Source organism: Myotis nattereri (assembly GCF_964212035.1).
Source record: "Myotis nattereri genome assembly, chromosome: 6".
In the NCBI taxonomy this organism is placed as follows: domain Eukaryota; kingdom Metazoa; phylum Chordata; class Mammalia; order Chiroptera; family Vespertilionidae; genus Myotis; species Myotis nattereri.
Window position 1 is genome coordinate 5801382 of NC_138081.1, and position 69025 is coordinate 5870406.

A 69025-nucleotide genomic window follows, 5' to 3' on the forward strand; every position below is an offset into this window, starting at 1 on the left:
TTATGTAGATTTCAGATGTACAATTCTAGAATACATCATCTGTATATTGTATTGTGTGTTCACCATCCCAAGTGAAAATTACTTATTATCCACAATAAATAAATATATGCACACTACTTTCTTGAATGGGAGAAAATACAATAGAATTTATCTTCACTTCCCTAAAGGACTTGGGCTTTGATGGTTATGTAAGGTGGGGTTATGATGGTAGCCAGGAGACCCAGGAATAACTGAGTCATGCCTTACTACATATGCTGGGATGCCGTTGGGAAAGGCCTACTCCTACCTACTAATAGCAAGTTGTAAATCAAAGTTACACCCCATTATTAGCTGGTCAAATCCCCGACACCCAATAGGCAGTTTATGGTAAGCTTCTCTGAAGCATGAGACCCCAAGCAAGGTCTCATATGCCCTCTTAAATCCCACTGTACCACTAGCCAACTGTAAAGCCTGAAGGATTAAGAACATCCAAACAGCCCTTACCAGTATTGCTCAGTCGTTAGAGCATCGTCCCACGCACCAAAGGGTTTGCTTCCTGATCAAGGGAATGTACCTGGTGTGGGAAACTGTTTGTTGCCTTCACTATCTGATAAGCATAGACAGAGCACTTCCCGAAACCCCCGAAGGCTGGGTGCCTTTGAAGCCCTCCCAAAGGTCGGAGCTAGGCGCCACCTCTGTTTGTCCAGACAGTGGTAGCTGAAACTACTCCCCCATTTATTATTATGTAAATCCTTGCTGATGGGCTAGTCTGCCTGTTGCAGGGGGTCACCTGCCTAGGGCTATGCTATGGGTGCATCCCAGATCAATAAAAGCTTGGTGAGGCCTGAGCACAGGGAGAAGAAGTCCTTCGGGACTTGCCGCCTGGTCCCCCAATATTGCAAAATTATCTTGTGTCTTTTTCTCTCATTTGCTGTGCGGCTCCTCTTTCAGATACCGAACCCTACTCCACGCGAGTCGTGGAAGGAAACACACTCGACATCTGGCGCCCATCGGGGAATCTGGAAGTGCAGGTCTCGCTGGAGCGAGAAAAGGAAGTTTTCACCGAAAAGGTGTGGAAAACTCACCGAAAAAAGGTGAGGGGGATTCTACCGCACGCAATGCCCAGATCAACTACAGAAGCCCGGGTCTGTGAGTAACTGGGAACGTTTTCTTAACCAGGCTAACAAACGGGGAAGGATTTGGCTTTAAGAAAGTAGATTTGGCTTTAAAAAGGTATATTTGGCTTTTAAAAAAAGTAAGAAACTTTATTATAGACTTTTGATTTGCATGTTTAAAGTATTAAAATTTTATAAGGTAATCTTTTACAGTTTTTGCATGTTATTATAGAACACAACCCTTGGTTTCTTGAAAAAGGTACATTAGATCTTAAAAGTTTGCCAAAAAGTTAATCAGAACTTGCCAAAAATTGTTCCCCCTTGTGGAACACGGCATTTCATTTCCTAGAGGCTTAAGAGAGGTCAAGGAGGATAAATCTCCTCCCCCTTGCACCCTCCGCTCCTTAAGAGGAGCAGAAAGAAAAGAAAAAATGGGAGGAATGGCCTTCATGGCTCCCTCCACCTCCATGTCCTAATCCTTAAATGTTTAATTCTCCATTAATAGAATCACCTGTGCAAAAAGGCCAACTTATAAAGAAATTGAAATATTAAAAGGTACTCCTTAAAATCAGGCTGAAAAAACAGTGCCATGGTCATCTTAATGTGGTTTCTTGTTCAAATTAAAATCTTAATTTGTGTTTGGAATCTAAAATCTGTAATAAGAAATGAAACCCTGCTACCAAATCTGCCTCTGGTGTGGAGAGATTCAAAGGTGACAGGAAAAGGCAGAGTTATAAGCTCTCCCACAATGAGATTACTTAATGTTTTATTTAAAAATTACTGGAGAACATCTTATGACAACCAAACTTTGGCTAAGATAACCTTGGGTGCTAGCCATGACTTTAGAAAGCGAAATAGGGAAAAATTTTAAATGTTTTCTATTAAGCATGACTTTGGGAAAAATACGCCATCTGAGTCATTTGCTGAAACTTCCCCCAAAAGCAGAAGGTGGGGAAAGGGAAGAAGGAGCACGTGGCGATCCAGTGTGGACGCCCCCTCCCCAGTATTCTAATTTAAAGTCTCCTTCTCTTAATTGAAAAGTTTTACAAAATTTAAAAATGCGTCTGGGATTTCTGTGCACGTGTAAAGAGAAACTGGCTTGGAACTAAGGCGCGCATCGTCCGATTTTGGACATTTAGATAGAGTTTAGAGCTGAAATCTCTTTCCAAATGTACAGAATAAAACCCAAGACTGATTATTTCCTAAGAAAAATGGCAAATTTTACCCAAAGGAAAAAAGATGCTGGCTAGATTCTAGCAACAAGATTGGTATATTTCCATAATAAAGAACAGTTTTTAAATGCTAATGAAGGGTGTTAAAAAGTTAACTTTAAGGCCGAAAAGAAAATTCAGTAAAATTGTCTCTGTTACAAAAATTTGCTAAAGAGTATGCCTTAAAATAATAATTTGGATTTGAATCTCAAGAATTATTGAACTATATTAATTATAAAAATCTAAGTAGCCCAGGTAAAAGATGGCTATGCCCTTTAATTAAGGCTGGCTTCCCAAGGCGATTTAAAGTAACTCTTGAAATTTCCCGCCCTGAGGCAAGCACCACCAGGAAGTTGATAGTCAAGTTTAACATGTGAATAGCTATGGTTTTGTTTCTTGACTTCCCCAACAGGAAAATTGTGACCATTTTAGCAGCTATGCCAGGCTTATTGGCTGGAAACTTAAAGCTTTTAAGTTCAAATCATCTAAAAGCATTGAAATTTATAATACTGAAATGTTGATCTGAGTATGCCTAGTATGAAGTCTAGAAGATAGAAGTTAATCTATTAATTGAAAATGCCTTATATTTTATTTGAAATATCTAAGATTTAAAGCTCTGAAAGTTTAAAGTGCAAATTGAATCGGGAGAAATTAATTAAATATCTAAGATAATTATAAAGGGTATAAACAGCTAATGAGATTTCTGTTTGTCTACAATATAATGTTGGCCATCTATCTTTTAGGAATTTTGGTTTGCTCTTCCCTTGTTTATTGTGAGAATAAGGAAATCATCTTTTCTGTCAGAGAACAGTGTAGACAGCCGCCACTTTGAGCTGTGTGACTTGGCAGCCGCCATGTTGGCCGCATGGCATGCCGTGCCCCTGGGGGCCGCCATCTTGGAACAGCCCCGCCCTCTGACTTAGCCAATCACAGAAGGAGTGTCTGCTCACTGAGGCAGGGTGGAATTTCAGGGGTGGAGTTTTAAGGCGGAGTTTTACCGCGGAAATGTGAATGGGGCAAAAAGTGTGCTAGCCTCTCGGATATTTTTAATACTTAATAAATTAGCAATCACGGTCTTAATATAATTTCAGTGGCATGATAGACCAATGTTTTAAGCAGTTGGCTTTATAAGGGCCGACAATAGAGCTCGTATTTCTTAAAAGGCTTGTAGATACATTTTTAAAAGATATCTAAAATTCTCAGTAGAACCACAGTTGTACATATATCATACACAAATTAATAGTAATTGATTCCATGGTCAAGACTAGATCCTATTATGTTGAGAACTGTTTTTAAGTGTTAAAAATTTTTTAATTAGATATGTATTTGACAGTTTTTCCAGAGTACAGTATTTCAAAATATAATATACTTGGTTGCATAAGGAATTTCTGCCAAATAAAAGAAAAAATTGATTTATTAGTAGCAAAGTCTTTACTTAAACTAGCAATGTCTTTTATTTAAAAGCTCCTCACCACTGCATTTTAAATTAGGCTGGAGGTGGGGCAGCGTTTGCACCTCGTGTATCAGACATAAAACTTTACTAAATTTACTAATCTTTGTAAGCAATTGAATTCTAGTAAAGTAAAATTCTTCTAAAAAGGTTACTGAAGGCTTCCCATGATTCCTCTGTATATGCAAATATGCCAAAAGGGAATGCTGTTTAAAAACATTATTGTAAATTTAATAAAAAGGAGAAAGTTTAATATTTTGAAATATCTTGCACTAATATTTACAGGATAATCTAATGATTTGCTGTTAAAATACCAAATCTGAAAATAAGTACAGTCACCATAAATGTTTAATGACTTTGACTTGGAATACATGGCCTTGCAGCACTATCAGTCAACATCCAAGAAGTAACCCTATAAGTTACTTGGTGTAAAAAAGATTTTTCTTTTTTAAGTTAAAGTTCTCCAAGTGTAATCCAGCAGGAGGAAGACAAACCAGACAACCAACAGCCCAGAGACCACCTGGGGCATGGTAAAGTGAAGTATGGTAACAATTAATTCAGGTAAAAACTGTAATTCAGATAACATGCCTAAGTTTTACCTAGGTTACCCAAGGACTCTAGATAATGTGTTTACCCATCACTGTAATTTAGATAGCATACTGTCTCTGCTTCTGTAAATTGCCTTTTTTGTTAACTAGGTCCCTCATTCCAAACCTTGAGTTTAAAATTAAGTTGTCATGACCTAGGGCAAAAAATATTCCTACATGGTATTATTCTACAAAGTTTTATTAATAATTTTTGATGCTTTATAACAGTATATTGCACATTTATTCCAAACAAATTTACAAATGAATTTGAATGTTTTACATGAAGGGATTTATTCCTTTCCACTGTGTGGAGGGCCTCCTGGGGAAGGCACTTAAGCATTCTGTATTGACCTATCTTGACTTTTTTTGCCAAGAGGAATCCAATTGCCTACAGCTGTTACCTGAGCTCTCCATTCAAGCTGGGATCATGAAAAGCTGGTACCATGGATCTGTCTCTTGCCCAATGGCGTAAGCTGGGCCCTCTCTGGAGAAGAAACCTGGGTTCCCTATGATCAATGCCAGGGCCCCGCCAGCAGGCGAGGGGATCCAAAGGCAGTTGCTGGGCATGGAGGCCAGAGGGACATAGGCTATCAAGGAGACAGAACTGAACCTCACATCACCCTACTTGGCCCAGAGATAGCTGGTAGTCAACGACGGGTAAGATCCCAAAGGTTGGGACGACCTAAGACAGGCACAGCTGGGGGCCAGTAGGAGAAAACTTGGGGTGCAACAAAGGTGGGGCACAGATCCTCACCCCCCCCCAATGGTGCACGGGCTTGAACGGTGCACGGGCTTGAACACTCGCCCCTTCTGAGGAAGGTCTCCTGTCCCCATGGCTGCTTCTTGCTTCCCATGCCCAGCCCAGATCAGGAACCAAATAGAAGAGATTTGGTCCAGCTGAAATCAGTACCCAGAAAAACGGAGGCTTGGCTAACAGACCCTATGTCTAAATCTAGCCTAACAACAGGAATGCTCAGAGCCTTCACAAGGATGTAAAGTGATCCTTTCAATTAATATTTACAGAGTAAATTAAGATTATTGTTAAAATATTAAATTTGACAGTAAAAATAGTTTTCAAATTAATTAAAGTCAAGTTTTCAAATTAATTAAATTTGGCTAATTTGAAATAAGTAATTATTCAAAAAGTATTAACAAAAATGTTCATGGTAAACATGCTATGAACCTAAAGCATGTTCAGGTTCATTTTTTTGTATGCAAAAAATTAATATTTAAAGCTATCTAGACTGCATTATAAAATTTCCAAGAAGTCTCCTAATTAAATAAAAAAAAAAGGGGGGGGGGATAGTGGAAAAATATAGTGGAAGAATACCATGTAAGGAAAAATATCCTGTAACTAAATTACATCTAGAAATTTTTTTTTTTCATTTTGTAATGCTAACAGCAAGACACCCATGAAAAACATATGTGGTGTCAAAATAAGCCAAAGGAAAATCATTTGGGCAAATATAAAAAGGATTCCCCAAGTAAAATTTCAATTATTAACCTTTGGTCGAGAATATGTTTGTATATTTTCAGAGAACAGCTCCAAGACCACGTGGATTTCTGCAACAAGGGATCCCGGAGAGAAACTGACCAGATTACTCCAGCCACAAAGACAGGAGAGACAGTTCAGAGATGGAGATGGTGGAAGACGCCTTGCCATGCTAGCAGTCAGCAGCTGTGCGTCGCTGCAGGGTGCCCAGGACCAGACCAGAAAGGACCGGACCTGCATTTTCCACCATCCAGAACCAACATTTCATTGCTGGCATGTACACATGAACTTTTGGACATTGAAACATGGACTCAGAACTTTTGGACATTGAAATTGGGACTTGATTATTTTTTAAAGAAAAAATAAGGGGGAGATGTGGGAAACTGTTTGTTGCCTTCACTATCTGATAAGCATAGACAGAGCACTTCCCGAAACCCCCGAAGGCTGGGTGCCTTTGAAGCCCTCCCAAAGGTCGGAGCTAGGCGCCACCTCTGTTTGTCCAGACAGTGGTAGCTGAAACTACTCCCCCATTTATTATTATGTAAATCCTTGCTGATGGGCTAGTCTGCCTGTTGCAGGGGGTCACCTGCCTAGGGCTATGCTATGGGTGCATCCCAGATCAATAAAAGCTTGGTGAGGCCTGAGCACAGGGAGAAGAAGTCCTTCGGGACTTGCCGCCTGGTCCCTCAATATTGCAAAATTATCTTGTGTCTTTTTCTCTCATTTGCTGTGCGGCTCCTCTTTCAGATACCGAACCCTACTCCACGCGAGTCGTGGAAGGAAACACACTCGACACCTGGGTTGCAGGTTCCCTCCCTGCCCTCAACCTCAGCGCATGTGGGAGGCAATCAGTCTATGTGTCCCTCTCTCATCCATGTTTCTCTCTTTCTCTTTCTCTCTCCTTCCTTTCCACGCTCTCTGGAAAGCAATGAAAAATATATTCTCAGGTGAGGTGCCAGGGTTCTTGTTCCAGCATCTAGAAGGGTTCAGCAATCTGGAGAAGGCTGTGTCTAACTTAATGAGTCCAGAGACGAAGCATAATTTTGAAAGGCATATGGGGGTCAGAGGAGCTTAGCTAAAAGGAACTAAGGTCTCCTCGTCTCAGGACCCCATGCTTTTTATTAACACAATTTGTCCTGAGGTGCGGCAGAGATATACACTTAATAGTCAGATTGGAAGAATTAGCCTAAGGCTGTTCAGGTGTTTGGCCAGTAGGAGGCAATAACATGTAGATTAAGATGCCCTGGGCTGTCTAGAAGCAAACCATCATCCCTTTTCAGGTTTGAGGAAATGCCTTTAGCCATTCCCAACAGGTGACAACGTATGTGACTCAGCCCTTGTTGAGCCCCCAAGTTCCATCAACCTTTCAATGAAACTCTTACAATTATGACATGGAATTGGCTTTCGGCATGAGGATTAACAAAAAACAAAAAGAAAGAACCTCCAAGCAGATGACTATGTCACAAAAGGACTCTGTCCAAGACGGCAGAAATAGGATTCAGAAAGGAGAGGCAAAATGCAGCTATGTAACCTTTAATGTACTGTGACCCCCACTCTTACTAAGCATGCCCTGCCCGGAATCTCACCAATCAGAATAATTTCTTCTCTTGAAGATCATGACAGGTAAGAAAAAGATGGGGAGGTGTGGAAAACATCACCAGCATTCACCAGCTTCCCCTACTTCCTAGGCACACGGAAACTATACCTCCTAGCCTCCTGGGACTGTGTGACTAGTTCTAGCCAATGGTTAGTGAACAAAAGGTTCTTGGTCAAAAAATGTAACTACCATTGCGTGGATCTTCTCTTCCCATCCCAAGTCAACCAAGAAGACAGCCTTGGGTTGAAATGTGGAATCAGAGTACAAAAGTGGTCTAATGGGCTGAATCACCCAAAGCTACAACAGATGCTCTATGAATGGGAGATAACTTTTGCTTAATTAAGGCTCTGGGGGCTGTTTGTGACCACAGCCTGGCCTAACTTGGCCTAATAAAGGACAGGAACAAGACTGTTGACCGCCCCTACCACATCCCTCAGGTAGATTTGATTATTCATGAATGAAGTCTGACCACAGGCCAGAAAACAGTGGACACTGCAGGGCACAGGATGGTGACTGTGGGTGCCTCTAGGGCTGGCTGTGTGCTGCTCCCATTTGGGAGGCCATGTGTGAAGCCGGGGAAAGGCCACAGACAAAGGAGCTGAAACCACTGAGTTTTAACTTCCTCCCTTCGTCCTCCCCACACCTACTTTAGTCTTTCCTGTTATCTTAGCTCATTTGGCTGTGGACAGAAACATTTGACTTGGGGCTGCATGAATGAGGTTGTCAGAAGCAGCAAAAGCCTGAGAGGGCAGACAAGGCATAACGTCTGCACCTTTTCTCTCCCTGCAGGGCTTCGGCAGCTGCTCTCAGAGATAAAAGAGAGACAGGAGGAGAGGAGAAAGGATGGGACCAGAGAACTGAGATTAAATGGAGCTTGTATTTGGATTTAGCGGGAGGAGAAGGAGTTGTCAGATGTCAGGTGCGGGGCGGGGTGGGGGGGGGGGGGGTGGCAGGGAGATTGGAGGACACAGATGCTGACCCAGAAAGTTAGGAGGCCTGCTCTTTCTTCCTTCCAAGGTGAATGGTTCCACTAAGCTCAGATCTGCCTACATCATAATAACTAATATTTGCTGTTTGCTCATTATCTGTCAGTTTTCTAAACACGATATGAAAGACCGACAGGAAGATAGGGAATCATCTCAACAACCATTCACAGTGGACTCTACTATGATCCCCATTTTACAGATGAAGTAATGAAAGGATGAACCAAAGGTCACACACCCAGCAAGTCCAGGGGCCGTGCTCATTCCATTGCTCTGTATTTTTCACTTGGGAAGCTCTTTTTGTAAACCTGAGCGTCTCTACAATGATAAGATGCACAAGAGTGGAAATAGCAGGAATGTTATTATAACCCTTTGGTGTTAGGACAGAGCTCCGTCACAGCCTGTCTCACAAAAGGAAGCCGGTGGGGAGCAGGAAGGGGCAGAGCTGTCTGCAGGAACTAAGAAGAGAAAGCAATGCCAGCCTGGGAGGCCCCTTGCCAATGGCCTCTGATACATGTTGAGTAAATTAATGTATCTGATTGGCCCAGTTCGAAGCTTTTTTGAGTCATTTTCCATGCTTGGTGTCAGTGTCTACAGTGGGAGGATCTGGGCTCCCAGCTTATCGGAGAAACTGTAGACTCTGGGAGGCAGCCAGCAAAGGGAGAGGTTGCGGCCTGGTTCCTTCCTCCACATTTTTGTGTTCTTGTTCTCCTTGTATGAGCTTGGAAACAAGGTGGGGCATTTCGATCTTTTCATCCTGTCTGACTTCAGCCAAGAGCCCTCCCTAACACAGACATGCTTTTCTGTGCTGCTTCACTCCAGCTCATAATCTGCATCTCTCTCCCTCTTTTTCACCCCGTTCTCTAGGAGGTGAGAGAAGTTGGTGATAACAAATAATTCTCCATATTACCTAACCCAATCACCCCTTCAATTGCTATTTAGGTGACTTTACATTTGAAATAAACTATTCATTTAAATTCATGTTCCTCTTTCTACACCCTCCTATCACCAGAAACATAAGCTGACTTGGAAAGTCAGAGAAGTATTCTGAGATACTAGACAGCAAGTTAAAACATATTTTTAGGGAACACTATGTGAAGGGGTGGTACAAGGCTAAGAACATTCCCAGCTCAAAACACGTAACTCTCCCTCGGTGGTGATTGAAGTCCCAAGCTAGAGGGAGCTACAAGAAGGGGAAGGTAAGAAGGAAAGAATATAAGAAGCAACAGAAATTGGTGGAATTTGGGGTGCCTGAAGCAAACTCACGATTTCACCCAGAGAATCCATTTGGTAGCCAAGGAACTAAAGGTTCTGGGCTCCAATCAGCAATCACTCCTTTGATGTGCTGCGTGGATGGGTGGACCCACCCACATCTGATTGAGTGACACCATTCTCCTAGGATGGCTTTGTTTATCACCTCATCCTGGGAAAGTGAATGTGATCTTTCATTGTACTAATTTGTTCATTTGAACTCATTGTTCCTAGAAAAGAGCCACTGGAATTATATTTTGAACTTCAGAAAGGTTTTCTAGAACAAACACAACTTGGTCCTGATGGTTTTTTTTAAATCTGTGTTAGATTCTGTTTGCAATATTTTTAGCACTTTTCCATCAATATTAATAAGTAAATTCATCTGTAACTTTTTTGTGCATTACCACAGTTTAACATCAATATTATACTTACTTCATGAAAAGAATGCTTTTTATGCTGTTGAGCCATTTAGTTATAATTAGAATTATCATTTTTTCCTCTTTAAAGACTTTATTACATTCCCCTAAATATCTGGGCTTTGAGCTTTCCAAAGGATAACTCTTTTACAATTTTCTCTATTTTTCTATGGAAATTATTTTATATAGATTGCTTTGGGTATGTTATATGTTTCAAGATAATTATTCATTTAATCCATAAAATTGGACAAAGTGGTCTCTTTTGATTTTTTCCTCTGTTCCTGTATTAATTTTGTCATTGCCATTTCTCATTTTCTCTACTTGCAACGCCTTTACTGTTTTTCATGATTAGGTTTATCTTAAGGAAAAAATTTTAAAGTTTGAATTAAGGTATTCCACTGTTCTTTCGTTTTCTAAACGCTCTAATTTCTGCTGTTATCTTTATTATCTGCTTTCATTTGATTGACTTTGCTGTTCTTTCCACTTAATCCACCTGGTTTCAATTCTTTCCTTTTGTTAATATAAATAAGGGCATGAATTCTCCTCTGAGTACTGCTTTAACTATATCCCAAAAGTTTTGAAATAAGATTACTTTTTTAATTAAATCTTTATTGTTCAGATTATTACAGTTGTTCCTCTTTTTTCCACCCATAGCTCCCCTCCATCCAGTTCCCACCCCACCCTCAGCCCTCCCCCCCCCCCGTCCTCATCCATAGGTGTACGATTTTTGTCCAGTCTCTTCCCGCACCCCCCACACCCCTTTCACCCCCCGAGAATAGTCAATCCACTCCCTTTCTATGCCCCTGATTCTATTATATTCACCAGTTTATTCTGTTCATCAGATTATTTATTCACTTGATTTTTAGATTCACTTGTTGATAGGTGTGTATTTGTTGGTCATAATTTGTATCTTTACCTTTTTCTTCTTCTTCCTTCTTAAAGGATATCTTTCAGTATTTCATATAATACTGGTTTGGTGGTGATGAACTCCTTTAGCTTTTCCTTATCTGTGAAGCTCTTTATCTGACCTTCCATTCTGAATGATAGCTTTGCTGGATGAAGTAATCTTGGTTGTAGGTTCTTGCTATTCATCACTTTGAATGTTTCTTGCCACTCCCTTCTGGCCTGCAAAGTTGCTGTTGAGAAATCAGCTGACAGTCGTATGGGTACTACCTTGTAGGTAACTGACTGTTTTTCTCTTGCTGCATTTAAGATTCTCTCTTTGTCTTTTGCTCTTGGCATTTTAATTATGATGTGTCTTGGTGTGGTCCTTTTTGGATTCCTTTTGTTTCGGGTTCTCTGGGCTTCCTGGACTTGTAAGTCTATTTCTTTCACGAGGTAGGGGAAGTTTTCTGTCATTATTTCTTCAAATAGGTTTTCAATATCTTGTTCTCTCTCTTCTTCTGGCACCCCCATAATTCGGATGTTGGTACACTTGAAGTTGTTGTAGAGGCTCCTTACACTATCTTCATATTTTTGGATTCTTTTTTCTTTTTGTTTTTCCAGTTGGGTGTTTTTTGCTTCTTCGTATTTCAAATCTTTGACTTGATTCTTGCGATCCTCTAGTCTGCTATTGAAACTTTGTATAATATTCTTTATTTCAGACAGTGTATGCTTATTTTCTAGTTGGTCCTTGTTCGTATCCTTGAGGGTCTCACTAGATTTCTTGAGGGTCTCACTAAATTTATCAGCAGTTTCTAGAAAATTCTTGAATAACCTTATAATTGTGGTTTTGAACTCTATATCCAGTGGTTTGCTTTCCTCCATTTCTGTCATTTGTGACCTGTTTCTTTGTCTCCGCATTTTTTATGCTTCCCTGTGTTGATAGAGTGGCTTTCTGTGCTAGGTGTCATATAGGGCCCAGTGGCTCAGCCTCCCCAATTACCTGGGGTGGACACTCTTGGTGCACCCCTTTGTGGGCTGTGTGCACAGTCTTGTTGTAGTTAAGCCTTGATTGTTGTAGGTTATCACTGAGAGGAATTGACTTCCAGGCTAATTGGCTGTGAGAATCAGCTGTGTCTACAATGGGAGAACTTCTGTGCTGGAGACACCCTTCTGGGGCAAGACTTGCTTCAGTGGGGCTTTGGTGCTCACTGAGTCTGCCCCCTGAGTGTGTCCCTTATGGATCTGAGGAGTTGTAATCTGGATGGTCCCACTCTGACCACTGGGTACACTGGCACTTGGATCTCTAAGGAGGTGCTAATTTAGCCTCTGCCTGAGGCTACCCAGCAGGAGCTATGGAGAGATCTTCAGATTCCTCTTCTTTGGTTGGGATTTGGAGGTGCCCAGATGAGGCCCAACTGTGAAGCAATGCAAGCTGCTGTGGGGCCTTGGGCCTTCTTTTGGAAGTTCTGGGTCTCTCTGACCCTGCTGCAGTTTGTTAGGTAATTTTCAGATTGCAAAGGGCCAGGCCTTTCATATGCAAAAGCCTCTGTGCACAGCTTGGGTGGGGCAGGGACTCAGGGAATCAACAGGGCAGGGCAAACAGCTATGGCTGATCCTCAGTCCTACCCTAGGAGGCCCCGCATCTCAGTGTCCTGGTAATCGCTGCAAGCACTTCTGAGAGAAAGCCACCCTCGAGTTCGAACCGATGCCAGACAGTCCAGTTTCTCCTTGTATGAGTCTGGGTCCCCAGAGACTCGCCCGGAACTGGAAGTCAGAGCAATTGGGAGCTTGAGACTCCCTCCTGATTTAAAAAGACAACAGTGTCCTCAGTTGCCAGCCTTTCCACGTGCGCCTCCGTACCTCTGCACTTTACTTCCACACTTCCTCTGAGTCTCAGTGTGCTTTTCTCTTTCCTTCTAGTTGTAGAATTTCCACTCAGCCAGCCTTCCTGTGATTCTGGATGATGTCCGTTTTTTCTTTTAGTTGTATTTTTGAAGTGGTTGTGCGAGGTAGTAATTTCCGGTGTTTACCTATGCCGCCATCTTGGTTTCTCCTCTGAAATAGGATTCTTAGTTGCCATTTTTCTAGAAAATTTTTAGTTTGTTTTTTTAATTTTATCTCTGGCCCAAGAGAGACCATTTCTTTAAGTTTCTATGTGAAAGAGCACTTAACTTATGTGATTTTCTTTGTGAAAAGCATTTATTGTTTCTGGTTTTATTGGTATTAACTAGATTGTTCCATTATGGTCAGAGAATAGTATCTATATCATTCCTACTTTGGGGAATTTACTGAGGTTTTATGTGCCACGATATATGGTCTATTTTTATTATATGTTGTTGGAACTTGAAAAGTTATATTTTCAATTTTCAATAAAGAAACTTTAATGTATACTTATCAGATCTAATTTTTATTATGTTAGTAATATCTTCCACATCCATACTTATTTTTTATTTACTTGATCTTTCTGAATTAAAGTCAGATGTGCACTGACCACCAGGAGGCAGACGCTCAACTCAGGAGCTGGTGAGCTGCAGTGACTTGGCAGCAGTGGTTCTTGAGTGACACACCCCAAAACCAGAGAAGAGGGAGCCCGATTCCTCTCGGGGCCACACGATTCCACCTTCAGCCATTTGTTATGTTGTTGCTACAACACTGTAGGCCCGAATCTGGTTTACTGCACACTTGCATTTGCGTTCCACACCCTGTACAAAAGCAACTTCGTAGAGTGCCCTCTCGCACTCCGGGACCCCTCGGGGGCTGTTGGAGAGCTGGTTTCAGCCCAATCCCCATAGGCCAGGCTGAGGGACCTCACCTGCCAGAGGAATCCCGCTCACTCCACAGACACCAGGGAGGACCACAGGAGGTTGGCTTCAGGGCATGTCCAGCCTGTCTCACCCAGTCCCGCCCCATCACCACCTTCTAATTTCCTTTCAATGTGCACAAATCCATGCATCATGTCACTAGTCATCTATAATAATAAAAGCGTAATGTGATAATTAGACCAGATGCCCTTCCAGATGAAGCCAGGGTTGCGAGGGAAGCCTGGGTCCCAGCTGCCTGCCAGTGACCAGAGAAAAGCCTGGGTTCCAGGTGCCTGCTGGAGGCTGGAAGAAGGGAAGTCCGGATCCTGGGTGCCAGAGGGAAGCCGGTGCCAGCAGCCAGGGGATGGAAAGCCTACTCTTTCATTTTTTTTTTTAATATTTTTTTATTGATTAAGATATTACGTATGTGTACCCTCTACCCCCCCCCCCGCTCATCCCCTCACCCCCCCGTTGTCCGTGTCCATTGGTTAGTCCTATATGCTTGCATATAAGTCCTTTGGTTGATCCTTCCCCCTTGCCCCCACCCTCCCCTACCTTCCCTCCAAGGCCCGACAGTCCAATCAATGCCTCTCCGTCTCTGGATCAGTCCTTGTTCATCAGTTTATGTTGTTCATTATATTCCACAAATAAGTGAGATCTTGTGGCATTTATCCGCTCTCCAGTTCCGTCGATGCTGTGGCAAATGGTAAGAGTTCCTTTTTCTTCTTCCTCTTCTTAAAGAATACCTTTCAGCATTTCATATAATGCTGGTTTGGTGGTGATGAACTCCTTTAGCTTTTTCTTATCTGTGAAGCTCTTTATCTGACCTTCCATTCTGAATGATAGCTTTGCTGGATAAAGTAATCTTGGTTGCAGGCTCTTGCTATTCATCTCTTTGAATATTTCTTGCCACTCCCTTCTGGCCTGCATGGTTTCTGTTGAGAAATCAGCTGACAGTCGTATGGGTACTCCCTTGTAGGTAACTGACTGTCTTTCTCTTGCTGCTTTTAAGATTCTCTCTTTATCTTTTGCTCTTGGCATTTTAATTATGATGTGTCTTGGTGTGGCCCTCTTTGGATTCCTTTTGTTTGGGGTTCTATGCGCTTCTTGGACTTGTAGGTCCATTTCTTTCACCAGGTGGGGGAAGTTTTCTGTCATTATTTCTTCAAAAAGGTTTTCAATATCTTGCCCTCTCTCTCCTTCTGGTACCCCTATAATTCTGATGTTGGTACGCTTGAAGTTGTCCCAGAGGTTCCTTACACTATCTTCATACTTTTTGAATCTCTTTTCTTTTTTCTTTTTCGGTTGGGTATTTTTTGTTTCTTTGTATTTCAAATCTTTGACTTGATTCTTGGGATCCTCTTGTCTGCTGTTGGATCTCTGTAAAATATTCTTTATTTCAGTCAGTGTATGCTTAATTTCTAGTTGGTCCTTTTTCATGTCCTCCATGGTCTCACTATACTCCTTGAGGGATTTATTAAATTTATCGGCGGTTTCCATAAAATTCTTGACAAACCTTATAAACGTGGCCTTGAACTCTATATCCAGTCGTCTGTCCTCCTCCGTTTCTGACAATTGTGACCTGTTTCTCTGTCTCCGCATTTTGGCTGCTTCCCTGTGTTGATAGAGTGGCCCTGCGTGCCAGGTGTCCTGTAGAGCCCAGTGGCTCAGCCTCCCCAGTTACCTGGGGTGGACACTCTTGGTGCCTTGGTTGATGTAGGATCACTGGGAGGAATTGACCTCCAGGCCAATTGGCTGTGGGAAGCAGCTGTGTCTGAAGTGGGAGAATGGTCCCCCTCTGACCACTGGGTACAGTGGCTCCTGGATCTAAGAAGGTGCTAATTCAGCCCCTGCCTGAGGCCTCACAGCCGGGCCACGAAGAGGATCAGCTGTGAAGCAATGCAAGCCGCTGAGGGGCCTTGGGCCTTCTCTTGGAAGTTCCGGGTCTGCCTGGCTGGGCTATAGTTAGGTACATTCACATGCAAAAGCCTCTGCTGCAGCCTGGGTGGGGCGGGGTCTCAGGGAGTCAAAAGGGCGGGGAAAGACGCTATGGCTGATTCTCCGTGCCCAGAGTCGCGAGTCTCAGTGTCCCGGTAACGGCTGCAAGCACCTCTGAGGGAAATCCGCCCTCAAGTTCGCCCGCTGCCGCCTGACAGAGCAGCCTCTCCCTGTATGAGACCTGGGTCCCCAGAGACTTCCCGGAACCGGAGTTCAGAGCAGTCGGGAGCTTGTGATTCAAAAAGACAGCCGCGTCCTCAGGTGCCACCCCCTTTCCACGCGCGCGAGCTGCCGCCGTACCTCTGCACTCAGCCTCCGCAGCTCCTCTGGCTCTCAGCGTGCTTTTCTTGTCTTCTAGTTGTAGAAATTACACTCAGCCAGCCTTCCTGTTTTTCTGGACGATGTTTGCTCCGTCCTTTGGGATAATTTTCAATTGCTGTGGGAGGCGACTATTTCCCGGTGTTTATCTATGCCGCCATCTTAGTTTCTCCTGGAAAGCCTACTCTTGCATGAATTTTGTGCTTCGGGTCTCTAGTCTAGCCTATATAATAAAAGCCCAATATGCAAATTAACTAAAAAGCAGAACGACAGCGGTACGACAGTTCGCTATTACGTGCACACTCAATGCAGGGAGCTGCCCCCAGCCTGCAGGCCCCAGGCCAGCCAAGGTGGGTGCCAGCAGGGCCCCCCAATTGCCCTGCCGGTCGCCCCACAGATCGGCCCTGATCGACGGCCAGGGCTAGGGACCCTTCCTGTGCACGAATTTCATGCACCAGGCCTCTAGTATGTGTATGTATACATATATATATATGTATATACATATATATATATCTAAGTGACCATTCCACCAGTAGCTATGAAGACAATGACCACCAGGGGGCAGATGCTCAGTGCACAGGCATGGAAACATGGAACAGACTGATGAATTTCAGAGGGAAGTGGGAAGAGGGGAGGGTGGGAAGAGATTAACCAAAGATCTTATATGCATACTAGAGGCCCTGTGCACAAATATGTGCACTGGTGGGATCCCTAGGCCTGGCCTGCGGGGATCAGGCCAAAACCGGCAGTCTTACATCCCCCAAGGGGTCCCAGATTGCGAGAGGGCACAGGTCAGGCTGAGGGACCCCACCGGTGCACAAATCCATGCACCAGGCCTCTAGTTAATAAATAATAATACAAGAATACTTTGTGTTTTGTGTACTCACAACTGTAAACCTACTTTTGGCCCACCTTGTATTTCTAATGTTTAAAAGAACAAGGAATTTAGGGAGTTGTTATTGGAAAAACTAGGGAGCAAGACACATATATGCTTAAGTGAACATTAAATTTCTCTGTAAGGATAACATTGAGCTCCAAGCAGGGATGGCGACTGGCATGCTGGCAAACTGTGGGGCAGAACAGGAGTGGGGCTTTCCTCTGTGAACCATTTTGTGCCTTTTGAATTTAAACCGCATCAACAAATTGTCTATTCAAATACATTGTATCTTCTTAAAAAAAAAAAAAAAAGAATAGTGGGAGGGTAAGTGGATGCAGGAAGTAGAGGCAACAGCTCTTGTCAAGATGGTTGTAAAGCTGGCAGAGTCCACCTCTTCCTAGCTCTGTGGCCCGGGAAGCCAGTACATGTGTCTAAGTCTCCTGGATCTGGGGGTAGCAATACCTGCCATTTAGAATTACCTTGAAGATAAACTAAGAATATATATCAGGCACAGCACAGCAGTAGCATACAGGAAGGGCTCTATAAATGTTATTGTTATTGAATTATTGTAATTCATGAGCCCATAAAACTGTTGAAAACTCCTAGAACCACTAGATGGCATCAGACTCAAATAAAGGGGTGCCCCTTTCACTAGCTGAACACCCAAAACAGGGGAGATGTTTGTTTTCCTTATTCCCTAGTCCTTTCCCTCACATCTCACAACTCCACACTTCTCCTCTGCCTTCACCGCTCGGCTGGGCTGCGACACAAGGGACTTGAAGTTCAATGCTGAACAGGGCGGAGGAGGTAGAGGCTGTTCTGGGCTCCTAAGGTTCCGCCTTTCCTTTCATATCTTCCTTTGTAACGAGTGAAACATGACTGAGTGGGAAAGATACTGAAGGTCAGAGACAAGAAGGGAAATCACATGGTGCTGGGGGCAGGCGGGGTGAGTGAAGAGAGCTAGAACTCTGGGGCAAGCAACACTCCCTGTGGCTGCTGAACAGACCACACCGGTAGGGTTTGTCAGTCAAGACCGACTGCCTTGACTGTCAGGGAACATTCTTCTGTGTCCCGGACATAGGTCTACCTGGGAGTTTGTCCTGAGATAAATTGGGGGGCAGCTTAAGACCCTCGTCTGCTGCAGCTTCCTGCACTGCCATCGGCGCCCGACTTTTCCTCCCAGCCCTATCGCTGCTGAGCTGTGGCTTCCCGCCACTTTCCTTCCTGGGTTTACAGTATTATGGGTCTGTGGGTCAGTTGTACTGAGGATACCACAGAATTTTAACAAATCATCTTCTTCATGAGGGCTGGTTTCCACAGGCTGGGAGGTCCAGGAATTATAATTCCCATTGAATAAAGGCAGGAAGGACCTTTGGCGGGCAGGGGAGGGAATCCGGCTGGCCTGTGTCTCTCCATGTTTCACCCTCACGACGTTCAGGAGCCCGAGCTGCGGCGCTGCGGGCGGGCAGCCGGGGTTCTTCCCACCCGCTGCCTAGTTTCCAGGCAGAGCAGAATCCCCAGCAGAAGCCTGGCCAGCTCCCCGCCAGCGCTGGAAAGTACCTGCTGTTTCTGGGAATGTGAAAGCTTCTGCTTCCTAGAATAGGAGCCTTCACAGGTAGCCCCTCCCAGTAACCAGAAATGTGTGCAGCTTTGCGTTTCATTGGTTGGTCCCTGTAGGGAGGACCGAGAATGAGGACGGTGGAAACAGATTTGTTCACTTACCCAACAGACATTTGGTTTTGTCTACAATGACTCGAGCCCTGTGCCAGGTAGTAGATAAGAGCTTATTAGGACGCATGTCCTAGTGTGGGCTCTAGAGTCAGGCCTGGATTCAAAGTCCGGCTCCACTGTGTAAGCTTCGGGCAGTTATTTAATCTCTTTGAGACTCGGTTTCCTCATCCATAAAATGGGGATAATAATAGCCAACCTCATAGGATCGAGAATAAGGACTCAGAATGATAACACATGAACGGCACCTAGCACAGTCCCTGTTCACACTAAACGCTATAAACAGCAGTTACCGTCAATGTTTTATTAACATCGTTAATTATGGAACTGAGCTCTGCCCCTCCCTACCCTGGCTCCCAAAATATCAGACGCTGGTGGGAATGCGGAAGGATACAGAGGGGCAACCTGGTGAAAATCTGTGTTCGTCTGGCTACTGTAGCTCTCAAAGAGCAGATAAAAGACCAGCAGGATAGCCGGCAAAAAAGTAGCTGTGGTCACCCCTGGGAAGGGAAACGGAGGTCAGACTACTTCTCCATGTGAGTGTGTGCTGCTTGTAGCACAAGGAAAGTATTTTAAAATACATTTATTCTGCACGGTACACGCTCAGCACCAGGCACTGCGCTGCTCTTCGCGGAAATAAGGTCGCTGGGCACAGACAGCAGCCCCCTCCGCAAGCAAAGGCACGCGTGGTCCAAACCTGCATCACGAGCCACCGGGGCTGCCGGGAGGCGCAGCCCAGAAGGCTCAGAGCGCGCTGCTTGTCTGAAGGCGGCCATGGGGGCCAGTGCCGGGCCTCAGCCCTCCACGCCCTCCACGCCCTCCACGCCCTCCACGCCCTCCACGCCCTCCAGGCCCTCCAGCTGCTGCGCCAGGCGGGAGTAGAGGTCCTGGCCGGCCCGGAGCTGCTCGCGCTCCAGCAGCTGCCCCTGCCGCAGCACCAGCACCTGGTCGGCGCGCTGCACCGTCTGCAGCCTGTGAGCGATCACCAGCACCGTGCGGTCCCTGCGGCAGCGCCAGTCCTGCAGCTGCAGGGGTCACACAGCCTCAGGAGGGCGCCACACCCCCGGCCCGCCCCTCCGGTTTAGGGTACAGACTGCGAGAAACCCAGGAGGCAGGAAAGGGGCCCACAAAGGGCTGCATTGCCCTTCTCAGCCACAGGCCGCAGGGGGGGCTGCCCCCAACACCACATGCCCCATCCTCTCCTCCCCCCAGCTTCTCCACTCCCCCCACCCCCCCACACGCACACACACAAGAAGACACAGGTGCTCCGTCCACGGGGGGCCCTGCCCCGCCAGGCCCGCCGCCCCGCACTCACCGCCTGTTCGCACTGCACGTCCAGGGCGCTGGTGGCCTCGTCCAGGATGAGCACGCGAGGGTCCCGCACGAGGGCCCGGGCAATGGCCAGGCGCTGTTTCTGCCCCACGGCCAGCAGGCTCCCCTTCTCCCCTACGTCTGAGAGGCCACGAAACACCCGTCTTCACCTACAAGTGGCCACGACCCCCTCCCACAAGCAGGGACGGGGCACAGCTGGTGTTTCCCTGGCAGGCGAGGAGCCCTGGGTAAGGGCGGGGTGGGGTGGCACCCGCTGGGCTGCCCCGGAGCGCCTGGTGCTGGGAGGGGCAGTGGGGGCCCAGGGGAGGGCGAGGGAGCAGAGACCGTGGGGTTACAGGGGCACCGCCCTCACCCAAAGGTAAGCTCCCGCTTCTCCGGGCGGAGGTACCTGTATGTAGTCCGTGCGCCATTTCCTTTATGAACTCGTCCGCCTGGGCCGCCCGGGCAGCCGCCATCACCTCCTCGTCGCTGCAGCGCGGCAGCCCGTAGGCGATGTTGTCCCTCACGGAGCCCGAGAACAGCACCGGCTCCTGCCCGACCACAGCCACCTGCGCGGAGGGAGCGGGGGACGTGGCGCCTCCGGGGTCCTCGCGCCCCCCCCCCCCCAGTGTCCCCATGACCCCGTGCCGCTGCACTTGCCCCCCTCCGGCTCCTGCGCTTCCTCCCACACACCTGCCTGTGCAGGTAGCGGTGCTCGTACTGGGCGAGGGGCTCCCCGTCCAGCAGCAGCGTCCCCGCCGTGGGCTGGTACAGGTTCTGCAGCAGGGCGGCCACGGTGGTCTTCCCAGAGCCGTTGGGCCCCACCAGCGCCGTCATCTGGCCCGGGCGCAGCGTGAACGTCAGCCCCTGGAAGAGCGGGAGACTAAGGCGCCGCGCCTCCCTCCCCGCGGGCCCTTCTTGCCATCGGAGCGAGGCCGGCCCTCGGCGGCGGATCCAGTCTGAGGCCTGGTCACGCCTGGCACCGGGCAGGGCGCCGTCCCTCCCGCCCGCGCACCTTGAGCACCGGCTGGTCCGGGCGGTGGGGGTACGCGAAGCAGACGTCCCGGAACTCCACCAGGCCGCGCAGCGTGGGCGGCTCCAGGGTCCCCGGCGGAGGCAGGTTCGGCCGTCGGTCCAGGTAGCGGAAAACCTTCTCGGCGGCGCCCACGTTGCTCAGCATATCCCCGCACACGTACACCAGGGTCTGGGAGACAGGAGGGAGGGTCAGCCCCCCAGAAACCGGCCTCCGGCTGCGCCCGCCGCTCTGCCATGTCCACCCCGCCCCCCGCCCCTCCCACACACACACTCCCCTCGTCCAGAAAAGCGACCTCCTTTAAAGGTGCGCTCCGGCTGGTGGCTGGTCTACAAGCAGCACCACTGCCCCCTGATCCAGCTGCTCTGCACCGCGGGCCGCATCCCCCGCCCCCCGCCCTCCCGCCCTCCCCCCTCCCCGTCCCGCGGGGCCGCTCCTAGTCCCGCTGCGGGCTGTGCTGGTGCACAGGGACCTGCCCAGGAGACAGGGACGTCCTTAGGGGGCACTGTGCCCACCGTGCGCCTCCCATAGTTCTCCACACACAAAATGTTCAACAAATGTCTAGGGAATGTACAAAATAAAGCCCAAGATGAAGTGACGAACTATTTTTGAAACCTGGTAAATCCAGGGAAAGAGCTAAATGCTCCTTCTGCCTTTTCTAGTCCAACAAGCAGTGGAGGGGAGTGTGTCCAGCGGGCAGGGGACGGGATGGCAATGTCAGAGCCCGTGGCTGATGCCACCACAGCTCCATCCGAGAGAGGGGATGCAATGCACGCACACATTACATGTATGAGGCAAGCCCAGGCAGCACTGACTGTATTTGGTGAATTTCAGGAATCATCATTAATTTTTCAGGTGTGATAATGGCTTTGTGGTTACATATATAACCAAGCTATGTCAGTCGGGCTATATTTTTAAACTTTATATTTTAGAAATACAATTGAAATATTTACATATGAAATTATATCTGGGATTTTCTTCAAAATACTATGGGTGGGGAGGAGGGGAGAGTGCAGGTGAAACAAGGTGAGCATGACCTGATCCCTGTTAAAGTGGGTGATGGGTGCATGCGGTTCATTATAGTCTGTCCTGGGGGAGGGGAGGGTATGTTTTAAATTCCTCATAACACAATGAGCTGGGCTTTAGTTTTGTCTTGTGTTTTTAAGGAGAACCAATAAATCCCAAGGCCCAGAGGCCAGAGAGAAAAACAGAGGGACGGGGAGAGCATGCGCGGCTGCCGACGCACCTGCACGTGGTGGCCCAAGTCCTCCTGGAAGAGCAGAAAGGAGAGCAGCCCGCCCCGCGTGAGGTCCCCGGCCAGGATCTGCTGCAGCCCGCAGCTCAGCATCAGCACCTGCATGGCCAAGTGCAGCATCTGGGAGGGAGAAGGAAGGCGGGGCTGAGACAGACGTCTCCCTTCCCTCCAGTCCCAGCCCTGCCCCCAGGCCGCTCCGCCGGCTCACCCTCCGGAAGAGCAGATAGAGGGCCCTTTCCAGGTCTCGTTGCCACCACAGCTTCCGGCACCGTTCCAGGGCCTCCTCGTAGCGACAGGCCTCGTGCTCCTCAGCCCCAAAACTGCGCACGGTCTTCAGCCCTCCAACTGCCTCCCGCACCACCTGCCCCGCCTGCGCCACCGCGTCCTGGATCTCCAGAAGCACCGCCTGGAAACGCGGGAGGAGAGGCGGGGGTTCGCGCGCTGTGGCAGCATCCCAGCCCCCAGGCTGCCAGTCTGCCCAGGAACACAAGCTGACCTCTTTCCCTCTCCCTACATTTCCCGGAGGAAACGCGCGAGGAGGGAGGGAACAAGGGAGCAGGCACCCTCCTGCTGGTGAGTGAGGGGGACACACACTATTTTTCCCTTCATTGGAACTCACTCGCACCCCCTGTGTCTCGACAAGAGAGTGGGGGTCATTTCCCAAGGAGCCACAGCTACTTTACAGAAGGTGGAGATGTAACTTAATATGGACCGGAGACCAACCAGGGGTGTGGCTCAGTGGTTTAAAGGAGAAAAATTCTGACACATGCTACCATATGGATGAACCCTGAGGACGTCATGCTACATTAAGTAAGCCAGTCACGAAAAGACAAACACTGTATGAACCCATTTATAGGATACCTTAGTAATCAAATCCATAGACAGGAAGTACAATGGTGGTTGCCAGGAGCCAGGGGGAGGGAGGGATGGGGATTTATTGTTTAATGGGCTGGAGTTTCCGTTTGAAAAGAGCTCTGCAGGGTGCAGTGCTGATGGTTGTGAGACAGGCCATGAGCCAGGTCAAGTGGAATCGGGAAACTGAGGCAGAGAGCTGGACACGCTGCAGAGCAATTTACAGCAGATGCAGAAGGTCCCCTCCCTAGAGACAGCATCTAGGCCTCAGCTGTATTTCAGCTCCAGGCTCACAAAGGCAGCAAAGCCAGGTGGGCAAAGCCAGGACCAGCTGCGATGACTGACGGCCCCCTGCCCTGGCACTGACCCATCGGTGGAGACCATGGCCCTGAAGGAGCCCACCTAGAAAACTGATGAGTATTCTGCTGAACCGCCCCCCAAACCCCAAGACCTCCCCTAAGATTCCTGCCTGTGAGAAGATAAAGCCTCAAGACAAAGGACCCAGTGTGGGCTCTCCCTCTGGGAGCAGCCCTGCCATACCCTTTCCTCTCTTCTTCCCCCCACAGGTGTGCACCTCCTGAACCCTAAAGGACCCCACAAGGCTTGCAACCAGGGCAGCATTGGGCAGCGGCAGCTCGTCCCAGGCCAATCCCCTGAACCTGCCCCCAAGGCCCCTTTTCCCTGACTCCCCAGAGAGCTAGGGCAGCCCAGCCTGGGCTCTCCTGTAGCTTCTTCTAGGCCCTTCCTTGTTTTACGCCCGCAGCTATAATAAACATTCCCTCATAGTCACCTGGACTCATGTTGTAAAATTTTCCTGCACAAAGTCAAGAACCCACACACTCCTGGCCAGTCCTAGGCAGACCCGCTTGGGACCAGGTCGCCTTTCTGGAAACGGTGGTACAACAGTGTGAATGTGTTTAATGCCACTGAAATGGCATTTAAAATAGTGTACAATGGTAATTTTTATGTTATGCATATTTACCACAGTTTTTGTAAAAGAGAGGAGATGGGGCTAACATGACCGCACATTCTACCTGCTCTACACCCCTGCTGATTATAAGGGGGAAGCGCTGCCTAAACCCTCTCAGGTGGCAGTTTTAATCTTTTGTGGGGAAGGTATGTGCACACTCCTCTAAGACTCTGATGAAAATTACCCTCTCCTCAGAAAAATGTGCCTTCCTTCCATCCTTCGCTCTCTCCTCCACCTCTCCCACCCCCTCCCTGCATACGCATACAGTCCCAGGGGTCATGGAACTTATGGAGCTGCCAGAACTGCTGCCCTGATGGCTGAGAAGAGACCTCTAGGACTGGTTCTTCCCTAACTGCCACGCATACCTGATGGCGGCCATTGTACACCTTTTCAGCCGCTATGGTGAGAGGCACCTCGAACAGAGACAGGAGGGTGAGTCGAGGCGACAGGTTGAGCATGAAGCTGTACAGTCCCACCACTTTCACCAGGCTCCGCAGGAGCACGTTGGCATTAAGAGGAAGCCAGGAACTCATTAGTTTGGTGTCCGAGTTCAGCCGAGAGTTCAGCTCCCCTGGGAGGACAGAGCAGGTGAGGAAGCCCTGTGCAATGGAGATCCAGCAACTGCCCCTGACCCTCCCCGCTGACACAGCCGCTCCTCTGAGCACCTCCATGTGCAGGCCAGGGGACAGGCTGTGTGCGGTGGAGGGGAAGCCCACACCTGGACGCCAGGCCCCAGCTGCCTTAGTCTCCTGGACGCCAGGCCCCAGCTGCCTTAGTCTCCTGGACGCCAGGCCCCCGCTGCCTTAGTCTCCTGGACGCCAGGCCCCAGCTGCCTTAGTCTCCTGGACGCCAGGCCCCAGCTGCCTTAGTCTCCTGGACGCCAGGCCCCAGCTGCCTTAGTCTCCTGGACGCCAGGCCCCAGCTGCCTTAGTCTCCTGGACGCCAGGCCTCACCTGTCTTAGTCTCCTGGAAGAAACTCAGGTCCTGGTGCAGAAGGGAGGAGAAGAGCTGCTCCCGGATCCGCAAGTTGATCCTGGACATGGTGAAGAGGAAGCAGCCTCCTCGGCAGCCTGCGGACAGCGAGCTGCGGGGACCGAGAAGGAGGGAGGGAATGAGTGAGGGAAACAAAGGAGAAAGCACAGAATGAAAAGAAATGCAAAGTTGGGGGAAGTATACCGGGACAGGCAGAAGAGAAATGAACCAGACAAGGACAGTGGCAAGGGGGGCAGAAATAAGCAGAGGACAAGGAAAAAAAAGGCCTGGTGAGCAATACTCAGAACAAAATCCTAACTCGTACAAATTCACCAGTATTTATGCCAGACGCAAGGGAAGAATACAATAGAAGTGAGAAGATATTGTAAGTAGAGATCGGCTGTGGCTGCCTGGCCTCCCCCAGCTATCCCTCCAGGTTTCCCCTCGGTCTCAGCCTCCTTTCTCCCCACCCCAAGTCCTTCCTCCTCGCCCTGGGTACTTCTCTGTGGGAACCGCCCTCCCAAGCCCCTGAGCCCTACCTTGTTGTTCCCCACTCTAGGGGCCCTGGAGTTAGACAACTCCTCTTAGACCAACCAGATATCCTATATGATAAAAGGCTAATATGCAAATTGTCCCCTCAGGAGTTCCACCCACCAGGAGTTTGACTGCTCACTATGACGTGCGCTGACCACCAGGGGGCGGCACAGAACGAAGGAAGGCCCTGGCCAGCATCCGGAAGGCTCTGATCAGCACTGATCACTGGCCAGACCTAGGGACCCTACCGTGCATTAATTTCGTGCACCAGGCCTCTAGTTTACAATAAAATGTGAAGGGGAAATGTGAAAGCATGGAAGCAGGTATTTTGCAAAATATGGGTTTCTCATACAAATCTAGTACCAGGTTTGGGAGGCTGTTGGGATACAGTCAGTCACAAAATGATGAGGGCTTGGACTTTGATCGCAGTGAGAACAGAGAAAAAAGAGCCACAAGAGAAACACTGTGAAAGCAGAAAACGACATGGCTAGTTCTGAACACGAGGAAGGCATCCCTGGCGCTGATGCTGGAGCCCAGGGGACTGATGCTTTCAGGCAGGGGAACAAGACCCGGGGGGAGGGAGAGGTATCTGGAGCCCCGGGTATGCGGAGTGTGAGATGAGAGTGGGCTATCCACGCCAAAGGTCGAGGGGGCAACTGGATTACACGGCTGGAGCTGGACACGGAAACGCGGATCTTGGAGACACCTACAGAGATGCACTGAGTCAGCTCAGTGGGGAAAATGTTCTTAAAGATCAAAGGCCTGAGTGAGGAGGAAAGTTCATGCTTAAGGGTCCAGAGGAGGGACGTCTCCAGAGTGGCCTGGAAGGGAAAGAGAGTTCATAAAAGCTAATTCGAGAAAGAGATCAATAATGAGAGATTGTTAATGCCAAGTGCTACAGAAGCAAAGAGAATTGATGACCGATTTTTTTTAAGTTCGATTTTTAAAAAAAAAAAAAACACCACTTTTAAGAAATCGGTTTCAGCAAAAAGAAGCAAGAATGGAATGAAGACATATGAAGAAGTGGTTTCTGGGCTACCAGGTACTAGGGTGAGCAGAGTGAGCAGCTCCTTCACTTGTGTGCCCTCGGTGCCTCGCCCACCTCATCCTACCCATCCCAGCCCCGCCCTAGGTAGGTGGGTAGGTAGGTAGGGAGGTAGGTAGGTAGGTAGGTGGCTGACAGCAGACTCCTGGGTATGTCTAAAAAGAGAGGGGAGCCGAAACCGGTTTGGCTCAGTGGATAGAGCGTCGGCCTGCGGACTGAGGGGTCCCGGGTTTGATTCCGGTCGGGGGCATGTGCCTGGGTTGCGGGCTCATCCCCGGTGGGAGATGTGCGGGAGGCAGCTGATCGATGTTTCTCTCTCATCGATGTTTCTGACTTTCTATCCCTCTCCCTTCCTCTCTGTGAAAAATCAATAAAAAAAATATTAAAAAAATAAAAATAAAAACAAAAAGAGAGGGGAAAGCCATGAAGTGGGAAACAGAAAAGGTGCTGGAAAGAGGAGTGACAAGGGGCAGGGTAAGATCTTCAGAGGCGAGTGGGGGAGGGTCAGGGAGAAACGCCCGCCCTGACAAGAGGTCACTTGGGAAACAAACTTGAGGTGGAGGGAGAAGACAAAGAGAATTTCATGAGATGAAAATGTTGAGGGGCCACTGAGACACTGCACTGTGTCCCACATTCGCTGTCTTTGTGCTGTGATGGTGTAATACAAACTTTGAAGATGGTGGCAAGAATGGCGGGATGCGGGAATGAACGGACGCATGGAATAGAATGGCGGGTAAGAGGGCGCACGCATGCTTCAGTTTGAGTGCCAGTTAGGACTGCGAGGGGCCCTGTTGGGGCCTAGCACATGGACCGTCGGCCATCACCTACCTCCCAAAGGAGAAAAGACACATGAAAAAGATGGCGCTGGCGAAGGCTTCGGGGTCAAAATCGCCTCCCAGGATGTCGATCACACGGCCAGAGTAATACGGGATTAACATCTCCCCTGGAACCAGGCAGGGTGAGTCAGGACCGCGCAGGGGCCAGGGCCTTTCCCACCGCCAACCCCCAGAGCCTCCCTGGCTCACCCAGCACGGCCACCACGAGGAAGAAGAAGGCGGCGGCGAGGAAGGGCAGGTCCGGCCTGGAGAGCTTCAGCAGCCGCCACATCAGGGCTTGGCTCTGCCCCTGGCCCTGCTCCCTCTCGGGGGCTCCGGGCGGGCTGAGCACGGCCCACACCGCCCAGCTGAGCGCCGCAGCCCCGTACCCCGCCAGCAGCCAGCTCCACGGGGCTGCGGCCACGCTGGCTGGGGGCGCGCTCAAGGCCCCTGGGCTCAGCGCCCTCAGGGAGAGGAACAGAGGGGGCGCCAGGCAGAGCGCGGGCAGCAGTGTCCCGGCCGGTGCCAGCAGCCCCCCCAGCTTCAGCAGACACCACAGCCCTCCAAGCCGCAGGGTGCCCTCCAGCCACAGGCCCGGAAGCCCCCCGGGGAGCAGAGCGTCCAGGGTGCCCTGGAGCAGCCGGAGCACAGCCCAGTCCGCCAGCAGCAGGGCGGCCCAGGGCCTCAGGTCGGGGAGCCCCATGGTGTGCCTGCGCGACGGAGGGAGAGAATTAGGGAGCTGGAGTCCCCACCCTGTTCCTCCCCTCCCCACCCCACACCACCCCGCCGACCGACCCCAAAAGCTCCTGGGTGCGCGCGCCCGTGTCGGGGCATCCCTCCCCCGACAGAAGGCAGCAGGCTGCCAGGGCGCTGGGAGCCTGGCCAGGCCTTCATCCTTAAAAGTCCCGCGACCCCTGCCCTGCCCCTGCACCCTCGGGTCCAGGGGGCAGGAAGCAGGGGCGCAGGGGACCGGCAGGCTGGGCGGCGTCCCTGGTAGCGCTGCGGGTGCCCCCGCACGGACTCACCGGCCTGCAGCTCCGGAGGTCTCCCGGTGAGATGCTGAAGGCTGAGCTCGGAAACCGCTCCCGCACCTCTGCCTGGCTTCCTTTCGGTCCGCCCTCCCCACCCCCAGCCCCAGCCCCCAGGATGTCCCCGCCGCTTTCGCTTTCGCTTCCTGGCCCGGCCCTGGCACTGCGCCGCACGGCCACCGGGGGGCGCGCGACACCGCAGACGCCGCGCCAGGGCCCCCTCCTGGCCGCACCTGCTGTCCCAGGCGACTCTCGCCCTTAATGACTGTTACTCTAACAGAAAACAGTTCAGTTTTTAAAAATTGTCACTAAGTAAAAACAAAAAAACTGTTTCAAGGGCTGGGATGCTTTGTACTTGGAGAGCCACCGGATTGTCTTGCCTCCAGGTCTTGCTACCTCAAGCTCTGAGCCGGTTTTGAGAAGTGCCCACTTCCCTCACCCAAGCTCCAGTTTTAGGGTCTTGGGGTAAAAACAGCCAAGTCCAGGGGCTCCCAAACAGAAGGCAGCAGCCACTCAGCTCCAGCCCCTGAGGAATGGACTTGGTTTCTTGGTTTCGTTTGGCACTGAGAACCCAGTGGCCGGGGCCCTGCAGGTCCGGCCTGACTCAGAGCCTATGCATGGGCATTGGCTGATTCCAGAAATGACTCCTCGGGTTGAAACTACCTCCCAAACACAAGCTGTCCTAGAGGTGATGGCTGGGATTCCTAATGACCCTTTTGAAACCTTGTTGATCTGGCTACCAGTGAGTCACTTCAAATTGGAAACACTGGGGGAGGGGAGAAACGTAAAGTGGGGGGTTGCTACAATTTCCCCACCCCTGTCCACTCGGGATTTTAAGGATCTTTCCCTAATGAAAAAGCTTCGTGCTCAACTTCACCCTATTTTCAAGCTGTTCCTTTAACAACTCTCCTTTGGGAGGTGGCCGGCCATGTTCCTCCCTGCGGCTCCAGCGTGACCCGGGAAATGGCAGTATGTCTGTCTCGTTTGTCTAACCCCCTGACTTTTCCTCATAGCCCCCACTTGAGGGCGTCCTCCTTATCTCTTCCCCTTCAATCCTGGTCCTGTCATTCTGCGATGGAGCGTGACACGTCATGACACTGCGCCCCTAATGTCCATCTCTACATTCAAGCCCAGCATCTCCCAAGTGCTGCTTCAGGTCGGTGGTGCCGCGTTCCCAATCACCACACACCTTCAAGGTGGGAGCTTTGTCATCCAACGCTGTCAGTTCAGAAACGGTTGTTCTAGCGCCCTACCCTGAATTAAACTGCAAATGCGTGTCCATAGATAACGATGATCAGGTCCTGGGACCTGGAGAGGTGCCGGTGGCAGCAACCCCAGGGGAAATATTTGGTGAGGCCCCATTTCCTTAGGGGGTTTGAGTCTGTCTTCTAAGGAAAAGCTTTTCTTTCTCTCCTGTCCCTGCCCCCACCCTCACAACCCAAGCCCACTCAGCCACGGCACAGAGGCGTTACAACCGTTTCCTTTATTGTACTTAGTGAGGCACCCAGATGGCTGGGGGGGGGGGGGTGGAGGGGTTGGTCCTTGAAACAGAGAACACACAAAGGACAGTCTGGCCCACCCCGCCGCCAGCTCCCCCTCCTGGGCTCGGGTTAGGCCCTCCTTCTCCTGGAGGGTAAGCTGCCTCAGGCCCCAGGCTTTCCGAGAGGAGGCCTGCCAGCCGCCTCGGTCACTGCTTGGCCTCCCGGTACTGGTGCATCAGGTCGCTGACGTCTGTACTTTCCACTTTCACCCAGCCGTCTTCCTTCATGTGGTACACTGTGGGCGAACGGGAAAGAACACGGATCCCCCTCCGCTCCGGCAAGTCCCGTTAATGGTTACGTTGCAGACCGTGACAACAGCACACACCACCGCCCTTGCCACTGTATTCCAGGGCCCCTCTTCCGAAAACCCCTGGTTCAGTGCCCTGGCTCTGAAAACCGCCTCCCCCTCACCCCCTCACCCAGTGTCCACCCCCCGTCCCGGCCCAGGGCTGGGAGCACTGGTCGCTTACTGTTGACAACGCCTCCAGAATAGCTGTCTCGGTGGGTGGCGTGAACAATAGCCCTGCGGCCCAGGTCATAGGCCTCTTCCAGGCTGAGATCGGGCCGGTAGCCACTGTCCATGACCCCGTAGGCATAGGAGTTCCCACTGCCCGTGGAGAACATGCTTCCTGAGAGCCGAGTCCCATTCTCATCCACATAGTAGAGCCCAGGACCCTAATGGATGCGAGAAAGTTCCGGGTTGGAAATGGAGAGGGAGTTGTTGGTCACACGCAGTTTCAAATGTGACCCATAGAAAGTGGACAAAAGAATAAGAATTTACCACAGGGGTGTTTGAGCCAGGACAGCACTTAAGTAACAAGCATAGAACTTGGGGCGGGGGTTGGGGGGGGGGGGGGACTTGACATCAGCTCTTCTATCAAAAGGCTTATGAACCAATGGTCCCATCTGGACCCAGAGATGGCCGTGGATACGCAGCGACAGGCCTGTAACCGAGGACTCTAGGTGCCACGTATCTTGTAGGAGAGGCAGTGGGAGGTACAACGGAGGAGCGATCTCTCGTCACCAGTGGGGGGACAGGGAGGACGAGCGCACCCACCTTCTTGTCCCAGCCGCAGATCATGCTGCCCATGGAGAGGCCCATGCCCCGGTACTGGCACATCATGTTGGAGAGCAGTTTGGAGGCTGCTGACACTGAGATGCGCTCCCCATTCCGCAGGTAGTACAGTCTGGAGAGGACAGGGCGTGGGGGGAGAGAGCTTAGAGGGCAGGAGGCCAGCTCTCCAGCAGCCCACCTGCTGGGCAGGCAGTGATTGAAGAGGTAAGCGTTTGAAGAGAAAGGTTTTGTGGGACCTACGGATCAGGGAGAGATTTGAAATTTAAAGTATCTAAGCCACATTTTACAAATACTAGTGATGATACTATCCCACCAGGATTGATGGTGTCAGTGCTAAAAAAAAAAAACTGACAAATTATCTGGCTGATTGACAGGAACACAAAGTGAGATTTGTGAAAGCATCGGCACTAGGATGCCATGTCAGCAGCGGGAGGGTGCGGAGCAGTGATCTGCGGGCCCAGGGTCCAGAATGGAGGCAGAGAGAGGCCCCTACCTGCACTCCTTGGCCAGCAGCCGCTCCCAGTACTGACAGTCCGCCGCACAGCCGGACATGGTGCCAAGCAGGTACGGGTTGATCTCAATCACCTTGTTCACCCTTAAGGTGGCTGGAAGAAGACGGGGTTTTGAGAGACGAGGGATGACCCCACAGCTCTCCCTGTGTGTCCTAAGTCAATACCAGCCTCCACTGGGTGCAGAGGCCGGGCCTTGCTGGGAAGGGGGCGCAGGGCCCGGGAGCTGGCCTCCGGGACGGGCCACTCACCGATGTAACTCCCAGCCGAGGCCCGAGAATCCACGGCCACGATCACTCCGTGCTGGAACTTGAAGGCCAGGGTGGTGGTGCCGTGGGCCATCTCGATCTGAACGCTGCTCTCTCCATCCCCGCGCAGGGCCTGGAGGAACTCCGTGGGCTGGCCAGGGAGAAAGGGCGGGAAAGGGCAATGAAAACTCCTGCAGGCGGCTCCCTCCGGGGAGGGCTGGAGGGCATCCTAGCGAGGAGCTACAGAGACTCCCCGACCACAGTAAACTGAATCGTCCACAGCCGTCTCTACAAGGAAATGGCGGGGGAAGGGGGGGAGGAGGCGCCCGCACCAGCCCTTTCCATCTTTCTGCACAACAGAAAAGCAAGAAAATAAATGTGGCCACAGCTAAAGCTCTTAAGGATGACCTTAATGATTTTTCATTATTGGGTCACTTAACCCTCACAAAACACGTTTATTGCTGGTACCCCCATTTTACAGGGAGGCCCCAAATCTAGTCTACGGGACTTTGATCCAAGACACACCCAGTGGTCGGCTAACCGCCCGGTGCGCACAGACCCCCGGAGGGCCGGTGCCGTCGGGCGCGTGAGACAGGCTTCGTGCGCTGTGTGATGGGAGCCCGCAGGAGCGCGCCCCGGCCTTCCGAGGGGCCCCTCCCCACTTCCAGCGCTCCCTCCCATCCGCACTCCTAACCCTCAGGCCGTCGCCGCGGTGCCACGTGGCCTCTTCCCTGCCTCCGGCCAAACTGGCTCCCCGCGGCTGCAGGGTGGCCCCCTCCGCGTTTCCCCGCCTTGCGCCGGCTCCGGGAGGACCCCCGCTTCCTCCGCGCCCCGCTCCGCCTCCCGGGCTCTCCCCCCCCCCCCCCCCGAACCTGCATTCCCCGCGGGAGGGCGAGCTCCGGAGATCGCGTGGAGAAACTGTAGTGTCCCGGGTCCGAGCCGGACCGGCCTCCCGAGAGGGGGAAAGCCCAGTCGTCGGGCCGCGCTCGGGGGGCTCCGCACACCTCCAGCAGCGCCATGACGGCCAGCACCCGGAGATCTGCCGCTCGCGCACGAGGAAGTGAAAGCGAAAGCCCGCAGCCCGAAGGGGAGGGAACCAGCATGTCTTCCACATCCCCCTGCCCTTTCCGCGAAGGAGACAGGAGCGCGGGGGCCAGGTGTGTGCGGGGGCCAGGCTCCTCCGCTCCCCTGCAGGGACGGTGGGAGCAGGGGGGCAGGCGGCCGGAAGAAAGGAAGGACGAGATGGAGAAACTTCGAAAGCCCCTTGGCGATGGGATGAGGGGGAGACCCCGCGGGCGCGGGCACCCTCCCGGACATTTCCGGAGCGGGTGGGAGTCGCCTCCTGTAAGGCGCAGCCTCCAGGAGAAACCCGGAGTCCGCAAGAGGCCGGAGCGGGGTCACGTCGGCGGGTAGGGATGTTCATGTGCGCATCGTTTTATAAAAGTGCGGAGGTACCGGAGTAGCGGGGGCTCTGAGTCTTGAGGACGGGTCTGGGGGCCACAGAATATACTCGCAGCGCGTGGGGGAGGGGCACCCAGGAGAGGGAGCAGCCTCTGAACCTGCCCACGTGGTCCTAACTGGGGCCTCTCCCGGTTCAACGGTCCCCCAGCCCGCAGGCACCCACAAGCGCTGCCCTTCAGCCCGCACCTCCTCGCGTGATTGCTGCTTGACGGGGCAATGCTGAGTTAAACTCCCCTAAACCCCGCCTCTCTTTGCAACCTGTGTTGGCCTAATCTGCCCAGCCACTGTTGACGTCACGTGCATCTCCCTCTCTGATTGGCAGAGATTCACCAGCCAACCCCGGCCGCTACGCTGAGATTTCCCAGGCCAAGTGCCACTTGGGCGCCGGCGGAGCCCTACCGGACCGGGGCTGGGCGGCGAGGTGAAGTGTGAAGCCTTGGCGCTTCCTGCAGCCGCTCGCCCTCCGTCTCCCACCTCAGAGAGGCCCCGGCTCCCAGAGCGGCGGCTAGTGCCTCGGAGCGCACATCCCACTCTGGTCCATCCTTGGAGGCGGGTATGGGGGGGGGGGGGGCGGCGGGGCGGTGGGGAGGTCGCGGGGCAATCAGAGGGAGAACACTTAGGGGACAGAACGCTCGCTGTGGCTGTGAAACACGGGGATGCTGTAGGAGAGAAGTCACCGGCTCCCGAAAAGCGCGCTGCAGAAGTCGGAGAGCCATTTGATGCGAGGAAACGAGAGGAAACGCAGTACAAAACACCGATTTTATTATAAATATCAAGCAATCCACAGGGTATTTATGGGTCACGTATATATGCCTTTGCTGTGTTGGAAAGTAGCCGATCTTTCCTTTATGTAGATTCTAAATATTTCTCCTCCTTTTCAGTGTGAGCCACACAGACCCCGGCTGTAAACCCGGTTACAGCACAGTTATAAACCAGGTTTTCTTCCAGGAAATCTGCAGTTCTCAAGAGGAGCTTGGAGAGAAGCTATCACGCATGGCAGAATTTCAAGTATCACCTAGGGGTTATATTTTAGGGAGTCGCTCCTGTCTACTCTGCAGCTCTGTAAGATCCTTGCTCCCAAATTCTCCCCCATGGCCAGCAGGAAAGGGGGAGGGCCATGAGAAGTCTTTCATTCCGGATCACCCGACCCGCCAGGAGCCTGCACCATGGCCCAGTAGCGTCCCCTCTTCTCCATGAGCTGCTGGTGGGTTCCCGCCTCGCAGATGGTGCCTCCTTCCAGAAAGAGGATGTGGTCAGCCTGCTCCACGGAGCTGAGACGCTGGGTGATGAGAAGCACAGCGCGGGAGCATCGCTCGGGGCTCTCATACAGGAGCTGCTCCACCTGGGGAACCACAGGGACTCGGTCAGGGCTCAGGGAGGCCTGGTGTTCCCAGAGCCCACAGACCTCACCAGCACCGCGGCCACCTGCGTGCTTCTCTCTAAAACCTTTGATCAGTTCAGGACCATTTCTGTGCAGGAGCCACAGTGGAATAAAAGCCAGAGTCCTATGGTGAAGCCAGTAAGAAAAGAGCTAAGGGTATTCAATAGTCTCTCTCCCTCTGGACTGGGAATTTTTATATTCTGTTTTAAAGAAGTACAACTTCGTGGTAAATACATGAGAATTCAAGTCAGATTGACTTGAATTTGGGTCCAGTCTCTGCTGCTCAACAGACGAATGACACTGAGCAGGCTATTCGACCTCTGAGCCTCCATTTCATCACCTGCAGAGAGGCTCACAACGGCCAGCTCACTAGCATTCACAGTGAATAAAGGAGTAAGACAGTGCATGCAAAGCGTCTAGCAACAGGCCCGGCAATAGTATAAGCTCAATTAACATTGATATTGATATTAGGGTAGTCTTTTCCTTATGTCTGGCTTCAGAGGATGTAACTGGTTCTGGGCATCTTAGGCAGAAGCTAGTAGGAGCTGAGAATTGCAAGGATTGGTTTGGATAATTATGATGTTAGTATAAGTAACGTAGGAGGAGTGAAGGAAGGGAGATGGGTGGGATACAGGCATTAAGATGGCAGTCTCACCCGTAATTGGCTGTTTGCATCCAGGGCGCTGGTAGCATCGTCCAGGATGAGTACACGTGGTTTCCGGATCAGTGCTCGAGCCAAGGCCACTGCCTGCCGCTGACCCCCTGATAGCTGGCCCCCAGCCTCGCCTACCTCTGCAGAGACAGGAGCCAAGGTGACAGCTGGATAACCACATGTGGACCCATGTGCACACACATGCACATACATGACAGAGTCATGGAGCAGGGAATGATGGGCACAGCTGGACAGGGACGGTTCCAGGAAGGTGAAGGAGCGCTGAGGATGCGAGGATGAAGGAGCCCTAGGAACCAGACCTTAAAACCTCAAACTGCTGTCAATGGGGCAGGAAGAACTGACAAATACAGGCAAGGCTATTGGGGCTTCTGAGGTGACCCTAGTGGATACAACACCTGTGTCGTAGCCCTGAGGGAGTTCAGAGATGAAGCTGTGGGCTCCGGACGCCACTGCCGCAGCTGTGACCTCCTCCAGGGTTGGCTTCTGGGTCAGGCCATAGGCAATATTTTCTCGAAAACTTCTTCCAAATAACTGTGGCTCTTGTCCCACTGCGGCCACCTGGGACAAAATACGGGGAAGAGTCATGGAACAAGAATGGTCCTATAGATATTAAAGACTCAAATTCTGCACTGATATCATACTGCAAAATTACACGCCCTCTCTCCTGACCACGCCCCCATCTCCACACAGGGTCTCCCATCATCCCCTGACCCTTCTTTCCGAGAGCTCAATGATGCTCAGTGAGAATATTCTTACCTGGTGCTCCCCACCTCCCCTGACCACCTTCTTGCTCACCTGTCTGTGCAGGTAGCAGTGTTCATACTGGGGGAGGGGCTTCCGGTCCAGCAGCAGCGTCCCCGCCGTGGGCTGGTACAGGTTCTGCAGCAGGGCCGCCACGGTGCTCTTCCCAGAGCCATTGGGCCCCACCAGCGCCGTCACCTCACCAGGACACAGGGTGAACGTCAGCCCCTGGAGGCCAGAGAATCAATCACACAATAAGAGGCCACCGGGGCCCTAACATTGAGACTGCTGCTGTCTTGTTACTGTCACACCTTATTTCAGGGAAGAAATTAGGAAAACAGGGAAATATAGTCACCCTACCCTCCCACTGCACAGACTTCTGTTCCTAGGGATATAACTCCCAGAGGAGGAGAGCTGGAAGATGAGGCAAAGACAGGACAAAGCCTCAGCACCACTATGCCACACACTTGATATCACACGCCAGGAGAAAACAAAAAAGAAAATCACATTCAAAATCACAAAGGGGAAAAGAGGAAAGGTGGGAGGCTGGGGGCAAGATCTTCCTTCAGCAGTTCCTTCGGACGTGAGCGCTTCCTCCCTGAGAGCCCCTGGCCCACTCTCCTTGGAAACCCAAACTGGTTCCTCAGTTCGGGGCAGATGATGCGCATCTTGCCTTTTGGGGGTCAGGAAGGATCTGCCTGTGCCTGGGGTTAAGCAGGCTGAATGAGGAGAAAGTTAGGGTGGAAGTGTGGGGAGCACGTGGTGGGCTGGGAGGTGCACCTGCAGCACTGGGGCATCTGGACGGTTGGGGTAGGCGAAGGAGACATCTTGGAACTGAACAAGGCCCTCCAAGTCCGAAGGAGTCAACACACCACTGGCTGGGCAGCAAGGGATCCGATCCAGGTACTCAAATATTTTCTCTGAGGAGCCCACAGCCTTCTGCACCCTGGGGTAGGTGGAGAGCAGTACCTGGAGGGGAGGTATGGAGAGTGAGCTTGGGAGGGGCGCCGATTCTGCTTGCCAGGTCATGTGATGTGAGAAAGGTAAAGAATGGAAGGAAAATGACAGGGATGGTGACAGGATGGGGGAAGGGGGAGTGAAACTGGGAGGAACTCACCTGAACAGCTGTGGTGAACTGGATCTGGTAGAGAACAAACATAACAAGGTTCCCACTGCTCACAGCCCCACTTGTCACCAGCTTCCCGCCGGTGTATAGGATTCCCACCTTCAGCAGCATCCCCGAGATCTGTGGAGAGACCACAGAGAAAAGGAATCGTGGTAGAAATCTAACAGGGTGCAAAGAACCAGAATCCTTAGCATTGAGGAGATATAAAGTCCCTTTCCCCCTGTAACAGCAGGAGGCTCAATAAGTAGAGAGAATGAACCACGAGACCCATGGAGTCTTACTCAATGACACATGCGGAGGTCATCACATCACATCACCATTATCACCTTGTTGGGGAGCATTTTGCTCTTCACAAAAGGCTTTCATGAATGTAAAGTAATCTAACATTCATATCAAGAGCCCTACAAACAAGGTTATATCACTCCCATTTTTCAAAATGAGGAAACCATGTCAGAGGAGTGTTACTAGGCTATGGTCACAGAGCTAGTAAATGGCATCACCAAGCCAGGAACTTGTGATTGCTGGTCTAGTTCTCTTTCAAGTACATCATAGATGCCCTGCCCCCTAAACTTGGTTTCTGCACTCTCATGACTCTCACTAGCACACCCACACAGTCCCAGCATGAGGCGGGCTCACTACACATGCCCTGAGAAGTGAAGGAAGGTCCTGGGACTGGAAGACATGGCATCTTCCTAAAAGGAGGATTGGGTAGGTTTGTGTACCGCAGTGAAAGGAAGCCATCTAGCCTAAAAAGGGGGAGCACTGAGTAGGGTGACTGAGCCTCAGATTGAGAGGATGAGAACACTGAACCAAGCATTGTCCAGTGGAGGAGGAGTATGGAGCAGGGTCAAGGGGAAGAGGATGGAGCCAAGGCACCTCGGGGACAAGGGAATGGGCATTCATCTCCAGGTGCTCACACTGGAAGTCCAGAGGTCGACTGCATAGGCCACGGCCTCCTTCTGGTTGAGTATATTCATTTCCTGCTGTTTCTGCCTGAACTTCTGGGCTTCACCCTCCTCATTGGCAAAGCTCCGGACGGTAGGCATGGCTGACAAAACCTCAATGGCCACCTGGCTGGACTTTGCCAGAGACTCCTGCACCTTTGCTGCCAGCACCTGTGGACACATAGACAAGAGATGTCACACAGGGTTGGCAAACCATAGGGATACTTGTGCCTAAGTAACATGGTTGGAGATTAAAGGTGAGAAGAGGCAGAGGGACAGGGGAGAAGAGAAAGGGACACAGCTCTACCCTCTGGAAAGAGATCCAGAGAAGAAAATGACTTGGGAGGGTGGCAGGGGGTCATAGTCTTGAGATTGGTGATCATAACCTTAAGGACAGATTGTGGGCAGGAGTTAGAAGAGAAGATACAGAGAAGGTGAAGATCAGCACTCCCACTGAGTCTGGGAACACGGACTACAGGGCAGGCAGTCCATGAAGATGGAGAACCATGGAGGCACCAGGAAGAAAGCCGAGAGAAACTGAGTCCACCAAGGTAGGAGATGAGCATCTGTGTAGCTTGAGGCAACTCCCTGGACATACCTGGCGCCATTTTCCCAGCTTCTTAGGCAGGAGGAAAAGCAGAGGCAGGGCGACCAGGGTGACCAGGGTGAGGGACGGTGACCCCCAGAGCATGAGCCCCAAGAGACACAGCCCCCGCACCAGGTACCACAGCAACAGGCTCAGCTGCTCGCTCACGGACTCACTCAGGGTGGCTGTGTCCTCTGTTACCCGGGATGTGATGGCACCTGCGGAGGTTGGAGAAGAGAAAGTGGAGTGAGGGTCTCAGAGGGATGGGAGGGACTAGCAGCGGCCTGGGTGCCAGAGGGAGGGGTGTCAACTGGTGTTCTAAGGATGCTGGGGAAGTGAGGGGAGGGATACAGGGAAGTTCTGGGATCTCAATCCAGGGAGAAGGTGTTAGAACAGCAAAGTCTGGCCAAAAGCCTTCATTTCAACTACAAAGAAATTGACACCCATGTAAACTGGCGCTTCTCTGGCAGACTTCTGTTCCTTAACGTTCTTGTATACCCCATGCCCCACACATGGGCAGGACAGCCTATTCTGGGCGTGTAACAGAGCTGGAGAAAAAGGCAGGGTCCTGCTGAAAGCGGTCCAGGAGACTGTGATGTCGATGGCTTCCAGCATGCGAACTGAGTGAGACCACATGGGCCTCTGGCTCACTCTTCCGTGCTCCGTACTGAGCCTCCTGTTGTTACTAGCAGGAAAGAGACTTCATTTCTCCTTCATGCTAAGGATTCTGGTTCCTGCACCCCGTTAGGTTCCTACCAAGCACTGGACTGGAAATCAGGAGCTGGGTTCTGTTCCCACGTTCATCACTATCTATATGTGACCATGCGTGTGTCAGCGTGTAGGGCCCAGGCCTCACTTTCCTTCTCTGTAAAATGAGATGCTTGGACTCTGTGATCTCACAATTTCCAGGTTTGCAATTCTCTCTAAATACACAGGTGGGGATAAATTTATGTTAAAACCTGGGGTGGAAAACTAGGTTTTTCTGAAGGTGATGCAATATTTAGCTCTGGGGGTACACCAAGAATACGAAATGCCCATGTCTGGGTGAGAGAGGACCAAGGTTATAAGTAAAGGGGGCGAGGGGGATACTCAGCAGGTGGATGAATAATGAAGGAGTTTCAGGAGAAACCTGTTTGGTTCTGTTGGAAAAACTCTGTTTCCTGGCGCAGGACAGCCCGGAGCACCTGGCCCTGCAGGCGGCTGTGCACGCGGCCCATGGTGCTGTTGTAGATGCCCTCGCCCATGAACTCCAGCGTTGCACTAGAGAGAGGAGGGTGTGCTCAGGGGGCAGAGAGGAGGTCCCTGCAGAAGTGCCCTTCAGAGGGCACCCCAACTGCCAATCCCTCCTTTTCAACCCCCCCCCCCCCAGCTTTCCACCGGGGCCGCAGACCTGGCTATGGTGAGGATGGACATGAGCGCGATGTTCCGAGTGAAGGCCGTGGCCGTTCCGTCCTGTAGGATCCAGTCGGTGAGGCGGCCGGTGAAGAAGGGAATGGCCATCTCACCTGGGGAAGAGCGAGAGCCTCGGTCACAAGCATCTGGTCTAAGCCGGGCAGCCCGCTCCGCCCCGCCAACACCCTGCAGGCCGCGCAGAACGGCCCTGGAACTCAGCCCTGCGGCCCCACCGGCTCTTGGGAGTTGAATTGGGAGGCAGCCTAGAGGTGATGCAGTAAGATGCCGCGGGCGCGGGGAGGGGGCAGTGCCTGGGGGGCACTCCTGTCCTGACTCCGGACTCCCACCCAGTCCGGGGTGGTCTCCTCAAGACCCGAGCTGGGTCGCCTTCCCCTGGTCCCCATTCCCCGGAACTCACTAACCGACCACCATGCCTCTGGACTCCCGCCCAGTCCCCTAGCGTCAGCCCCTCTCCCCCGTACCCCTTACCGAGACAGGAGAGGATCAACAGGCCCAGAACGAGCGGCAGGCGGCGGACCTCTGCGCCCAGGCAGCCCAGGAGCCGACGGACCGCGTCTGCAGAACCCCCGGGACCTCCGCGCACCCCAAGGCTCCAGAGCTTCAGCCACAGGGCGGCTGCGAGCAGAGCCGCTACGTAGCTGAGGGCGAAGGCGTCGAGGCGACCCCCCCAGTACAGCAGCCTCGAGCTGTCCGCGTCTCGGGGGGCTCCCCACGAGACCAGCTCTCGGAACAAGGCAAGTCCCGGCAGAGCCAAGCCCAGCGCCGCCGCCAGCGGCTCCAAAGCAGCCAGGCCTCCCAGGGCGCCGCTGTCACGCTTGGTGCCAACTGTTGCCCAGAGGACCCCCCGGGCCCCGAGCCACAGCCCAGCCCAGCGGATCAGGCCCCCCACCCAGACCCGGAGCAGCGGCAGCGCCGCGGGCACCAGCCGGGACGACACCGCGGGCAGCGCCGGCCGCAGCAGCGCCCAGTCGGCGAGCAGCAGCAGCGCGGTCCCCAGCCACGCCAGGCGGAGGCTCCCGCGGGGAGCGGGGCCCCCTGAGCCGGCCGTCGGCGCGCGGGCGCAGCGCCCGGGCCTGGGACTCTCCGCCATCCCGGCTGGGCAGAGGCTCCGGTGCGGTCCCGGTCTGCGCCCGAGCGCGGGGACACCGGGCTGCGGAGGGTGGAAGGGCGGACCGGGCGGGCGGGGCCGGGCGAGGCTCCTGGAAAGTCCCGGAACCCGCCGAGCCTGACCGCTCCTGACTAGAAGCGAGCCATTTAGGGGAAAGAGAAAACGAAAGCGCGGCGGCTCCCTGGATCCGCCCACTTCCCACGAGCGCGCCCACACTGTTTGGGAGAGGACATGGGAATCAGATCTGAGGTTGTGGGGAGCAGCCGTCGTGCTCCACCTTCTCCATCACGCACACCCGCCGCTTCTCCTTCCCTTGCCCCCCCTGCGGGACCCATTTGTGGAGACTTCCCCGCCCCTGGCTCAGGGCGGGCTCTTTGGTCACCTGTCTCCGGGCAGATCTGCCCCACGCAGGTTAGCGCCAGGGCGCGCAGCCTCGCCGAGTGGACACGGGCGCCCCCTGGCGGGCGTGGCGAAGGGGCGGGGCTGCCGGCTGCGCGCTGCGCGCGGTCCTGAGTCGGAATTCCGTGCCCCAGGCGGCGAGCAGCGCGGAGCAGCGATGCTGCGGGCCAGACCACCTGCCGGGGGCCTACCCCGGGCCGGAGAAGTGCTCACTGGGGTAATGAGTCTGGGCGTGGGGTTAGCAGCAGGGGGGGCGGGAGGGGCGCCTGGGGAGCTGGAAGCACCAAGGAGTGAAGCGGGGACCAACCTGGGTGCGAAGGCAGCGCGCAGTCCCCAGTGCCCCAGTCCCCGCAGGGAGCACGCAGCGTTTCTATTCCGAGGGGGAGCATAGGGGCCCGTGAAGGGGCTGCGCCCGCGAGGCTGGTGGAGAAGGGGGTGCTTTGGCTCTTGGCTGGAAGCGTCAAGGGGAAGCTGCTCTAAAGCGCTTTCGCTTTCACTCTGGACTAGAGAGGGGGCTGGTTAAATCAAGGGGAGGGGTCGGAGAAGGTGCAGAGGGTTAAGGGAATGCGCCCTGGGTGAAACGTGGCAGCGTTTGGGAGCGGGGAGTACGCACTGATTGAGAAGGGCCGGCGCATCACTCAGACATGGATGGACTGGCACCTGGCTAATCACGGCCCCAGCGCTGATAGCGAGGTCCCCGGCGCCCGGGGGGCCCTTCCCCAGCCTTCCCCGGGAGGGCTCCCGCTTGGCCCGGGGCTGCGCAGCTCCCCTCGGCGCCCACTCCCACGCACGTGCTGGGGGACTTTGCCCGGGGGGTGGGGTGGGGGGGGGGTGGCAGCCCAAGACTGGCTGGCTTCTGATCCCAGACCGCTCCACCACTCGCGGCTTGCGGGCACGCTGCTTCTGAGGAGGAGTAACGCAGAAGGTGTGGCTGCCCCTGGGCCCTGGCCCTCTTCACGGGGGAATCGGCCAGGGCAGGTCCCGCGGGCCAGCGCGGTGAGAAAGAGCAGGGAAACCACTTCTAGGTTAGAAACCCCCCTCGCTGCGGGACCAGGCGCAGAAAGCAGGAGGCAGAAGCCAAACAGGGGGCGGCCGTTAGGCCTGGGTTTTAGTCCCGGGTCTGCCACTCATTGTGTGACCTTGGGCAAGTCACTCGCCTGTTCCATGACTCAGTTTCTCACTTGAACCAGGGATCTTTAAGGCCTTTTCAAACTCAACAGCAGTAGAAAACGGGTAGCTTTACTCTCCTCACGCTTCCTTCATTTCTTTTCTTGAGCTGGAAGTCAGCTCACGCTCCAATCAGATCCTCTCTCTGTGCAGATCCCCCCCCACCCCCACCCCCCACTCCTGAGATGCCGCTCTCTGTACCTCCTGCTCAGAAATCCCTGAATGAAGTCTTTTCTCACCCACCTCGTGTTCCTTGCTGCTTTCCTCCTTCCTTGAAACGTGGCCCTGCTGACCAACCAACCCCGCCCCCCCCCCCCCCCCCCCCACACACACACCAGGTTTCCACGAGTGAGAACTCGCTTCTGATGAAGGAAGTGTTGAGTGGAGGATTCTGGGCCCAAAAAGACATGAGCTTGTTTCCCAAGATCATGGCAGCTTGCTCTGTCAGGCCTCTCGCACCTGCGCCCAAGCACATGTGATGGAGACTGCAATTCACTTGAGCCAAACTTCTGCCTTAGTAGGAGCTTTGCACCCACCTCTCTCTTCACAGTGAAAAGAACCCCACACGGAAGGTTGGGGCTTACGCTGTGGTACCTGCACCGCCTGTGCAGTCCCACGGCCCGCTGTGGTGTTCCCTTGCAGCCAGGAGAGACAATGGAAGGATGGAGTGGGCTCCGGCCTGAATTCCTGGGTGACCCTGAGCCAGTCCCCTCCCTCTCTGGGGATGTTTCCTCCCCTCTGACAAGATGGGATCAAGGCTCCTCCTGCTCTGACATTCCCTCCTCTCTCTCTGCAGACAACCATCATGGCGGTAGAGTTTGATGGGGGCGTGGTGGTGGGTTCTGACTCCCGGGTGTCCGCAGGGTAAGTACCCGTGAAGGTATAAGCTTTGGAAGGAAGCGAATGGCCCCCAATACACATGTTTCTTACCCATTCGTGAAAAGCCTGGTGAACTGAGCTTTGGAGAAATGGAGCCTCTCAGAAAGGTGCTATGATAAGATATTGGGTGGTACTTGGGTCTCTGAATTCATGGGGCCTGAATGCTCCAGCCTGTCCCTGGAAGGAGCAGGGTCTGAGAAGGGGACAGGGATAGAGATTTGAGAGAAAAGATGGGTCTGAAAAACAGGTATCTTGGTTCTCACCTATCGCGTGTTGGACTAATTTTGTCTTTCTCCCTCCTGCCCAGTTCCCTCAGATGCAAAATGAACCTATGGGGTTAGATCCACATTATGTTATGTTCCATAGAACACATAACTTCCTCAAGATGGTTAATAGCAAACAAAAAAATTGATAAAAGTAACATCATTCTTAGCTTACTCTTTTTATTTTATTATAAAATCTAAGCCTGAAATAAGTGTGATTTTGATTACTTGCAGTGTTTCATTTAGTTGAGATTATTCTTGCTTCCTGCTTTAATCCAAGCATTAAATTTCATGAGCTGTTCTCTCATCAAATGAATCTGAGAAACACTGGATGATTAACCTCAAAAGTTCCTGCCACTCTGCCGCTGCTGACTGCTGCCTCCTTTCCCGCAGGGAGGCTGTGGTGAACCGGGTGTTTGACAAGCTGTCGCCCTTACACCAGCGCATCTACTGCGCTCTCTCCGGCTCGGCTGCCGATGCCCAGGCCGTGGCCGACATGGCAGCCTACCAGCTGGAGCTCCATGGGTATGACGCTTTGGGTCCTCACACTTCAGCCCCCAAGCCTCCGGGAGTGCCCTGCTCCAGGGGCACTGCCGTGGGAAACAAAAGCTTCTGGTTTGAACCGCGGCTTTTATTAGCTTTCACCGGGCCTGGGTCTCTCCACGATGGTTTCCACGCCTGTAGGGTTATTTTGAGAATCAAATTATGCCTGTGAAGGCAGTTTGAGGACTGTAAGTCCCTATCCTAATGTAAGTACTGAGGAAGAAAATGATGAGGTGGCCCATGGACCCGTCACCCTGTGGGGAACCAAGGTCATTGGCAGAAGTGAGGCTTATCTGCTTTCACCCACAAGGGCAGGTTGTGTCACTGGGGAGTGGCAGGTGAGAGCAAAGGAGGGGCGATGGAGGTGTGAGACTCGGGCTCCTGCTGCCGGGAGGGGAGCTGGAGTTTGCCCTCTGGCAGCTGTGGGTTTCAGGAGGCACTTGGCAGGGATGGTGGTGATGGCGCACGAGGGTGGAACTTCAGGAGATTGTATGGACCCCCTTCCTAACGTTTCCTTCAGGATGGAACTGGAAGAACCTCCCCTCGTTCTGGCTGCTGCAAACGTGGTGAGAAATATTAGCTACAAATACCGGGAGGAACTGTCTGCTCACCTCATGGTAGCCGGCTGGGACCAACGTGAAGGGGGCCAGGTGAGTCGCTCCCAATGCACTCCCTCCCTTGGGGTCCCCCAGTCCCCTGGAGAGGAAGCTGGTGGTCGTGTCCTTCTAGCAGTGAGTTCCCAAGACACCGCCTCTGAAAGCCCAGGGCAGTCTCCTCCAACGGGGGTCGGAGATGCCAGGCCTTCACTGCAGAGCCTGGAGGCCACCTGCTTGTCCGGTGGTAAGAAGAGAATTGATGCTTCTTTGGTCTGACTTGAGGGCGTCCCCTACCCCCGCCCCCCGCAGGTGTACGGAACCCTGGGAGGAATGCTGACTCGACAGCCCTTTGCCATCGGTGGCTCTGGCAGCACCTACATCTACGGTTATGTGGACGCAGCGTATAAGCGCGGCATGTCCCCTGAGGAGTGCAGGCGCTTCACCACGGAGGGTAATTGGCCACGGGCAAGGCGCCGGGAGGGCTTCTTACCTGGGAAGGGTGTAGAGTAGGGCAACAGGAAGCGGAGGATGTGGGTGACCATTTAATTTAATATCCAAACTGGGACACTTTGAGAGTGAAAGGGGGCAGGACAAATGCTGAACTAGGTGGGTCTTCAGGACAAAAGGCCTGAGCCAGGACCGTTCTGGGAAGAACACACTGAGAACCAGTGGTGAGCTGGAGCTGGCTCGGGCTAGCTCAGGAGAGCCAACTCGTAAACAGTCAAGGATTTGGGAGCTGCTGCTAAGCTATTTACAACTTGACATGAATCATGGTAGGAGTATTAAGACCATGGACATTAGGAGGTGTTCCATGTAAAGGGCATGTTGGTTTTTTTACTTTTAAGTTGGTTGTTAGCACACCACTAATCTGCCTCTCTGGGAGATGGGCCTGGAGTTGGAAGGTGGCCGTAGGCTTATGAGTGGAAGGGAAGGAAATGATTTTCGAAGGTAAGCCTTTCTCTTCCCCTCTCTCCCACTCGAACCCTCTGCAGCTATCACTCTGGCCATGAACAGGGACGGCTCTAGTGGGGGTGTCATCTACCTGGTCACCATCACAGCTGCCGGCGTGGACCATCGTGTGATCTTGGGCAATGAGCTGCCGAAATTCTATGACGAGTGAATCTTCCTCACACATCCCTCCTTATTTTGTAATAAACTTTCTGAAATCAGGCCCGGCATGGTCCATGGGAAGGGGGTGCTGAGAGAGGTGAAGCTTAGGGGAGGGGCTCCTCCCCTCTTCCCTCCCGGGAGTCAGCGTCCCCTTTCCATTCTTTAGCCCCAAGGTCTAACACACGTTTCCCCGGAGGAGGAGGGAGGGGTGTACTAGAAAGAGCCCTACACATGACAGGTCTTCATGCCCGGGTGATTTTTAAATGTTAGATACAGAATCCATTCTGACGCCCCAGAGGTTGAGGTACACAGGAAAATATAGGGACAAGACTTGCCTTTTTCTTCTTCATTTTATTAATTAAATAAAATAAAGAAGGAAACAATTCCTCCAAAGTAAGGGCATAGCTTCAGAAAGTGAGGAAGACAGAAATGTCACTAATACTTCAATATCTTTAGGGGAAAGACCAGCAATTTTCAACAGGTGTGAGTGAGGTGGCACAACTGTGTGCCACAAGAACCTTTAAAACATGCAATACCTGACTATTTAATCGGAGGCACTGACCTCGTTTCCTTAAACTGTCAAATAAAAAAATGACAGCAGCCAACACAATAATAGCCATCCAGGGTGAATGAATCAAAGTATACCTACTTTTTTTTTGGTCAGAATGGAAAAAATGTAATATATCTCTTGATGTGCCTTGGGATTTTAGTAGTTAGTTTGTGCCATGAGGTGAAAAGGGTTGAAAATCTCTGGCTAAGACTGATAGGCAGATAAGACAGTGGCACACATGAGGGTTTGCTAAGAGCACCAGCAAACTCACCTATAAAAGACTTCTTTCGTAATGCATTCATTTACTCAAAAGGTCAATACATGATGAATGCTTAAGTTAACAAAAAAACCACAGCATTTCAAAGGGGGCATTTGTGAATTTCAAAGAATAACAACAACAAAAAAAGAAGCTATATGTATTAAGTGAGGCATTCACTAAATACTGATAAACTTTATCTCTTAGAACCCAAACAAAAAAACCTGTATAGTGTCAACCAATGGCCATTGGTGCCAATTCAAGGCCAACAGGAAGTCCCAATTTGGAGTGAGGTGAAGAAGGAAACTTTTTCAGCGCCAGCAGCTCAATGGTACAGCGGCTGTGGAACAACTCAATTGTGACACAGCACCGCTGTGAGGCTGCCCTGAGGCCAGGCCCCTCTTCAGTGAGGCGGAGCAGCTCATCCAAGCTCAGCCCGGCCCAGGCCGACCCAGCTCTGCTCCACTCTGCACCAGAATTCTCTGGGGAAACTCAGTCTTCAGTCTTCAGTCTTCAGTGGAAAGGGGAGCTGGCTTACATGGACAGAAGTCTTGGCCCCTGGTCCCTGATTGGTCTGTTCCCATGCAAATGAGGACTCCGAATCTTCAAAATTTGATTGGTCCAAAAGACACTGTCCTGATTGGTCATAGTAGAGTTACTCGGATTGGTCATAGCTGCACAGCTCCAATTGGATGGGGAAAGCCTCAGTCCTATTGGTTGAAATAGGATCCCAGAAACTCCTTTATAAGAGAAGCTCAGATGGCAGAAACACAGTGCAGGCAGGCAGTTCAGTGCCGGCTTCTCCCTGAAGTGCAAGTGCAGTTTGCGGGAGAGGCCCTGTGTAGACATGGCTGCTAGGCATTACTTTTTGGTGTGTGTGTGTGTGTGTGTGTGTGTGTGTGTGTGTTAGAACCCACAATTTAGTTTTATTCAGAGCAAAGAAAAAGGATACTTTTATTCACGCTGGAAGAAACTCAGCCATCGGTTTGGAATCTGTACCCAAACCACACATGCAATGAGGACAGTATTCTGCTAATGCACTGGATTTGCTGTTGCATTTGTCTCCTGTTTGCCTGATATTAACAACTACAAACAGAGCAGGGCAGCTGGTACTTGGAACAGTCCTTACAGTGTTAGCGCCAGGCACACGTTTTACTTCCCTTCGCACCACTGGTGCGCTCTTCTTCAGTGACGGCGTTTTCGATGTTGAAGCGCTTGCAGATCTCTTCAGGGTTTCCCCCTGATCACATTGGCAACCGTCTTGCATGGAACATCAAGCAAACCTTTGATGCCCACATAGTTTGCAGCCAGAATAAGTTCAAATGGTGTTCCTTGGTCAACTTTGAGGAATTCTTGGTCCCGAACAGGGATATCGTCTGTTCGCTTTTCTTTGTTCTCATCGTCCTCAGGAGTCTAGTTAGCCACCAGGAGCCCTACTTAGCAGGCGTCTTCTTTCTCAGCTTCACAATAGGTACTGGTACCACTTTTGTTCAAGGACAGATGGAGGTTTGGAAAGAGTAGTCACTTGACTAAAATCACAGCAAGTTCAAACGCTGAAATCTGGTATGAAGTTCTACCATATGCCCTTCCTCTGCCGCTACATCAAGCTTTCCATTCCCTCTGGCTTCATGTAGCATCTCCTCCTTGAACTCCGCGATAACTAGCCACATTCGTTAGTTGCCACTCAGAACCTGCTACCAGAAGCCTGAGTAACTGTGTTCAATAAGCCGCGTTCTGGTCCCCGAGTGGCCTTTGCCATGCGCTTCCCGAGTGACAGGACCCATTAATCCCCGCTGGGAGCCCTCTTTCCTCTTCAGCCAAATGAAGGTGCTGAGTGACTGCCACGGTGGTTCACAGCTTGACATTCAATGCCAAGTGAGCAGTGAAGCGCTCTATTCACAGAAGCCCTAGCAGGCCCCTCTGGAAGCTTCTGTCTGCTTTGCTTTCTGGACCTCAGCATACAAATTCAAAGTACCCTACAAGCAGCCCTACGCCCTTGGGGGAGGATCTACGTCCACTAGAGCTGGAGTCCTTCCCAGCCAAGACATTTATTTCGAAGTTTAAAATAATAGCTGAAGGCCTACCTCGCCTGCTGATCACCACTAGGAGCTGGGGAGGAGACAGAAAGCTAGCCTACCGGACTGGACGAGAGAGGACTCATCGCTTGGAGGCAGCCTCCGGGTGCTGTCAGTTGGCTTTGCCCTGCAGTTAGGCCTCGGTGAGAGCTGCAGAGCAGACCAGGAGACACCCATGCTCTGGCCAGAGGAACCGGGGAAAGAGACCCTGTGGGCGGGGGAGAGTAGGGAACTGAGACCGGAGAGGGGGACTCCCTCAGTCTAGATATGAGCCTCCAGGCACCGGTGCGGGCTGAGCCTCACGGCCTGTGGCACGCCCGAAACCTGAAATGGCACAGCAGAGATTTAACCTCTTAAAATGAGAAATCTCTCCTGTTCTTTATTGGCCAGCAATTATGTCCTTGTGCCCCTTATTCCTAAAAGGGCTTAGAGCAGCTCCCAGGGACAGACACAATTTAAAACGAAGAAAGAAGAAGAAATTGAGCAAAGAGAAAATAAAGTTTAGAAATAAGTGAAGCGAAAGGGACCATGAATAGTGGAGTCAGCGTGGTACTGCACAAAAGGCAGACACCAGGAGGGGAGGGTCGATGGACTAAATGGGCTATAAAGAAGTTAATGTTATTAATAAAAATAGAATTACCTAAAAAAAACTAAGTGAAGCCGAGGGGTAAGGCTAATATACAACATGAATATCTTAACACACTGCGGACCAGTAGTTTTATTGCTAGCTTTACCCAGTGGCCAGATAAGTTTCTATTGAACACGTACAAAAGACGTTTTGCATAAATGTTAAAGGCACGCTTTAAAATTAAATACCCATTGCATTTGAAGTTATGTATTACATGTTCTTACAAGCTAATATCTTTTTAAAGTATGATACTTTGTAAAACACTGTATAACATGAACGAGACTTCTCCTGATCCGTCCGCAATGTGTTAAGAAAAAGCGGACTGCCTTACACTGGCTACAGGAGCAGACTGTGAGGACGGGGAACTTTGAAAGGCAGCTGTTAACCGGTGGCAGCCGGACACTGGCCATGGTGGAAGCATTTATGCCCCAGAAGCCAGCGCTGCTCCCAGGCAGAGCTCTCCCCAGAGAGCCAGTCTACCGGGCGCATTTATCAGGAGGAACCAACTGGCTGAGCTACAGGGTAGTGAAAGCAAAGAAGGAAATGAAATTAGGTACAAGATCCGCTAAGAAATGAAAAGCCATAAAAAAAAAAAATTCAAGTCACAGAACATTTACTGAAATAGAACATGCACTATGCCATAGAGAAAACACCAGGAAATTCCAAAGTATTAGTTAAGCACAGTTAAAACAGTACTCAGAAAGAATTATATAGCTTCAAATACATTTATTAGAGCAAAAAAGTTAAAAATATATAACCTAAAAATTCTCCTAATAAATCTGGATAAAGAGCAATTGAACGAACCTAAAGAAATAAGAAGGAAATTATAAACATAAGAGTAGAAAGCAATTTACTAGGAAACAAAACTATGTAGTAAAGATTCACAAAACCCAAAGCTGCTTCTTAAAAAAATATTTGAGATATTCAGACTTAGAACCAGACTGATCCTGAATAAAGGGGTGAAAGGAATGAATAAACAAAGTACAGAATGAAAAGGACAGAATGGCTATAGCTGTAACAGATATGAAAAGTAAAAGCTTTATGAACAAGTATATGCTAATAAAGTTGAAAACTTCTATGAGATAAATTCCTAAAAACATTTAAGCTACAAAATTAGCAAGAAGAAATACAAAATTTGACTATGCCAATAAATATTGAAGAAATAGAAAATGTTGCCAAAAGCCTCTAATAAAAAAATATTTTTTTAAATGCCCCCCGGCCAGTGTGACTCAGTTGGTTGGAGCATCAGCCCGTACACTGAAAGGTTCCATTCCCAGACACGACACTACCTAGGTTTCGGCTCAATCCTCAGGCCGATAGGGGGCATGTGCGGGAGCCAACTGATCAATGTTTCTCTCTCATGCCCATTTCTCTCTCTCTCTCTCTATCTCTCTCTCTCTCCCCCCCCCTCCCTCCCTCTCTAAAAATAAAAACCAATGAAAATGTCCTAAGATAAAGCTTTTTAAAAATGCCCAGATGGTTTCATAGGTGAGAAACATCAAACATTCAAGTAATACGCAACTCCTACTTTATGTTGTTGTTGTTTTCTATCAGAAGATAGAAAAAAGACTAAAAGCTGCTCAGCTGATGTTGTCAGGCTAGTACAATCTTGATTCCAAGTTGCAGTATGGAAAAATCAAGGACAGAAAATAGGCCATTTCACTTTGAACATAGGTGGGAAGAATAAATAATTATTTATGAACTGAATTCAACAGTATTAATAATAATAATAATAATATATAAAAATCAAGTGAAAAGTCCTTAGAATGCAAGGATACTTCAGTGTAATAAAATATATTACTTTGATTCACCATATTCATAGACTAAAGAAGAAAAATCATCTGCTTTTCTCAATTAATTAATGAAGACATTTTATAAAGCTAAATATCCATTTATGATTTGTGGAAAAGAGTTAAGGAACCAGGAATCAAATAAAAGTTTCTTCTCTTGGTGAAGGTTGTTATTCAAAAGATCTATGACAAGCAGTATACATGATGGAAACATCTTAGGTGCCCAAAACAAGAATGCTCACTGTAATCACTAGTTAAACATAGCACAGAGTTCAACCTAAGGCATAAGGAAAGAAAGAGAAATAAGAAGACTGAATAAAACTATTGTTACTTGAAGATTGTATGATCATCTACTTCAAAATAAAAAAAAAAAAAAACAACAGAAGCAGTAAACCATCAAAATAACAAAAAAAATTAACCAAGGTTTTTAGCCATAAGAACAACTTACAAAAATCAATAGCATTTCTCTACACCAGAATAACCAATAAGAAATACAATAAAAATTAGAAATAATTTACAATAGCTGGAAAACTACTAAAGTATTTGCTGACTCAGTTAAGAATTCATAGAAAATGCCCTATGGTTGGAGCACTGGGGACTGAAGAGTCCTAGGTTTGATTACAGACAAGGGCATGTACCTTAGTTGTAGGCTTGATCCCCAGCCCTGGCCCAGGGCACATGCAATCGATATTTCTCTCTCACATCGATATTTCTCTCTCTCTGTCTCTCCCCCTCCCTTCCACTCTGTCTAAAAATCAGTGGGGAAAAATGTCCTAGGGTGAGGATTAACAACAGCAACAACAAAGAATTATAGAAAAAAATTAAAACTCTAAAAAAGTTACTAATATAATTTGAAATAATAGAAAGTCATTTTGCATTCTTGGATGACATAATAATCATAAAGATATCAATTTCCCCCAAAATTAATCTTTCAATTGAATGTAATCCCAATTGAAACCCCATTTGACCTTTAAAAGGAAATCTATAACTATACCTCAAAGGATATATGATAGGACTAAAGTCATCAAACAGCTAAGCAAACCTTTAAGTAAAAGCAATATAAAGGGAGACTTGTCTTAAACATTAAGACATTCTATAGAACTATGATTATTTTAAAAGCATACTATAAACCCAATAGTTCTTTAAAAAGAATAATACATTGACAACGGAAAGGAAATCCAAAATGAGGCTGGAAATAGAGAGCTGACAAATCTGTATCTATATATCTATATCTATATCTATATCTATATCTATATCTATATCTATATCTATATCTATATCTATTAATAAAAGAGAAACATGCAAATTGGTTGTCACTCCGCTACACCCACCAGCCAATCAGAGTGAGTATGCAAATTAACCCAACAAAGATGATGGGTTAATTTGCATATACAGGCATGGAGTGAAGACTGAAGACTGAAGAGGCTTGGCTTCTCCGCTGTGGCCAGAGCGGAAAAGCCTCCAGGCTTGGCTTCTCTGCTGCATCAGGAGCAAAGGCCTGGGAAGGAAGGCCTATTGCACGAATTTCTTCATGCAATGGGCTATATATATATATATATATATATATATATTCCAATACAATTGGTACCATAAATTTATGGGGAAATTCTGGATTGTTTAATAGATGTTATCTGTAATAATAAAAGGGTAATATGCTAATTAGAACAGACATCTTCCGGATGTCCTTCTTGATGAAGACGGGGCCAGAGGGAAGCCAGCCTGGGTTCCAGGTGCCGGAGGGAAGCCAGTGTCGGCAGTCGGGGGGAAGGAAGGCCTACTCTTGCACGAATTTTCGTGCATCGGGCCTCTAGTTGTAAAATAATGGCTCACTGTATAAAGAAATGCAAAGCTGGATTCTGACCTAATGCCGCGTACAATAGCAGGTGAGTTGAAGGCCCAAAAGAGAAATGGGAAACTTGACCTGTAATAGAATAAAACATAGAAATTACCTTTGGGACCAGGAACAGGGAAGGACTTCTTTATATAAATCCCCCAAAACCATAATAGGAAACCTTATTTCAGTGCATCAAAATTAAAGACTTTTTTTAGAACGAGGACTATGGACAACTCTTATAGACAAGTAACAGAATGGGAGACGATGTTTGCATTGTCTAAAACCAACCAGGATAATATCCAGAATATACAGTGAACTGCAAATCAGTAACAGAGGCAGCAACCCCTAGAGGAAAATGCACAAAGGACAGCATGGACTTTGCAAAAGAGGAAACAAAAAAGGCGATGAGCACTTGAAGAGATCAGCAAGTTCAACAATAATCACAGGAAGACCAATCCACACATTGCTTTGTTCCGATTAGGCTGGAAGCATCAGGGAGTTAGATGATGCCAAATGGTGAGAAAGAGGGGTGAGGAGCCTCCACTCTGCTAGTGAAACCCAACGGGGCCAGCTTCTGGGGAGAGTTCTGTGATACTAATCCATGCAGCACCATGGCCCACCAGTCCCACCGTGGGACACCCCTTCTACCTCCCTCAGGCTCCAAGGAGACTTGCACAAGCACAGCCTCTGTAAGTACTGGGGCGGCAGGGAGAGGGGCAAACTTTGTGTAGACCGGAGGGAGGGTGGGAAACGGAGTGCTCACCCCAGGACTGCAAAAAGGTTAATAAAAGAAGTCCATTAAATACACACCCAGTAACATGGGTGGGTCTTTAAAACACAGGGTAGAGGGAAAGTACAAGTAACAGAATGAATAATTTGATACAAAGCCACTCACTTTAAACAAAAAATAAATACACACAGAACAACACATATTTTGTAAGAATCCATGTAGCAAAAGGATAAATATTAACACATTAGACGGTTGCATTTAGTGAGGGAACTGGGGGTGGGAAATTGGGATAAAAATGAATAAATAATAACAAGCACAGGAGATTTTGTATGGGCCAATGATGACCATGTGCCATGAACTAAAGAATATAATTAATTCTATCACTTGCACCTAAAATGTTTAGAAAGTCAATGAGGCAAAGGAAATCGTAGCTCCAAGAGCAATTGCTTCTATTTTTTATGACAAATAATAGGTAATTCCATATTTTTCCCATCCAGTAAGTAAACAGGATATAAAGTATTCAACTGAAGATCAGGGTTTAAAGGGCAGGATTTAAGAATACTTGGATTTTCCCTACATTTGCAGCCCTCTCTCCAATGCATGTGTATAATTTTTATCCTAAATCTTTTAGAATCTAGTTAACATGTTCCATTTAATAAAACAAACTAGAATATGCGAATTATCTTTGGTCCTCCTTACTGGCATACATTGTAAGAATAAAAATGTTTTAACTCCAATGGGCCTATTCAGAAGCACTGGAAATTGTTTCAACAATATTCAACTTTACCCAACAATGTTCATGACAGAGTTCTATGTGTAATGTAATGACATGTAACACAGAGCACATGCTCTCAGAGACCCAGAGATGAAGTGTGGAGATTCAATTTATTTCTAACCTGTGTTGGCATGGAAGAGACTGGGTTTCTCCGGGAAATAACCTTTTGTAGGAAGTGCATTAGTCAAGATTCTCAGAGAAACAGGAGCAATAGAATCTATATAATAAAGAGCCAAAATCATAAAGGCTGATCAGACCGGAAGTCAGTGCTGGGTTGCCTGGTGACCCAGCACTGACTGGGGCTGCTGGGGTCACCCCAACCCAGCACTGACTAGGGGGCTGCAGATCAAGCCCAGAGAGAGGCCTGTGGAGAGAGAGGCAGGGTCTGATCCGTAGCCTCTGTGGCTGCCGTTGATCAGAACTTGCCTCTCTTTCTCTCCAGGCCTCCATCAGGGCTGCTGATCAGCCCTGCCTTTCTGATCAGTTCCCATTGATAGGCCCAGAGGTGCTGACTGGCATAGAAACTTACCAATCAGAACCAAATCTGGGTGAATGTAAGGAGCCAATGGCTGCTTAGGAGGTGAAGCTTTTGACGCTGACTGGCATAGAAATGGACCAATCAGACCCAAACCTGGGTCAACTGTGAGGAGCCAATGGCTGCCTAGGAGGTGGAGCTTTTGATGCTGACTGGCATAGAAACTGACTAATCCGAACCAAATTGGCTAGCCAGGAGTCAGTTGGGGACAGATGAGACTGGCAGGGGAGGGCAGTTAGGGGCAAGCAGGCAGGCAGGCAGGTGAGTGGTTAGGAGCCAGTGGTCCCAGATTGTGAGAGGGGTGTCTGACGGCTGGACATCCCCCAGGGGTCCCCGATTGGAGTGAGTGCAGGCTGGGCTGAGGGAATCCCCCCTCCGTGCACATATAAAGAGCTCCCTTTAAGGACTTGGTATGCAGCGCGGGGCTGGCAAGTCCAGATCTGCAGGGCAGGCTGGAGCCCAGGGAGGAGCTGATGCTGCAGTGGAGTGGGAAGGCAGTCTAGAGGCCGAACCTCCTCCTCCTCCTCCTCCTCCTCTTCCTCGGCACCTCGTCCTATTTCTCTTTAGGCCCGCCCACATTGCAGAGGGTAATCCGATTTACTCAAATCTAGTGATTTAAAAGTTAATCTCATCTGAAAAAGACCTTCACAGCAACAGTGAAGGATCCAGTGCCAAGCTGACTCAAAACCAGGCAGCCCCCGGCTCAAGGTGAAACAAGACAGCCGTGACAGGGTGCTGAGGAAGGACACGGACTCCGCACTAACCAGTGCGGACAGCTGAACCATCACTGCTGCCGGACTGGCCTCATGTCCAAGGCCACATGCTACGAGGTTTTAGTTTAGGATTGGGGCCAGACCAGGCGGGGTGAGTCTGCTGAGGTTTCTGCCTCTGCCTCCACAGGCTGGCTGCAAGGATGGCGCTAAAGAGCATCCCAAGAGAAAGACTAAAGCCAAAGCTTCTCATCCAAACTTGAGATAAGAATGAAAACTTTTCAAAAGCCCTGATAGTGATCTTAAAGGACACCTTTCCTCCCGTAACCCAACAGATACAGATAAGGGCCATGCCTCAGGGCTGATGATAAAGGTTGCGAAGTTGTAGAAATATTAACCTCTTAGGCTAAGGTGAGGCCTGCAGTGGGGATGGATTTGGAGGCTGAGATACGAAATGGGGACATGTGAAGAGAGACAGAGAACTGTGAACCACCACGTCCCCCAAACACCTTCGTGGAAGAAGCAGACCCAGAGCTTTAGTTCGCGGTTGCTGTGCAACAAATGACACCAAAATTCAGCAGCTTAAAAGAACAAACAGGTACAATTAGGCATTATTGGGACAATCAGGAAAATAGGAATATGATGTATATATTTTATCATATTGAATCAATTTTACATACTGTGGGGGTGATTGTGGTATCGTGGTTATATAGGAGGTTATATAGAACTCTCCCTGCTCTTAAAACACACCCGGCAAACTATTTAGGGTGTAATGTCATAGTGTCCAAAATTACTGACGAATGGTTTAACAAAATAATTCCTCAGCAGTAAGTGGATCACTAACGTGTAGAATGTTCATACGATTGAATGCTATATTAGCAATGCATTTTAACCAACGGCTGATAATACAACGACATGGACAAAACTGATAGAAATAATATTGAGGGAAGATGCTAGTTACACACAAAAATATGCAATATATGTTTCAGTTCTTTCTCTATTGCTGTGTAGCAAACCACCCTAAACTTTGTGGCTTAACACAAAAACAATCATTTTATTATTTCTGGTGAGTCTGGGTTACCTGGGCTCTCAGAACGCTGACGTGGGCCACGAGCCACGTGGACGGCCACCGGCGGCCCCTGCTGCCCATCAGACCGTGCATCCTCAGAACACTGCAAACGCCCCACATCCCGGGCGTGTGTGTGTGTGTGTGTGTGTGTGTGTGTGTGTGTGTGTGTGTGTGTTGGGGGGCTGGGGGGGCGGTGGGGATCCCTTCCCCTCGCCCTGTTGGCAGCCAGCGCACAAACACGGGCCTGCGTCCCACCATCCTATCCACCCACCTGAGAGTCAACCCAAAACCGAGCGCCAGGAGGAAACGGGCCTGGTTCCGCATTCCCTCGCTGGCAGCGTGACCAAGAAGCAACTGGCTTTGGGGGAAGCAGCGGTCGAAAAGGTGAAGTTCCTGGAACAGAAGTGGCTCGGGAGCCGTCGGGGCCGGTGACCCAGAAGCCCGTCCTGACAGCGGGGAGCAGCGCGGGGGAGAGCCCCGGCGGGCGGCGCGGCTCCATCAGGCCTCGGTCGGTTCCTAAGGAGCCGCCCGCGGTGGCTGCGGGGTTTCCACCCTGAAAGCCTAATTCCAGAGAAATGGACTGGTTAGACTTTTCAGAGTGTTATCAAAACCGATTAACCAGGGGGAAAAGATTTATGCCAAGAGTATTTGCAAAACAATGTGCTGCCTTAGAGATTCAAACTGTTTACTGCGCTCCAGGGTCATAAAAGCGCGGCCTTGGCCAGCGGGAGGGTGCGGTCGCACCTTATCGCTCTCTCCTGCCACCCTCTCACGGAGCCACAGCCGCCGGCACCGTCCCGGACACCCAGACTCCGTCAGGCAGGATAATGAGAAAGTGTTCAAGCGCGGTGTGAAGTACCCCAGCAAGCACAGTCTGCCGTATTTATAATTCTAGGAACTTTGTCCCTACACATTCCCGCCCCCAAGGTACAGAACTGACCAAGCAAGCTTTTTTCAGAAAGGCTCTAATTCAGTGTCATTCATTGCAGAGTCTCTTTCATTTGGCTATTTTAGGATTAAGACATAAAGACCTCCTTGTTGTGTAGCTATCAAAACGAAGGTCTTATGACATTACGGCTAGAGAGTTCGCATCTGTCTGGAAGGATTTAGACCTTAAGGTCATAATTTTATTTTTTTCCAATTTTTATTATAAAGTTTTCTTTCTTCCCCTTTTTTATTAAATTTATTGGGATGACATTGGTTAATATGGTCACGTAGGTTTCAGGTTTGGGTTTCTATGTCACAGGGTCTGTATCAGATCTCCCCTTACCATATATCAGGACCCCCTTCAGCCTCACCCCCTCCCTCTGGCAACCACCAGACTGCTGTTTGTGTTCACGAGCTTCAGTTTTACAGCCCACATGAGGGAAATCACATGGCTCTTACTGTCTCTGACTGACTTATTTCACCAGCATAATGTTCTCGAGGTCCATCCATGTTGTTGCAAATGGCGATATTCCATCCTCTCCATGGGTCGTAATTTTAATCACTTCTGTCATCACCAGGAATATTTTTATTGCCACCCATGAGCTCACTTACTCTGAGACCCCTCCCTCAGCTCACCTCTGCAGTGTGCTCGCAGTGCTCTGCCGGTGGTGAAGTCCACTTTCTCTGAGGTGCCCCAGCTCAGCAGTGGCCCTGGCTGCTCGGGGGCATCCTTCCCCACCCGTTCGACGGGGACTTACCCGGGAGCCAGCAGGCTGGAACTTCACAGGCCTTGTTTCCATGTAGGAACTCAGTCCTTTCTCTTAAATACTGACTCTTCATACCCGATCGAATGAGAGTTTGCTTTAAATGTGACCTTTCTGGCATGACCATGGTCCCAATTTGGAGATGGGCCTGCTGAACCCTGGCACACCAGCACATCGCCATAAAACACAGCAACCCATCCAAGCGCCTTGTGGAGTATTTGCAGGAAAGAGCTATATATATATACACCTGATTTTCTATAGAATCATCATACGTTCCACCAGTGACACCATCTACAAAGCTGTTTGATTGTTGGTAGATGCGTGGTAGCTCTAAAAAGCAAAACTTCACTTAATGTCTTTTAGTAAAGGGTAACTGAGATTTTCTAGGCTTAAACAATTGCAGAAGCATTTCTCAGAATTCCAATTAACATGGTCATCATCATCTGTAATTTCTCATATTTATACTCTGTACTCGATATTAAGGTTTACTGTAGAATATATTTTTCTTGAATTCTGAATTTCCATTAGAAAAGAACGTTTGGTTTCCATTTCCACAAGCATAGGCTAAAGCTGAGGGGTATAGGTAGACAAGTCAAGAAGAAAATTAGTTTTCCCGTACGCTCATCAGAAAACAAAACATTTAAAACAATATTCTAAAACAAATTATCATGATTACATATTGGATAGCAGTTTCGTCCCGTCTTATTTCTTGTTCTGCTCACAGATGCCAGTGAATCCATCTGCTTCTGCCCTGAAGTCCTGTAAGTCCCAGAGCTTCGCCGGGGAAGGAAGTCCGTTCTCGTGGGTCCACTCGCTGCCATAGCCTGGCAGTCGTCCCGCGGGCTTCCCTCCGGAGCCCCTCACAGCAAGGCCTTCAGGCGGGCATGCGAGCGAGGCAGGCAGCGTCTGGCTGGAGCGAGACTGGGCGGCAGGCACTGTGGCATCAGTCGCAGTGGCCAGTGACATCGGAAGGAGTAGAGTCTTCCGTGTGCCACACTTTCACAGACTTACCAGTCGTTACTCGGAAGGTAGACACGCGGTACAGACGGCGAGGGCACTGGCAGCTGTCCAGGCCAGCCAGCCTGTGAAGCGTGACTGGGACTCCTCCAGTTCTGGGTATCTTAACCCAGAGACCAGATCTTCTTACTGCGTGTATCACTGCCCAGCTTGGAATAGGAACAGGAGCCGGCTTTTACATTTCCTGAAACATATTTTTACCCGCACAAAATTAATAAAGGAGAGAGAGAGTGTGTGTGTGTGTATTTGTCAGCTTTTCCACATTGTAGGTCTGACACACAGAGTAGCTCTTTCGACAGAGCTGAATTGATTTAAAATATGTAAAGCATGCCGAATGCACCTAATTACTTCTGGCCGCCTTCATTTTACAAGGCCAACCTGAAAATAAAGGCCTTCAAAGTGAGAGGCAGCAGCATGTAGTCGAGGTCAGTCAGAAGCTATTCGGGAAGCAGTGACTCAGGCAGAAGCCCAAACAGTGTTTCGATTAAGGGACAAAGGCGATGGTATTTGCTAAAAAGGGAAGGGGAACAATGACATCCACAGAAGGAAGGCATTTCTAATGGTGCTGAACGATATTTTAAATGTTCAGTCCCAAGTCTGGTCATAATACTTGCTTCCTGGTTATCTTTGCAAACAGTCCTTTGGGACACAAGGCTGCTTCGGCGCAGTGCAATGGTTATTCTGCCCGGTTTTAACATCCGGAAGGTCAGAGGCATAAGACATGCCAGGCAGCTCCTCTGGATGGCAGCTCGGCCTCCATTTTACAGAGGCCCAGGTTATGTCTCACAGGGTGAAAGATTAAGCCTTTGGTGCTATCTAGTGGTCAAGTGGGTAGCGACTCCCTAGTGGGAAAAAACTAGTTTCTTTTCTTAGAGTAAACAATAGCGTGACAGTTTAATATTCTGAACTGAGGGTCTGGGTTTCAGGAAGGAATAAAAAATAACTTTCAGAGGAAACAGGTCACTTAATTAACATCAGGGCACAGGTACCTGAGAGTGAGCAATTGCTACAGCTTTTGCTACCCCAATACCAGAGTGACAAAGCCTTTTAAAATAAATATAAAGAAAGCAATGTAATAATTATAAGACGTTTTAGGTCTCAGAAGCAAGGGCTTTCGTGATCTGTTTCAAAACTGTTCTAGCCGAGACCGGTTTGGCTCAGTGGATAGAGCGTCGGCCTGTGGACTGAAAGGTCCCGGGTTCGATTCCGGTCGGGGGCATGTACCTGGGTTGCGGGCATATCCCCAGTGGGGGATGTGCAGGAGGCAGCTGGTCGATGTTTCTCTCTCATCAATGTTTCTAACTCTCTATCTCTCTCCCTTCCTCTCTGTAAAAAATCAATAAAATATATTTAAAAAAAAAAAAACTGTTCTAAGCATAAAGTCATCAGGATGGTGAGTGAAGGAATTCTGATGAGAACAGAGATCTCAGCTGGGCCGAGCACACTAAAAGGGGGGACCTTTTTCTACCTCGTTGTAAGAGTACAACGACTATTCCAAGTCCAGGCGTGAACTACACGTCCTCTCTTTTTTTGCTCCTGAATTTTAATTCATCGTTACATGTGTTTTAAACACATGGAAATGAGCATATCGTTAGAAGATAATATAATTTAAAGCTTTCAACTTCAGCTTTAAAATGTAAGTAACCTTATTAACACAATACACTAATGTATATGCCACAGTGAATGTACCACCTCAATTTGAGCTTTGCAAAAAGTAAACACAGCCCTGGCTGGTGTGGCTCAGCTGGTTGAGTATCATCCCGGGCACCAAAAAGTCACCGGTTCAACCCCCAGTCAGGTGCACGTGGGAGGCAGCCTACTGATGTTTCTCTCTCACATCAACGTTTCTCTCCTTCTCGCCCCCTCCCTTCCTCTCTCTAAAATAATCAGTAGAAACATATTTACTAAAGAAGTAAATATAGACAAGACTATATATGTAAAAGCCACTTGGTAAGCAGTAATTTTTCTCTTTATCTCTAAGACAAATTATTATTTCTTTTAAGAATTTTGCAGGTTGCCGAAACCGGTTTGGCTCAGTGGATAGAGCATCGGCCTGCGGACTGAAAGGTCCCAGGTTCGATTCCGGTCAAGGGCATGTACCTGGGTTGCAGGCACATCCCCAGTGGGAGATGTGCAGGAGGCAGCTGATCGATGTTTCTCTCTCATCCATGTTTCTAACTATCCCTCTCCCTTCCTCTCTGTAAAAAAATCAATAAAATATATTTTTTAAAAAAAGAATTTTGCAGGTAATAAAAAGCCACTTATTAATTAACTCAATTTGAGTCCATTTTTAAAATCATAAAAATCATTTATGTAGAGACTACAGAGCAACATAATTACTATTGATCTTAGAAGTCTTTTTAAGAGGTGAAATTTTTAAATTTTACAGTGAGTAAGTGGAGTAACTAAGTCAAATGGTTTGCAGCATTGTCCAACGTTCACAAGAGGCAATGGTTTAACAAACAAAAGCATCTCTTGATAATAATTAGAGTAAATGTTTATGTTTGCATTTAGGTTTACTTCCCAGAAATTGAGGCAGCAAGTGCGTCTAAGAATGGAGAACTTTTTTTTCTTTCTTTTTTTTTCTTTTTGGCAAAACCATTTACTTTGATAGAAAACAGATTATTAGCTGTCTAGAGTGGGGAGGGCAAAGGAGTAGGAGGACTGACTGCAGAAGGCAAGAGAGAACTGTAGGCAACAACAATGTTTTGTATGTGAATTTGGGGGGGGTGGGGGGGAGGTTTACAGCCACAACACTTATCAAAACCTCTCAACCAGAAGACTTTAAATGCTTCCACTTGGTTTACATAAATTGCATCTCAGTAGCATTGATTGAAAACCATACAATGAGATCAAAAGTTTCTTTTGTGAAGTTTGTGGGCTTTATTAACAAAAGAACCAAATACATCATTACGTGAAGGACAGCACAACCAAACACTTTTTTCCCTTTTGTCCCCTAATTTGGTAGATCGGTCTCTTTTATTCGACTTATTTACACTAAAAATGCAAGTACAGTTCTCTTGCCCACTCAAATCCTTTTTGTAAGTTGGGTTTCCAATTCTTTGCTTCCAACAGACTAGAAAGAGTGCCTAATCAAGTTGTCAGCTGTTCCATCATCTAAGGTAATTTTTGATGATTTAGGAAATATAATCCTGCAGCTATTCAAACAGTTAAGCAAAATTGTTATGGCAAAATTCCATCTGTTGCCATCTGTCTACTTATGTACACAGTTTCCAAGTATATGTATATAAAAGGAGAATTCAAAATACAACTGATGCTTAATTTTGTCTCATTCTAGAAGTAAGTATTATTCATCCACAGATACATTAAATTGGGAAAGTCCCATCTATATTCCATTAAAAGACTCATTGCCAAGATAAGCTTACTTTTATGGTTGACCATTACTTATAAAATGTGTAATAAGTTTATACTGTTTTTAACTATTGTGTACAGAACCTAATTGCAATAAGTCAAACAAACGGAACAGTTTAACTCTTAGAACTTATGGCCATCGAAACACTATATTGATGGATTTCGTTGTTGCACAGAAGTGTGATATGGTGATCAACCAAGAAAACCTGGGAGTTTAAACTTAGGATAAAGTTCTGGTAGGCAAGTTGAGAATGAAACTGGGAAAAAGAGAAACAAAGCAAAATGTCTACATGTTTATACTTTTCAAACAGATGGTGGCATGTCTAAAGCTTGGATACATTTTTTAAATGATATCGCAGTTTTATTTTTCAAATGCCCGTATTGACCAGAAACTTACTTATATTTAAACTTGCAGTAAGAATCCTGTCAACTTCAAAATGTATGGAGCTCAGACTTCCGCATCCAATGCTCAGAGTGGATGGACCTGTTCCTGTCCCTGCTGCGCACAGCTCCCGCTCCTGACGCACTGCAAGCAGGTGCAGAGTCCACAGGCGGCGAGAAGGCAGCCTGGCCAGGACTTCGGGACCCAAGGAACCAGGGTTTCCCTTCCTTATACGCCTCAGACTGGGAGCTCAAGAAGCCAGCAACCAGCAACGCCAGCAACCGCCTGGAATAAAGGGGAGGAAGGCAGGCAGCCTCCCCAGACAGACAGACAGACAGCCTTTAGATAACTGCTCTACTTCAGCCAAAGCCACAAAACTCAGACTCCACCCCCACCAGCAAAGGCCCACTGAGGAGCCTAGACTTCCACCCTCACCGGGCGGTAAAGACCACCGAGCCCCCCAGTGCACGTGTGTACACGCACACGCACACACACACACGCATACACACACACACGCACACACACCCCAGGGTGCTGCCAGAGAAAGTGAGTAGGGAGCCAGAATGTGCATCGCTTCCCAGGGGAAGTGGGCCTTCTCCCCGTGACGCCCACAGTGTGGGTGGAGCCCTAGACTCCCTGTGCGGCCGGCTCTGTATAAGGGGGGGCAGGGGGGTGACCAGGGAGACTTTTACCCTACGCCAGTGGTCGGCAAACCGCAGCTCGCGAGCCACATCGGCTCTTTGGCCCCCTGAGTGTGGCTCTTCCACGTTCAGTGCGATTGAAACTTTGTGGCCCATGCGCAGAAGTCGGTTTTGGGCCTGGGCGAGTCTATTTTGAAGAAGTGGTTCCGCAGTGGGGGGTGTGGGTTGGTGGGGCGCGGCCCGGCGCAGGCGGCCCCGGGATACGCAGCGCAGGGGAGGCGCACCCGATTTGGGAGATTCATGCACGAGTTGAGTGAGCCAGCCAGCAGTCTCATGTGCAGTGGTTAGTGCTAGTCACGTCCGCAAATCGGGTGCAGGTGACAAAAGTACCTACTCGAAGCATAAAGTTACCTGTATTTTTCCAACCGGCTGCAAATCCTACAGGTACTTAATTTTATCAATAAATAATATCGTTATTAAGTATGATATCAAGTTTTATTCAACGTACCTATAGTTTAAGACTTAAAACTTTAAGTAAAGTTTATTAAGTTAATTTTAGGGGACATTGTGGAGTGACAGAAGATGCAGTGTCGAGGACTGAGAAAGGTGTGTTGAGATGGTTTGGACATATAGAGAGGATGGACGAAAGGAGATAGAGAAACAAGCATACAAGACGAGTGTGGATGGGAGAGTTGGAAGGGGTCGACCTCAGCGAACGTACCTCAATCAGACTGAGGACGTTGTTAGCAAAGGCCAGCTTAGGAGCACTCTAATTAAGTTAATAACAATGTACCTACCTCTATAGTTTAAGTTTAAAAAATTTGGCTCTCAAAAGAAATTTCAATCGCTGTACTGTTGATATTTGGCTCTGTTGACTAATGAGTTTGCCGACCACTGCCCTACACTGTTCTACATCGCTCCAACCTTCTCTAACAAGAATGAATGTAGGTGTTGATGTGGAGTTTGTTTAATGATAAGAGATAGGACTTTTAAAAACAATGAATGAGTTTCCACTGGGTGACAGAGAATCATAATCAGTACCAGTCTGAACTGGAGGGCAGAGAGAATTGTCATTGAGCTGAGGAGCGAGCTCGATAGCCCACTTGTAGTTACAAATATTTATTAACTAGCGCAGTCCAAGGTTCAGTTTCCATAAGCGCCAGGTGTCCTGCAGTAAGCTCCCCTCAGCAACGCCTTTCCGGTTACGTTCTCCCACAGCCTGTTCCTGTAAACTGGCCTGAGAGGCATGTGCCACCACCCGGAGCTGAAACAATCAGGGCCGGCTACGGTCCCCGGGATTGAAGGCGGCATCCGTATTCTGACGGAGGAGCAACCTCGAGGGGGCTGCGGCACCCTCACCTGACCGCCCGTCTGGCCAGACTGCTCCGTGCCCACTGGCTGTCCAGTGGCCTTGCCCATTCCTTTCACTCTATCCCAGCCTCAGTTGGGCCCAGCTCTGACCTGACCAGTGGGTGTAAGATGGGGATATTCTCACCTGTGACACGCTTTCTTTTCTCTAGAAGCCAAGTCTGGTTCTAGTAACCACCTGGATCACCTCGCAGCGACCCGTAGAGGCGGGTGCCAGACTCACCTCCCTGTGCCTGGGGCTTCCATGACGCCTCAGATGCATTCTCCGTGGGGTGTAAGGGGCTGCCAGGACCGCACAGCAGTTTAGCCCCCAGTGTGTCCTGTCAGACCCTGGGTCCTGACCTTGCTGCTCTCCCCGCCCCCAAGCTGGGCCTTCTTTCATTTTCTTTGACTCTAACTAGTGCCAATCCCGGGAGAGGCTCAAGCAGGCTCCTGCCTCCCTGGTCAGAGTTCCCAGCAAACTGTGCTGGAAATCCTGGCGTCTTAACAATTCAGTCGCTGCTCCCGTGGCTCAAGGGGACACCAGGCCTCTTTCTAAGGCCAAAAGTCTCTCTCTGGGTCACTTACTTTCCATTGTTTGGTCATTTCCTCTCAATCCCCACAGCATTTCTCTCTCTTACTGTTTATTTTCAAATCTGATAACGCTGTCCTGTGCTCTTTCTCCCACTGTAGCACCAGGAGCCCTTGCCAAGTAAACTTGAGAATGCCACACATTTTTATTTTTGTTTGTTCAGTGATTTTAAAATGTGTGAGATTTCAAAGGCAGTTCTAACTCACAATTCTCGGTAACTATTGTGGACATGCATAATTTTAAATATATATTTACTGGTCATTTACATTTCCTTTTTTGTGAAATACCTACTCACATCTTTTGATCATTTCTCTCCTATATTATTCTTAAATACTGTGGATATACTCATATGTAAAGTATGTGTGGTGCAAATAAGCCTGGTTTGTGAATTCCCAGTTCTCAGTTTCCAATATTAATGTGGTGAGAATTCTTTTATGTTTAAGGTTTCTTTTTAAGTTTGTGTCTTGTTTAATGAATATTTCCTTTCTGGAAGTCATAGTTATTTTTTACATTTTCATTTGAAAGTTTTAATGTTTTGTCTTCAACATTTTAGTCCTTAGTTCACTTGGAACTTACTTTTATGTATGATGAATGTAGAAAGAGTTATTCCAATGTCATTTATTGGGTAGTACATCTTTTACCCACCAGTCTGTGATGTCCACTCTTCATATACAAGAGGGCCTGCTGCTGCTTTACCGTCCGAGTCTATTGGTCCAGCTTCCACACATCCAACAACCATCATGTGCACGGTCTTACCTACAGTGGCATTTACTCTCTTGTTGTATTTTTGGGAAACCCCCAACATCCTCTTTGTCTTCAGTTGTATCTTGCCTCTTTTTAACCTTGTATTACTTAATTTCATTTTAGAACGAATTTGTCTAAATTCCATAAATACCCTGTAGATATTGTTCTAGGTATTGTGTTGAACCTATATATCACATTGGGGAACACTGACATTTTTATAATATTGATGTTTCCTAACCATGATTCTCAGATATCTCTCCACTTATATAGTACTTTAGCAATGCCTTTCAACATTTTTAATTTTCCTCATTAAAATCTTGCATGTCAAAAAATAATAATAATAAGGTACCTACATATAAATTTAACCAAGAAGGTAAAAGACCTGTACTTGGAAAATTATAAGACACTAAAGAAAGAAATTGAGGAAGATACAAATAAGTGAGAGCATATACCATGCTCATGGATAGGAAGAATTAGCATCATTAAAATATCCCTACTACCCAAAGCAATCTATAGATTCAACACAATTCCTATAGAAATACCAGTGGTCTAGTTCATAGAACTAGAACAAATATTCCAAAAAATTATAAATTTATATGGAACCACAAAAGATACCACGTGGCCACAGCAATCTTAAGAAAGAAGAACAAAATTGGTTGTATCACTCTACCTCAAATCAAACTATACTACAAGGCCATAGTAAACAAAACAGCAATGGTATTGGCATGAAAACTGACACATAGATCAATGGAACAGTATAGAGAACCCAGAAATAAAACCACATCTGTTTGGTCAATTAACCTTCGACAAAGAAGGCAAGAACATATAAGAGGGTAAAGACAGTGTTGGGAAAATTGGATAGATACCTGCAAAAAACATGAAACTAGACCACCTTCCTACACCATACACAAGAATAAATGCAAAATGAATTAAAGACTTAAATGTAAGATCAAAACCATAAAAATCCTAGAAGAAAACATAGGCAGTGAAATCTCAGGCATTTTTCACAGCAATATTTTTTCAGACATATTGCCTTCATCAAAGGAAACAAAAGAAAAAATAAACAAATGGGACTACATCAAACTAAAGTTTTTATACAGCAAAGGAAACTATCAACAAAATAAAGACAACCCACTGAATGGGAGAACATATTTGCTGATACATCTGATAAAGGTTTAATATCCAAAATTTATAAAGAACTTAAAAAACTCAACACCAAAAAACGATCCAATTAAGAAATTGGCAAAGAACTTAAATAGATACTTCTCTAAAGAGGACATACTAGTACAAACGGCCAATAGACATATGAAGAGATGCTCAACATCACTAATCATCAAAGAGATGCAAATAAAACCACAATGAGATATCACCTCATGCCAGTCAGAATGGCTACCATCAATAAATCCACAAATGACAAGAGTTAGAGAGAAAAGGGAATCCTAATGCACTGTTGGTGGGAATGCAGATGGAGTTTCCTTAAAAAGTTAAAAATGGAACTGCCTTATGACCCAAAAATTCCACTTCTGAGAATATACCCAAAGAAACCTGAAAGAATATATGCACCCCTATGTTCATAGCAGCGCTACGTAAAATAGCCAAGATTTGGAAGCAGGCCAAGTGCTCAGCAGCAGATGAATGGATAAAAAATCTGTGGTAATTTATACCATAGAATACTACTCAGCCATAAAAAAGGAAGGAAATCTTACCTTTTGCAACAGCATGGCTGGATCTAGACTCTAGAGAGTATTATGCTAAGTGAAATGCCAGTCAAAGACAAGTACCAAAGGATTTCACTTATACGTGAAATAATGAACAAAATAAACAAACAAAGTAGAAACAGACTAATAGATCCAGAGAACAGATGACAGCTGTCAGAGGAGAGGTGGGTTAGGAGGCTGGGTGAAGTAAGTGAAGGGATTAAGCAAAAAAACAACAACCCATAGGCATAGGGAAAGGGGATGGGGCAGATAGAAGAGGGTAAACAGGATGAATCGTCACAGGAGACTAGACTTTTGATGGTG

The 69025-nt window shown here is 49.3% G+C and overlaps 4 protein-coding genes across 8 annotated transcripts; 1 reads left to right on the forward strand and 3 right to left on the reverse strand.

Annotated features, from left to right (window-relative positions):
- Positions 1-19256: 19256 nt before the first annotated feature.
- TAP2 (transporter 2, ATP binding cassette subfamily B member) lies at positions 19257-28599 on the reverse strand. Of its 2 annotated transcripts, XM_081095005.1 has the most exons (13): positions 28501-28598; positions 28078-28185; positions 27686-27798; positions 27489-27603; positions 25063-25193; positions 24475-24680; positions 22496-22693; positions 22279-22407; positions 21015-21203; positions 20693-20866; positions 20409-20568; positions 20004-20140; positions 19257-19713 (listed from the first exon to the last, which is right to left on the reverse strand). In XM_081095005.1, exons 2-13 carry the CDS (start codon positions 28176-28178, stop codon positions 19483-19485), a joined length of 1884 nt encoding a protein of 627 aa, XP_080951131.1. In that variant the 5' UTR covers positions 28179-28185; positions 28501-28598; the 3' UTR covers positions 19257-19482. The 2 variants fall into 2 exon arrangements, with proteins under 2 accessions (XP_080951131.1, XP_080951130.1); XM_081095004.1 differs by having other exon boundaries at positions 27686-28185; positions 28501-28599.
- Positions 28600-29966: 1367 nt separating this feature from the next.
- On the reverse strand, positions 29967-33142 carry PSMB8 (proteasome 20S subunit beta 8). Of its 3 annotated transcripts, none has more exons than XM_081094664.1 (6): positions 32749-33142; positions 31880-32027; positions 31613-31724; positions 31102-31231; positions 30515-30719; positions 29967-30279 (listed from the first exon to the last, which is right to left on the reverse strand). In XM_081094664.1, the coding sequence occupies exons 1-6, from the start codon at positions 32977-32979 to the stop codon at positions 30191-30193; spliced, it is 915 nt and encodes a 304-aa protein (XP_080950790.1). In that variant the 5' UTR covers positions 32980-33142; the 3' UTR covers positions 29967-30190. The 3 variants fall into 3 exon arrangements, with proteins under 3 accessions (XP_080950790.1, XP_080950791.1, XP_080950792.1); XM_081094665.1 differs by lacking the exon at positions 32749-33142 and adding an exon at positions 32402-32714; XM_081094666.1 differs by lacking the exon at positions 32749-33142 and adding an exon at positions 32571-32708.
- Positions 33143-34082: 940 nt separating this feature from the next.
- On the reverse strand, positions 34083-41666 carry TAP1 (transporter 1, ATP binding cassette subfamily B member). The gene is made up of 11 exons (XM_081093809.1): positions 40670-41666; positions 40179-40293; positions 39918-40048; positions 38801-39006; positions 38176-38373; positions 37250-37378; positions 36913-37101; positions 36187-36360; positions 35787-35949; positions 35374-35510; positions 34083-34679 (listed from the first exon to the last, which is right to left on the reverse strand). Exons 1-11 carry the CDS (start codon positions 41289-41291, stop codon positions 34467-34469), a joined length of 2277 nt encoding a protein of 758 aa, XP_080949935.1. The 5' UTR covers positions 41292-41666; the 3' UTR covers positions 34083-34466.
- PSMB9 (proteasome 20S subunit beta 9) lies at positions 40158-46326 on the forward strand. 2 transcript variants are annotated; one of them, XM_081093811.1, is made up of 6 exons: positions 40158-40935; positions 43672-43739; positions 44411-44542; positions 45081-45210; positions 45466-45607; positions 46149-46326. In XM_081093811.1, exons 2-6 carry the CDS (start codon positions 43681-43683, stop codon positions 46274-46276), a joined length of 591 nt encoding a protein of 196 aa, XP_080949937.1. In that variant the 5' UTR covers positions 40158-40935; positions 43672-43680; the 3' UTR covers positions 46277-46326. The 2 variants fall into 2 exon arrangements, with proteins under 2 accessions (XP_080949937.1, XP_080949936.1); XM_081093810.1 differs by lacking the exon at positions 40158-40935 and adding an exon at positions 41775-41925.
- Positions 46327-69025: the final 22699 nt, after the last annotated feature.

Bases quoted from the DNA above. Each gene is read 5' to 3' on its own strand.
- PSMB8 (XM_081094664.1), bottom strand. From the start codon at position 32,979: ATGCTGGTTCCCTCCCCTTCGGGCTGCGGGCTTTCGCTTTCACTTCCT. The intron at 31,725-31,879 runs GTGAGTGGCCCG...GTCTTCTTCCAG, and splicing joins CTCGGCTGGGAGTTACATCG to CCACCTTAAGGGTGAACAAG. The intron at 30,720-31,101 runs GTGGGTGCGCTC...CGCATCCATTAG, and splicing joins TCTGCGGCTGGGACAAGAAG to GGTCCTGGGCTCTACTATGT.
- TAP2 (XM_081095004.1), bottom strand. From the start codon at position 28,178: ATGGGGCTCCCCGACCTGAGGCCCTGGGCCGCCCTGCTGCTGGCGGAC. The intron at 22,694-24,474 runs GTATGCGTGGCA...CCGCGTTTCCAG, and splicing joins TGTACAATGGCCGCCATCAG to GCGGTGCTTCTGGAGATCCA. The intron at 20,141-20,408 runs GTACCTCCGCCC...GTGGCCTCTCAG, and splicing joins GGCGCACGGACTACATACAG to ACGTAGGGGAGAAGGGGAGC.
- TAP1 (XM_081093809.1), bottom strand. From the start codon at position 41,291: ATGGCGGAGAGTCCCAGGCCCGGGCGCTGCGCCCGCGCGCCGACGGCC. The intron at 39,007-39,917 runs GTTTCTCCTGAA...CAACCTCCGCAG, and splicing joins TTTCCAACAGAACCAAACAG to GTGCCATCACATCCCGGGTA. The intron at 36,361-36,912 runs GTGCACCTCCCA...TCTGGCCTCCAG, and splicing joins CAGATGCCCCAGTGCTGCAG to GGGCTGACGTTCACCCTGTG.
- PSMB9 (XM_081093810.1), top strand. From the start codon at position 41,866: ATGCTGCGGGCCAGACCACCTGCCGGGGGCCTACCCCGGGCCGGAGAA. The intron at 43,740-44,410 runs GTAAGTACCCGT...CCTTTCCCGCAG, and splicing joins GACTCCCGGGTGTCCGCAGG to GGAGGCTGTGGTGAACCGGG. The intron at 44,543-45,080 runs GTATGACGCTTT...CGTTTCCTTCAG, and splicing joins TACCAGCTGGAGCTCCATGG to GATGGAACTGGAAGAACCTC.